At 38.1% G+C, this 72089-nt stretch overlaps 5 protein-coding genes across 21 annotated transcripts in view; 1 reads left to right on the top strand and 4 right to left on the bottom strand.

Annotated features, from left to right (window-relative positions):
• The window catches only part of LOC131322874 (uncharacterized), a 10517-nt gene extending 1440 nt beyond the window's left edge, over positions 1–9077 (bottom strand). Inside the window, exons 1-8 of one of the 13 annotated variants that reach the window (XR_009198991.1) lie at positions 8820–9070; positions 6999–7265; positions 2445–2795; positions 1080–1321; positions 767–988; positions 582–674; positions 387–488; positions 1–236 (exon numbers count right to left, since the gene is read on the bottom strand). The exon at positions 1–236 is cut by the window's left edge and continues 87 nt beyond it. Coding sequence is in view for 2 of the 13 variants with exons in the window: in XM_058354423.1 (XP_058210406.1) it covers positions 3709–3792; positions 3889–3994; positions 4081–5453 (1563 nt within the window). In the remaining 11 variants the exon portion in view is untranslated. Of the gene's footprint in view, positions 675–766; positions 989–1079; positions 1322–2444; positions 2796–3147; positions 3793–3888; positions 3995–4080; positions 6752–6998; positions 7266–8819 lie in introns of those variants that run through there. The other 12 variants (XR_009198988.1, XR_009198992.1, XR_009198990.1 and 9 more) reach the window with 12 other exon arrangements.
• A 4870-nt stretch (positions 9078–13947) lies between these two features.
• On the top strand, positions 13948–27205 carry LOC131322331 (protein DETOXIFICATION 44, chloroplastic). Its single transcript, XM_058353632.1, has 14 exons — positions 13948–14354; positions 15119–15240; positions 16100–16258; positions 16381–16523; positions 18029–18164; positions 20325–20421; positions 20534–20634; positions 22589–22752; positions 24347–24418; positions 24529–24645; positions 25746–25841; positions 25920–26041; positions 26516–26580; positions 26659–27205. Exons 1-13 carry the CDS (start codon positions 14059–14061, stop codon positions 26577–26579), a joined length of 1689 nt encoding a protein of 562 aa, XP_058209615.1. The 5' UTR covers positions 13948–14058; the 3' UTR covers position 26580; positions 26659–27205.
• A 2545-nt stretch (positions 27206–29750) lies between these two features.
• LOC131322517 (uncharacterized) lies at positions 29751–32888 on the bottom strand. Its single transcript, XM_058353862.1, has 2 exons — positions 32395–32888; positions 29751–31739 (listed from the first exon to the last, which is right to left on the bottom strand). The coding sequence occupies exons 1-2, from the start codon at positions 32424–32426 to the stop codon at positions 29975–29977; spliced, it is 1797 nt and encodes a 598-aa protein (XP_058209845.1). The 5' UTR covers positions 32427–32888; the 3' UTR covers positions 29751–29974.
• Positions 32889–41196: 8308 nt separating this feature from the next.
• Positions 41197–56527, bottom strand: LOC131322623 (flocculation protein FLO11-like). 5 transcript variants are annotated; one of them, XR_009198902.1, is made up of 4 exons: positions 55652–56527; positions 55416–55502; positions 53025–53037; positions 41197–42336 (listed from the first exon to the last, which is right to left on the bottom strand). XR_009198902.1 is itself a non-coding variant. In XM_058354016.1 (3 exons), the coding sequence occupies exons 1-2, from the start codon at positions 56486–56488 to the stop codon at positions 55455–55457; spliced, it is 885 nt and encodes a 294-aa protein (XP_058209999.1). In that variant the 5' UTR covers positions 56489–56527; the 3' UTR covers positions 41197–41929; positions 55416–55454. The 5 variants fall into 5 exon arrangements, 4 of the variants coding, with proteins under 4 accessions (XP_058209999.1, XP_058210000.1, XP_058209998.1 ...); XM_058354016.1 differs by lacking the exon at positions 53025–53037 and having other exon boundaries at positions 41197–41929; XM_058354017.1 differs by lacking the exon at positions 53025–53037 and having other exon boundaries at positions 41197–41742.
• Positions 56528–58810: 2283 nt separating this feature from the next.
• LOC131323802 (uncharacterized) lies at positions 58811–59325 on the bottom strand. Its single transcript, XM_058355643.1, has 2 exons — positions 59300–59325; positions 58811–59114 (listed from the first exon to the last, which is right to left on the bottom strand). The coding sequence occupies exons 1-2, from the start codon at positions 59323–59325 to the stop codon at positions 58811–58813; spliced, it is 330 nt and encodes a 109-aa protein (XP_058211626.1).
• Between the last annotated feature and the right edge of the window lie 12764 nt (positions 59326–72089).

The raw sequence follows: 72089 nt of genomic DNA, 5'->3' as shown, positions 1-72089 counted from the left end.
TTCACGTATAGTTTGTTTGTCTCTCATTCTCTCTTCTTCATCAACCACATTAAACCGCGGGAAATCATTGCAAGTTGAGCGGCTACTTTTAGGAGTAGGCCCAAACCCACAACCACGAACACGACTAGACCACTCTTTTTATTAATCGCTTGAGAATAAACATCATTCGGGGACCAATATATGCTGCCCTTAGAATTTCCTTCCAAGCTATTTGGAAGCAATTCCTTAATTTTTGCCTAAAAAATTGATACAAGTTTAGCTAGAGCACAGAAAATGAACTAAAAACTACCAAAAAAATAAAGAAGCAATAGATGAGCATAGAAAAGAAACGTCATTTAATGCTAGTCATTATAAAATTTAAACTTGAAAAACATGATAACTCATACTATATTTGTAGCTGCAATGTCATTAACAGCATTCTCGTCTTTATCTGTGTGAGTTGTTATATATAGCTATGCTCGGCTAGGTGCAAACCCAGAGTCTTCCTCCTATTTTGTTACCAGATCCATACATCAACTAATTATGGAACTCAAAAAATATACCAAGTTGAAAATATGAAACAAGAAACCAACTTCAAGTACCAATTCTTGAGCATGTTGTGCATAAGATTTTGATCCTGTTGTATGCGGATCTTCATTCCAGTTTCTTTCTCCCTTATTCTTCAAACTAAGGGCCTTTATTTTTCACATGCACACATACAACATAAAATAGTTATTACTTTCAAAGTTTTAATTCTTGTCAAGTCACTACCAAATATACTTCATACCTTTCCCTCATCTGAGAACCAGTAAGAAACAAGATCGGCAAAATGCTCACGATTAACTGTCGGAGGTGCTGTAGCAACAACTTGTGCAGCTGTCTTTGCCTCGTCGAAGTTTTTATTCTTTAAGGTGCATCTCCAATCTCTCAATCTCGTCCCTAACAACTTCAAAGTGTAATGCTTGATTGCCTCACTTACTGGACTATTTTCGGGAATTAGAAACTTGGACTGCAGTGAAGTGAAGTAACAGAAAAGCATTCTAAGACAACTTCAAAGAATGAACAAATTCAAGTATTACGCCGATATTAGGACTAAGTACCCGAATGATACTCCAACAAGCTTCTTTGTAGTGTTGCGGCACTTTATGCCAATCTAAGCAATTAATTGGGCATAAGTGGGGTTTCCTTGACACAGTTGCTATGAAACGATTAAACAAGCCACCTTCATATCCAATAGGCACAAAAGCTTCATTAAATTTTACAACAATTCGATTTGTAGGTGGGAGATTCCAAACATTAGACAAGCGCGTGATTCCTCGTTTGTTACACACACCTGATTCATCTAGTTAAAATAAAAAGAAAGTTCAATGTTCAGCAGAGTAAAGAAAAGCAATGGCATAAGAAGCATAAGAATGACATGAAAGACATAGTGCTAAGGACAACATACTTGAACTTGTACTTGAACTTATTTACTTACTCGATCATATGAGGTGTCCTTGTTCTCAGGGCATTAGTGCATCTGTTTTACTGTAACTTATTGCCAATAATAGCCAGGAGTTGGCTATTATGTTGTTGGCTTTTTGTGCCTGTCATGCATGTTGCAGCTACTATTTTCTACTGCTGTTTTACTACTGCATATTCAGTTAGAATGCAGTGTGTTTCTAAGTTCATTTGACTACTGTTTATGGCTTTAGCATGTTAATTCTCTGCTGCTGCTGTTTATGGCTTCGGTTGAAGCATGTTTGGATACTACAGCGTATACTGCTGCTGTTCAGTTAGACTGCTGCTATAGTTGATCAAGCAAGTAGCTCATCTTTGTAATAATAATTGTTCAAGTGCAGTCCAGCAGGGGTTTGTTTGCCTCTCTAAGTTGTGCTTCTGATGTTTGTTGGCTTGCCTATTCGTGGGATGTCCTGGAGCGGGTTGTTTTGCTACTATTTTTTCTATCCTTGGGGAGTGTCCCTTGGCTTTCATTTGGCAGAATGTTTGAATGTTTGTACCTACCCTTGGGGGTTGTCCCTTGGGTTGTTTAAGCCTTTCTAGGTGGCTTGTCCTTAGCTTATTCTACTCTTTTGCTTGTTAATGCCTTTGTCTGTGGCTACATCTTTGTAATTGTACATGGTTCAAGTTCCAGGCTTTGGCAATACTTTGTCATGATCTATTAGCCTGCTCAAAGCTGCAGGAATCCAACTGTTTGTCCAATTGTTTTGTGAACTATCATGTGGACTATGGAGTGCTGGAGTTCTAGAAGCAAAGATCAATTTGCCCAACTGTTTTAGTGGCCTGTCTAAGTGGCGTGTCCAGTTTGAGAAGTGAAGATGGTATCCTAAGTATTGTCATCTAACTCCTTAATACTTCTATTATCTTAAGGGGTTCTAACCACAGGTTTTAAGTCACAAAAAAATAAAATAAAATCCAACATGAGAGAGAGATACTAGAATCAAGTTAAATCATTTACATCATACCTTGAATACCAACTTCACGCTCTGCGAATGATTCATCTAAATCATGGTCTAACGCAAAGTTGTCCTCTACATTTAGAGGTTGTGAGGAGTTCCGTGATGAAGCACGAGAGATTCCTTGCATAGTTTGTGAGGAGTTCTGTGATGGCGCATTGGATTGGGTATGCTGTAGAGACCCATGTGGTCGTTGAACTTGTGAATTTGTTTGTGGTTGGGCATCCTGTGAAGTAGTCTGCGGTTTAGCAACTTGCGAAGCGCCACGTGAAGGAGTAGGATGTGAAAGGTAATGCAACTGATTGGGAAGAAGCAAATTGTTCTCCATGTACCAAGCATGCCAGCTTCTCCTTGCTTGCTCTACCAAAACAAACAAACAAACAAATTGAAATATGCAATATTAGTAGAAAATATGAAATATGAAATATGACATGAATCTATAAGAGGGAATTATGTCACTGATCAATATGAAATAAATGCAATGCCATCACAATACAAAATAATAGTTTAAGTCATTGCCATCAGAGAGAGAGACTGGCCTGTTCTTACATTTAAACTTAAGCCCCTAAACTTAAACAAAAGTTTCAAAATAATAGTCTAAGTCACAGCAATGCTAGAAGATCCATAAAAGTGAAGAAAAAAAAAAAACCAACTCCATAGCAATCCTTCTATTAAACTAGACATCCTCATCACACTCCGAGTCATTCATTAGCTGACTCTCAAACTCAAGTGGATCAAGGGTAATTCCGTCTGCATCATTCCTCGACCAATCAAGGTTCTCGTTCATGTTAGTAGGTATGTCTTCGGCTACCAAATTATACGGCTCATTATCATAATATGTGCCAGCACCACCCTCTTCACTTTCACCATTACCAACATCATACACATCCCTTGCTTTTGTTCTGACTGCAACGACCCATTCTTTCTCTCTGACATCTTTCACATAATAAACTTGGGAAGCTTGGGAAGCCAGAATAAACGGCTCATCCTTCAAGTGATCTCCTTTATGTATCAAATGAGAAAAATTCACAAGGACAAATCCGTATTCATCAGTCTTACAACCCCTATTGGAATTGACATTGGCCCAATTACATTTGAATAAGACATATCTAAACTTGTCGAAGTAATTCAACTCAACAATGTCTGTTAAGACACCATAGTACATAGTTCCCCCTTCAGTGTCCACACAAACCCCACTATTTTGAGTTTTCTTCATCTCCTCGCTATCTTTTGTTCGAAACTTGAAACCATTAATGACGTATCTTTTGAATCGTCAAGCTTCAGTGTTGGGGCCTTGAGCTAGCCATTTAATTTTATCAGCAAGTTGTTGTTTTTTTGTGTCATCCATAACACCAACCTGCCATTTGTATAGAAAGGTTAAAAAAAAAACAAGCATAACTAATTTCTAAAGTAAAATTTCTAATAATTCTTAAGTTGAGGATATAATACTCACATACGAGCGAAACCAATCACAAAATTTTTCTGAATGAATCCTATTGATAGCTTCATCAGTGAGACGACGAGGATGACTTTGCCTCTTTATATGCTCCTTATGTTCTCTATGTATAAAAAGGTAAATTATGTTAACACATTTTTAATTAAGCACACTGTACTTACCTATATCAAACTCATAAATAGTACTTACACGCGGAATGGTGTGATTTCATCAGTATTGAATAAGACATAACGATGTGCTTGCATCCACGACTTCTGATCAAGTTCAAAATGGGATATTAACCCAGTAGAACCTTCCACATTTCTTGGCGGACGATTGAATACTGTCTCAACAGTATCCAAATATCGTGAACAGAATGTTAAGCACTCTTCGGCTATGTATCCTTCTACAATGGAGCCTTCCGGACATGCTTTATTACGCACATAAGACTTAAGGTGATGGAGGTACCTATGGATTAACATATTTACATAATTAACTAATTGAAGATGATGGAATGAATATAAATGAATATAACTGAGCATGTCATACCTCTCAATAGGGTACATCCATCGGTAATGGACAGGCCCAGCAAGTTTGGCCTCGGTAGTCAAATGGACGACTAGATGCACCATAACTGTAAAGAATGAAGGAGGGAAATTTTTTTCCAAATTGCATAAAGTGACTGCAATTTGAGACTCAAGTCGCTCAAGCTCCTCCACATCTAAGACTTTGGAACATATCGCTATAAAGTAACATGATAATTCAATTAGTGGAAAAACAACTTTTTTCGGCAAAGACCCTCGCAATGCTATTGGAAGAAGTTGTAGCATTAGTATATGACAGTCATGACTCTTCATACCGATAATCTTCCGTTGTTTAAGTTGAATGCAACGTGAAAGATTAGAAGAATAACCATCAGGAACTTTTACCCGCTTCAAAACTTTCAAGAAATCATCTTTCTCTTTGGGAGTCATTGAGAAGCAAGCTGGTGGCAAATATGTCTTATTGGAACCTAACATTTGTGGGTGAAGTTCATACCTTATCTCCCACTCTACTAAATCAAGGCATGCCTTTAGGTTATCCTTTGTCTTTCCATCCATATTCAACAAAGTACCAATCACATTATCAATCACATTTTTCCCTATGTGCATCACATCCAAATTGTTACGCAATAACAGATCTGGATAGTATGGTAAATCAGCAAATATACTTCTCTTGGTCCATGGTTCTTTCTCATGGCCATTGGTCTGCTTGTTTCTTGGTTTTTTCACATTATCCTTTGACTTCCCGGATTTGCATTCAAGATGTTCTGTGTACATCATGACCTCTTGTCCGGATAACATGCGAGGAGTTACTTCCATTTCTTGACTCCCATCGAATGATATTCTATCTTTGCGAAATTTGTTGTCTTTATCAAGAAAGCGCCTGTGACCCATAAAACAATATTTTCCTCCATGTTTTAACCAGCGAGAATGAGTGCCATAATTGCAAGAAGGACCCGCGAGAGCACCCTTAGTATTCCAACCAGACATGTCACCATAAGCGGGGAGATCATGAAATGTCCACATAAATGTTGCTCGCATTTGAAAGTTCTATTTAGAGGAGACATCATAAGTTTCTACTCCAACCTCCCATAGCTCTTTTAATTCCTCAACTAAAGGCTACAAATAGACATCCATATTCTTTCCTGGTGAGGTCGGACCAGGAATAAGCAATGACAAGATGAAAGAAGTTCTTTTCATGCACATCCATGGAGGCAAATTATATGGTACCAAAATTACAGGCCAAATGTTGTAACTAGTACCCATATTTCCGTAAGGGTTGAATCCATCAGATGCTATTCCCAATCTTACATTGCGGGGTTCAGCAACAAAATCTTTATGTTTAGAGTCAAAATATTTCCATGCTGGAGTATCAGCAGGATGCCTCATTTTACGATCCTTTGTCCGACCCTCAGCGTGCCATTTCATAGATTCAGCTGTTTTTAATGTCATATATAGTCTTTGCAATCTTGGTTTTAAGGGCAACCAGCGCAGAACCTTTGCAGCCTTTTTCTTTTTCTTTTTCGATGAACTACTCGAATTAGACTCCAAATCAGCATCATTCGTATCCCACCTTGAAGCACCACATTTACAAAAATCATCATTCGCGTGTTCCTTCCAAAATAGCATACAACCGTTGGGACAAGCATGAATCTTTTCATAACCGAGGCCCAAATCCTTGATAATTTTCTTAGCTTCGTAGCAATCCTTTGGTAATTTAGCATCCGGAGGAAGAATAGCTTTCCATGATTGGAGAATCATTGTAAATGTCGCGTTGCTCAACCCCCTAAGACACTTTAAGTGATACCAATGCACAATGGCTTAACCTGCTAAAATTCTTGCAACCTTCATAAAGAGGTTACTTGGCATCTTTAAGCAAGTCGTAGAATCTTTGTGCATTTGCATTAGGTTCTTAAGCAGGTTGCTCACTTGGACCTTGGCTAAAGGGTTCTGCTTCATTTGTTTCATCTCTAATGTCATCCGTAGATCGAGTATGCATGTAAAACACATCATGCAACATTTCTTCTATGTCACCAAACTGAAGTCCTATTTGTTCAACAGGAGTCTCACAAGTTTGCTAGAAGTTGGTACCGAGATAGTTTCGCCATGATAATACCAACAATCATAACCTTGACTAATGCCAAATGAGACTAAGTGATCATGGACAACATTGAGGCTGAACATGAATGAATTTGCACATTTCACACATGGACATAAGATTGTTCCCTCCTTTGATGCATTTAGAGCAACAAAGTGCAAAAAGTCCATAATCCCTTGTAAATAGTCTCTTGATGATCTACTTTTCGTCATCCAAGTCTTATCCATTGGTTTAGCATTAACTAAAACAATGTAAGAAAAAAAGACATCCAAGTAAGAAAGAGAATGAATTATCAATATGAATATCAATTAATCTTCTTAGCCTACTATTTTGGGTATCAAGGCACTTAGAACATGATGGTTGCTTTTATCTATTTCAATGGCATACAACAACATAAGAAACATGTGGAACAATTCATTCAGAATTACTCAATCACTTTACCATATTATTAAACTAGCTAGAATTAAATTAATCCTTGTGAAAAGTACCTCGAAACAGTTCATTTGCCTGTACATTCAAGTCCTCCTCTACCTCGTGAAGCTGCGAAGAGCCATGTGAGTTAGAAGGCCGTGAAGTTCTAGGCAAATGGTAAGGCTGTGAAGCTCTAGGAAAATGGGTAGTCTGCGAAGATCCATGTGGCTGAGTGGGTTGTGAAGCCCCATATGATTGGGCATGATTTGGAGATCCATGTGAGAGAAAAGGCTATGAATGTTGCTCTGTTTCGCAAGTAGTAAATCGTCTTTTCTTTGCCATGCCTATTCAAACAAACAGTAGAATAATAAACAATAATGGTCACTAATGCATAAAAGGTTTAGAGGTTGGAAATGCCTCTAGTAAGTGCTAAGTCTGCTGTGTTGTACGCTGGAAATAGTTTTCAAGAGCTGAAATTGCGTGTAAAAGTGCAAGAATTACTTCTTATGTGATGAAAATTGATAGTATATGCTATAAATGTGAACCCAGTTGCTGAAAGTGTGAATTTGGATGTGAAAACTGTATGTGTAGATGCAGGAATTATATGTTAGATGCTAAAAATAAGCTTTTTGATCGCTGTGAATGAGTACTAAGAGCTGAATTGCAACTGAATCTACTAGAACTTGTATCGGACAAGTGGGAATCAATTGCTATATTTAGTTAAGGAGAGCGTATAGAGAAAGTGGTTGCTAGAGTTCATTTTTAGGAGCATCTCTATACTAATACTCGCATGTGTGGATTTATGTGTTGTATGCTAGGTTCGAAAGCAGCAACGAGTACCACGACTCCACGTAGGGAGTGAGCTTGTGTTCGTACCATAGATCAAACAAGCTAAAACCCAAAAAACCACTACGTATTTTGAGCTGAAAAAATCAAATCAAAATAAAAACCACCACACTTTACGGTATATATTTGAAGAACAAATTATAAAATACCTAAAAAGTAGTAAAAGAAAGAAACCTCCCTACCCGAGCCCCTACTGCCTGCCCTTTTGCTGTACCATCATACTTTACAGTATATATTTGAAGGACCAGCTTCAAGACCTTTTGACTAATTTAGTGTCCTAAATTTAACGATGTGAAAAAATCTTCAGCAATCCCAAAGTTTAAGTTTGGAATATTTGGCCTTCGTGGGATTCAACTTTTCGACCTCTTGGACAATAAACCGTATGGTAGTTGTCGTATGGCCACCAAACTAAATCCCGAGGTTCACCAAATATGAGTTTAACAAAAAAATTCTTCAAAAGAAGTCTTCGATTTGGGTTAAATAAAAAATTGATTATAAAACTACAATCTTGCTTTTTCAACGATGTATATTAATAAGGAAAGTAATTTACATAATTTCAGGACCAATCAAGTGAACTAAAAGACACCATATGACGACTTCACCACAAATCATGCCGCAAATGTTCTTCTGTAACTGCTTTCATTTTTCTTTTTAACCAATATGCCTTTCATAAAGTGGGAAAAAAAATCGTACGTGCAGAGCCGAAATTGGTCACCTGTATATACATACACACGCCAATACTACAAATCTCTGGCCATAGAACAAAAAATTGGTCATTTGGAACAAAGATAAAACAAGATTCGTACATGCAGAGCCGAAATCGGTCATGGAGGTTTCACAAAAAAATATCTGCGAGTCTATTCACTTCGTTTTGCATGCAATGGTCGTTGTACTACGCTTAATATTGAACAGAACCACTGCTAAACCCTTCCCCCAAGTCTCGAAACCCTAATTTCTAAACAACCAAACAAAAGCCCAAACCTTCGAACTGAGAATCTCAGTCCACCTATACATATGCAATGTTCAGAGAGAGAGAGAGAGAGTCGATGTACCTCAGCTATGGAGTATACACCCAGAGTATCACCTGAGACGATAGTTTACGGAAGAAATTTACATACGCATGAGAGAGAGAGAGACATACGCAGGAGAAAGAGAGAGAGGGGGGGGGGGGGGGATACGTCAGGATTTGGGGGAATTTTTAGCACGCGATTAATTTGGGGGAATTTTTGGCGCGCCATTAATTTGGGGGAATTCGTTTTCGAGGGAAACGAACGGGGAAATTGGAAAACGAGGGAGACGAACAGGGATTTTGGGGGGTTTCAATTGCTTTGGAGAATTTTTGGCGAAAATAATTAAGCGCTTTCGGGTCGCGCAGTATGAAGAAAAACTATTCTTACTCGGTCAATTATATTTTAATAATAGTCGATCTGAATCATTAGGATTTCACGTCACACTGATTTCATCATTACCACCTAAAATCGAAGATCATCGGATATCGACGATCACCTAATCGGACAACATTTGATTCATTCCGAGTCATTAAAATGTTAGATTGCAATATTCAACCCCCACTTGAGTCCTATTTTTTTTCCGATCGGAACCGTCCATCTTTTATATATTATGGAGTACATTATTCGTACCCATAAAGAAGTCAATCCGGCATCATTACACGCTTGATCTAATAGAAAAACACATTTTCTTAATGAAATTGTGTCTCGATAAAGAAACTTTTGAAACCCGATCGAGACAGATTTTTACGAGAATGGTATAATCAACTATGAAAACAAAATCAATGGTCTGGATCATTGTAATTGTGTTACAATCGAATAGCTATCATACGTTAAATTATAGCACAAGACTTAGTTTGTGAGCAATTACATTGAACGTACAGAATTTAAAAGTCATTACCAACTCAACTTGTACAATGGTCAATCCGAACCATTAGGATTTCACGTCTCACTTATTCCATTGTTGTCACCAAAATCGGAGATCATTGGATATTGGCAACCGTCTGACCGAGCAACATTTGATGCATCCCGAGTCATTAAAATATTAGATTGCAAGACCCGACCCCCACTGGAGTCATTAATTTTCAATTCGAACCGTCTATCTTTTACATATTATACAGTTTATAAATCGTGCCAAGAATGAAGTTGATCGGACATCGCTACACATTTTATCAAACGATAACTATCATCCAATAAACAAATTGTATCCCAACCAAGGCATTAAAGTATTAGATTGCAACACCCGCCCCCACTTGGGTATTTTTTTCTCGATCAGAACCGTCCATCTTTTACATATCATGGAGTACATCATTCGTATAAAAAATGAAGTTAATCGAGTATCGCTACACACTTGATCGGCCCATACAAACTCATTTTGTTAACAAAATTGTGTCTTGATAAAGAAGCTTTTTAAACCCGATTGAGTCAAATTTTTACGAGAATGCTATAATCAACAAGGAAAATAAAAGCAACGGTTTGGATAGTCTACGTATACTTAGAAAAAACGGTTAGGGATAGTCTACGTATACTTAGAGATAGGGAATAAGAAGATTCTACTGTTCTTCTTAGCAGTAGGGCGGTTACGAAAAGTAAGTTAGATATCAAACGGAGTAGCTTCCTACGGAAAGCTTCAATAGCTTCGAAAGAGAAAGGTTTCTCTCGAAACTAGATCTTGAATAAGCTACTAAACTTTTTGGATCGAAAGGGTGGTCGAGCGGTGATTTAGTGATGGCCTAGGATGAGTTTCTTGAAGAGCTTAGGAAGAACTCAAGAAAAAGAAGAACAAAGTAAGAATACAAGGATTTCTAGAGAGAGAAGTTGAAGGCTTGAAGGTGTGAGTTAAATGGTGAGAATGTGGTGCTATTTATACCCAAAATTTGGGCTCTCTCTCTCCCTCTCTTGGCCGGCCATACCTCTCTCTCTCTCTCTCTCTCTCTCTCTCTCTCTCTCTCTCTCTCTCTCTCTCCCATGGATTTGTTCCATTGGCTTGTCAAACCATGCTTGAAAGCATGCCAAGTAATGTCACTTCCATTTTAGGTTCAAAATCTAGGTTATCATGAAGGATTTTTGGCTTGTCTTGTCCTAGGAAAGCTTGTTTGCAAGGAAGAACAAAATAAATGGCTAGGATTATGTTTAAAGAAGCCTAGAAATGAGTTGTCAAATTGTACTTAGGCTTGAGTGTGAAGTTGGTAAAAGGGTAGCTTGCTAGAGTGTACAAAACACATGCACACACCTCACTCCTCTCTCTCACTCTCGGCCTCTCTCTCCCTCTCTCCTCTCGTTTCTCTCTCTCTCTCTCTCTAGTACCGTGTGTGTGTGTGTCTCTCTAGTACCGTGTGTGTGTGTGTGTGTCTCTCTCTCTCTCTCTCTCTCTCTCTCTCTCTCTCTCTCTCTCTCTCTCTAGTACCGTGTGTGTGTGTATATATATATATCTATACATTTAGAGAAAATCTAGGAAAGTAAGCCTTTGAGAGTAATTATTAGGTTTAGGGCTATTAGTCTTAGGGTTGCATGCATGACAAGACTAAGTTTGCTTCTTTTGGAAGAAAAATGATTGAAGGGTTCTAATGATTTGTCTTATCAAATCTATATATTCATTGGCAAATTCTAATGTCTATTATCCAATGGATAAAAATTTTCCTAACAACTATTATCCAATGGGTAGAGGAATAATGATGATAAATAAGGTCTTAAAATGACTAGTCATGAAGTATAATGATTACTTCCTAAGGTCCAAAATGTTCAAGTAGGGTTGGAAAGGTTCATATGGCTCATCTAGGATTAGGAGAATGTAACTAGGTTGGACAGATACTTAGGTTTCTCTAACTAATCGGTTGGAAACTAATCCTACTTGCCAAGTAAGATTTCTAACCAAGAAATATAATTTTAAGATTTTATCTCACTCACTAAGAAAATATACAAGTGCTTCTACAAGCATACTTGTCTTTAGAAAATGACCAGATTATATGGTGCGAAAAAATATAATTTTATAAGTCTTAAATCTAATTATGACGGATTATTAAAAATTAAAAAGGAATTTTAAAAGCAATCCAGGTAATTAAAATAAAATTTAAATATTTAACGAAATTTTTATTTACCAAAAATTAGGGTCATTACAAATTTTCTCTTCATAGTCGAAACAAAATACTGTACTAAATAAAAAGTAAAACGTGTTCGCCACCTCTATTATTTTTTGAGTTTTCGATTTGTCCGATTACCAATAAATAATTTTATAAGCTTTGCCATTTGAAATTTGTATATATTCAAGCTTGATATGGGTTGTTTTATTTTTTGGGAAAACATATATATAGACTTTGACGCTATTCACAATGCAATGATTTCAAAATATGAAATCGCATCAAATGCAATTGTAGAAGCTTGTGTAGCTTTTTTTGGTCGAGAACTTATAAGAAACATTATTAGTATATGTATTTTGATATCTTTTTTGCACAAGTTAAAACACTAGTCGAGTTTTAAATGTGATTTTGTTGGAAGTAGGTTATTAATTGTCATTATTATGTTATATTTTTTCGGTCTTACAATTGGCAAAAGTATTGACGTTTATGGATGAAACCATGACGTTTATGGATGAAACCATGCTCTGGAATTTCTGGAGTCGCCACTGCCCAAGAGCCTGGTGGAGCCCAAATTAATATGTGGTGGAGAAGGCCTCTAATGTGATCGTTCCTCAAGTTTTCTGTTTGTTGCATGTAGTTAAAGTCACTTGTTATCCACATGTGCTTCAAAAAGTCTAGGAACAAGTTTACAACAAAACTTCGAAGTCGTTTAATATACCTAGATTCACATGCATCGAACATGTATATACTTCTTCAGTCCCAAAATGTTTGACTGTTTTGGAATTGCGCGTCATTTTAGATTGTATATATATTTCGATTTAGCCTTCCCCAAGAAAGTTTCCTCTCTCTCTCTAAAATCCTAGTTGTCACCAATATCCTTCTTCTCCCTTCCCTTCTCCTCCCCCCTAGGGTTCATACCCTTAGATGGCAGTGGGAGGGGAAAGCATCTATATTTTTTTTTCTTTGTTTTGTTTTTCTTTTGTCTCTTCAGATCAACAACTTGTTCTTTGATCTGTAAGAATTTTGTCTCTCGATTATTTTTTTTCTTTGTTTTGTTTTCCTTTCGTCTCTTCAGATCAATGACTTGTTGTTTGATCTGTAAGAATTTTGTCTCTCATTTTCTCGAGAGTTTAGTTTCATCTTTGGATGAATATTTGTTTGTAGATCAGGTTCTTTCAGAGACGATATTGATTCACAATGATATTCGTGTCAATAGTGCTCTTACCCTACATGATGTTTTTGGCGGGGCATCTTGTGGAGGTTTGTCAGATTTGTAGTTTTTTGAAAGTTCATTGATACATTCATACTTGGTTGGAGTCTATCTGATCGTCTGGGTATTTATTGTCTTTTATCTTTGGCTAACACTTTATTACTTTTGAAACTATTGATTCTAGGTATGAATATACAGTAGATCGCGAGTGCTGCGGTTTGCGTTAGACTCAACGTTTGAGTCGGAATGAAAGAAAATGATTGCCTTGTTATTTTCTCATGTTACAATAGTTAGATAATTAGTTTGACTTGTCCAAAATATTTGTAATGAATTCCATTTATGAAAGTGTCGCTAGGCAATTATTAAAATATCTTCTCAATTTTTGAAAAAAAAAATTGATTTATAAAGTTTTATATGTTTTTGAAAAACTTTGCTTAGTAGAATTATATTTAAAATGTATCAAATACGATCCATATTGAATATTTTTTAGCATTCGCATTACAAGAGCAATTGAAAATGACATGTTATCCAAAAAAGATCTAACAATGGCAATTTGAAAATCCTATAGTGCAACCACTACAAGGGCTATAGACTATTTTGAAGCCGACGGCTCGGATTTAATCCAATCTCATATTAATCCGAGTTGTCCATTGTTCGAATTAAAATCTCAGCTATCTATTGCCGAAAAGAAGGCCAAATTGGCTGTCTACCGCTCTGTAGGATAGCCGCCCGGGAGATCCCCTATTCCCTCTGTCCTTCCTATTGAGTGTACTATATTGTTGTGCCAAGTAGAAGTACGGTACCACACACAAAAATGTACGGTACCACGCGTGGAGATATTTCAGCAGATCTTGCATTCTAAACCGTTAAATTAGTTGATGTATATATACCAGGAAGATAAAACAAACCCACGTATGGTTCTAGGAATTTCCCTCCACCAAAAATCCTTCAACTCTCTCTCTCTCTCTTTCTCTCTCTCTCTCTCTCAGAATTGAAGATGGCGAGTGGTCTCTCACACCACCTGTTCTGTATCCAGTCCCTGCATCATCAATTCCGGTGGTCCTACTACTCGACCACTCCCCCATGTAAAGCTTCAATTCTACTACCAAACCCTAACCTTTCACTTCGTCTTCGTACCAAATCAGCACCTCGCGAAAGCCCCAGCACCTCAATTGAACGCTCGGCCCAGGAACCCGAAACCCCAATCTCCAGTAACCGGGTCAAGAGCCCGGACCCGAGCCCGGGTTCTAATTCATCGTTGGATTCAATTTCTCTTCTTCTTCGCCCATTAAGGTACTACTACAATTTAGTTATTTGCTATTGCAGTTTAGTTTGAGTTTTAGGCTCTGTTTGGATTGACGTGGATTTTAAAGCAAGGCATTTGCAGTTCACTTTCTGTAAAAAGTATGGAAAATGCTAAAAACAACCCACTGGGGTATTGTTAAGGTTGAAAATGTGTGAAAAGTGTATGGAAGTATTTGAAATTGTGTTGAAGATGCAAGAAGTGTGTTGGAGACTCAAATTTGGAGTATGTGTTTTTTTTTTGTCATTTTGTTAAGATGAATCAATCTACAACCACACCCACTTTTACACACCCAAGTGCACACACACTCACACAAGTGTTAGGACCCACACACACTTGTGTGTGCACCCTTATGTGTTTAAAAATGGGTGTGGTTGTATAATGAATGTTGGTAAGATTATTCACAATCCAGTAGGCTGTCAATAGAAGGACTCAAAAAGTAGCTATGAGTTTTAGACGTAGGTGGCACATGAAACCAGTTTCAATGGTGGATTAAAGGAAGAAGAAAAGAAGTATCAGTTGGGATGGTTGTAATGCTACAAATTTTGACATTGAAGGATTTCAAATCAATTCTACCAAATAGTCACTTCAATTCCACCTCCATACTCAATTTCAAGGTGTATATGTGTTCTCATTTAATAATAATGTCGAGTTCCTAGATTTGAAATCCACATTTATACAAGGCGTGGCTTAGATAATGAGGATATTATGTTTCTAAGTTTTTCTTCGTTTGTGTTCCTTTTTGAATTTTAAGGGATGGGCTTAAGGTTGATCAACTTGGATTGGAGATTTTGTCTATAGCATTGCCAGTTGCATTGGCTCTTGCTGCTGACCCACTCACTTCACTGGTGGATACCGCATTTGTTGGCCGTTTGGGTACTAAATTTGATTTCTTTAATGGTTATTCTTATTGTGATTCAAATCCTGACTTATTGGGTGATTACAAGCTCCAAAAACTATACTATTCAACAGGGTATTATCTATTTTCAATGAACACTGGTTTGTTTGGAAATTATTGTGTAACAATTTATTTTGCTATAGTATCAAACATATCCATTCAAGCCTCCATTCAGTCACACAATCATTCTCTTCTTGTCAGTTAGAGAGAAGAAGAGAAGAGAAGTGGATCTACAATGGTAGTTTTGCTGAGAGACAGACGAGAAAAGAGCTTGTAGCATTGTGAATCTGAAAAGGGAGGGAGCTTAATAGGTGGGTATGTCTTAGAAATGGGGTTAAATATTCGTTTGAAAATTTAAGAACTGCTAACATTGTGAATCTGAAATAGGGAGGGAGCTTAATAGGTGGGAATGTTTTAACGTGCTAATATCATTTTGTTAAGAAATTAAACAACCTGATGGGGTCGACTTATTACCCTATCACCCAAAGGCTAGTGTAGCCCTTTAATATTGTCGCTTTGTTGTACAACTAGCTAGCAATTAACTCTAGTCTGTATTCTGTCTTCTTAGTTACAATCCTGATAGGTATACTGAATTATTGACGGTTACTTAAGCTGTTAGGGTCTATTGGTTGGACACTTGGACCATGCATATCAATATAGTGGTTCTCTAAACTAGCCATGTGAATGATTAATTGTTATAAGCATACTTGAATAAAATGGTGGTGATGATAATGGCTAGTCCAAGTTTTGTATCTAACTTTGTTGCTTTATAACCCAATTAGTTGAAATGAGCTTAGTAATTTAGTAATTTATAAGGTATGACTCTTGGTTGTGCAGGATCAGTTGAATTGGCAGCCGTAGGGGTATCAGCTTCAGTTTTCAATCTGGTTTCGAAATTGTTTAATGTTCCTTTGCTCAACATTACCACGTCCTTCGTTGCTGAAGAGCAAGCATTGGTTCCCAAGAGTCGTGATGAATCTCATCAAATTGACCAAGGTACATCCTGTAGCGTCAGCTATTGTGATTAGTCTCTCCATCGTTTAGTTTTCAATGGTATACAGACAGAACCCTCTTTTCCATTGTCTAATAAGATTTCGATTATGTTTGTGTTTGTTGAGATCACGTGACTGACCACAAAAGCAAGAAAATCCTTCCTTCCGTGTCGACTTCTTTAGCACTAGCTGCTGGCATTGGTGTTGCAGAAGCTCTAGCACTTTTTGTTGGCTCCGGGTTCTTGATGAATACCATGGGTATACCTGCTGTACGTCTTTCATAGCTAGTACTTGATTGCATACTCAAGAGACTACTTTATTTCCCCATAAGTTTTCTAGGATCCTTACGTTTTTGCTTATGTTTTACTGTGGTTGTTCTTGTTATGGGAAAATCCTAATGCATCATTGCAATCCTTTTCACAAACCCAATTGATAACCTCATATATGTTAAAAAATATCCCACCTATGTGTTATATAACCTTTATGATGCCTTTTTGACAAATTTTATCAAATTAGAGTCATATAGAAAGTTGACATCTATGCAATCATATCATCCACAGCCTACTGCAGCGATATTTCTAGCCTTTCCATAGCCCGTGTAGAAGCATTAATCACTTTGTAGGAATATTTACTATTAGTTATTTTACTCATTTCTCAATTAGAGGATGCCTATGAGTTTGATTACCTGCAATGAAAATGATATGATTAAGACTTCGAAGTATAAGTGGGTTCAGGAAATTACTAAGCTTGTTGTCTACTTAAACTACATCATTTCTCTTGTAATGATTTTAAATGTCTGAACTAGCAACTATGTATGAATGAGGTGAAGGTTGTTCATTGAACTTATAAAAGCCTCATGTCTCTTGTGCTTGGATTGGCTGCACTCAAGCACCATCAGGACAGCATCTCCTAGGCTCTCAGGTCCCTCAACCCCATTGGGATTCTTCTTCATCCTGATCCACTTCAGAGTTCAGTCCCTTTCTATTGAACTTGATCAAAGCCTCTTAGATGACTTTTTCATTCTGTCTTTGTTCCATTATTTGCATTTATATTGGATTTTAGTTTCCAAATGTGAGATGCAGAGAGAATGTGCTCTTTGCAGTTACAGTTATGAAATGTGATTAAGTTTGTGACCGTATCATAACCCTGCATGGTGATGTAGAATTGAGTATCTATAAAACTGACCATCAGTGTGGTTCTAGTATTGCATCAATATTACATATCATGATGCTATTTAGTGATGAATCCAGGAATTAACATCAGTGGGGCAATCATAAAATACAGCTTCAACAACCTTTTTTTTTGTTTTTGTTTTGTTGCAACAGACAATGATAAGATTGGAAAATAATGTGCACTGAAACTAAGTTTAAACAAAGATGTCCCTTTGTGATGTCTTTTGGAAAGTAATGAAATTGGGTCATTTGAAAAAGGGCCAATAAACAAATACTGAGCAAGCATGTCCTCATTAATAAATGCTAGATCTACTTCTAGGAAAATGCTTCTTCCTCGTTACCAACCTTCTATGCTTTGGAGAATGAAGGCTAATGTTAAAAATGGAATAAGAAATAGCAAATGGCAGTAAGGGCATGGGCTCCCTCCGCCAGTGACTCCATTGTTGTTTTCTGCAATTAGAGGGAAGCTCCATAGAAAAATCTTTCATCATACCATTAGTGCCACCGTGCCTTCTATGAGTTGTACTTGTGGCGTTGCATATATCTTATAGTGATTGATGACATGGTATGCCTGTATTCACTGAGGTTTGTTGTGTTTGCAGGATTCACCAATGCGTGTACCAGCTGAGGAATTTCTTTCCCTGAGAGCCTTTGGTGCTCCACCAATCGTAATTGCACTTGCTGCACAAGGCACTTTTCGGGGATTTAAGGACACGAAGACACCTCTGTTTGCTGTCGGCAAGTACTGCATGTCAAAATTGTGAATATTTTTTGTTTTGATAGTGAACTAGAATTGCTTTGAAAAGGAGATATCTCTTTAAAACCAAAAAACAAAACGGCTGGCCTACTTTCCATATACAAAAAAATTCAACTAGGATGAACTGATATCCAATGAGGGTTTCGCCAAAGGCTACAACTACAAATCACAGTGTTGTTCAGGGCTTTTTATGCAAACATCAAAGCAAGTCTTCTCTAGGAAAGGCCTGTGAATGGCTTGGAAAATTCTGCACTCACTTTCTTGCAAAATGTAGTAGCCCTCCCCATGCAACCCAAGCAAGACTTCTAACTGTGTTATAGAAGGACTTCCTAACAAGCCATGCATAATTGTTGAACTTAGATATGCCACATAGGTGACAAACTTATTTCCATATATTTCCGGAGTAAGTCAATTAAAGAAGAGAGAATATATGGAGGAAGAAGAAGAGTAAGTCCCTAATGACGTGTCTCCCTTTAGTTCTGAGCTTTCTTTCTATAGCCATCCAATTGATAGAACTTTATAGGAGTGCGTTTAGGGAACCAAACAAGATTGTGGCAGTGAATAGTAGAAATTTGAGGTATGATGGCATCACAAGTTGCTGCAGCATATAGGTAGAAGAAGGAGAGACAGCCGTAAGACTTTATCATTTATAGAGCAGTTGGGTAGTAAAGAGGGCTGCAAGGAAGGGGTGAAGGGCCTTCTCGACAGTTATGTATTGTATATCGAATACACTTGGCTGTTAGAGGAATCCTGGAAGAGGAGATGGCTTGGGGCTAAAATACTCATACAGAAGAAAAGTACCTTCTATCAATTTTACCTGCTGTCTCAAGCACATTAAATAAGTAGCAAATAGGCCCAACAAAGTATATTAAGCTATCTATCACCCTCACATGCTACCCCTTCTTGTACGTGCAAGTGCGGAACAAATACAAACAAAGAGACTTGACCCAAAGACCTCCCTTGGTTACCAGGTGTTCCAAAAGCTTTAGCAATTAGTAAATAGGCCCAAGAATGTAGATCAAGCTATTGAACACTTGCAATTCCCTCTTGCATGTGAAGACGTGAACTTTGCCATTCCAATAGAAAGAGCCTAGTTGTACCCCTCAGATTGATAAGTTTTCTCCAGGTCCAGGCACAATCAGATGGGATGCCAAGAGCCCAAAGCACGTATTTTTAGCGAGGTATTATGTCACCATTGCACCTACAAAGATTTGGGTCGAGAACAAATAGCCCAGGTATTGTCTAATAAAAGAAAGATTGTCACACAATTTATGCTTAAATAGAAATTAACATGCAAAAGCATAGTCGATAAATTTGTCAAATGACTTACTGGGATAGTTTGCCTACTTGTAATTGCATAGCACGGGTAAAGTTAAGTCCTCGCAGCACAAGGATTTTATTCAAAGCAGACTCTAGATTCTTGAGTTTGGCTAAAGCTACTGCATTCGATCTGCTTCCAGCTATTCGAAGTAATATTCCTCTGGGATGCCATTAACAAGCTTTGCCAAGGTCTTTCCGAAAGCCCACATAGAAATGTTAAACAAGCTATTGAACATCAGGCAAGCTGAAGCTTTACCCAAAAACAAACAAGAAAAAGTTTGCATATCTTTTATTGTGGGGTTGTTCGGGCTTTTACATATTCATATCCACAGGTGTGATGTAGACTAGGTTGCTTGATCAATGGAGTTGCCCAATTGCTAAAGACTAGATGTGAACCTACAACAACAACAACAACAACCACATAACATAACCCATCTAGTCCCCAATCATTGGGGGTATGGGCGGAGATGATTGGAGACAGACCTAACCTTTGGCAATATATGCACAAAGTGGCTGCTCTCAGAATATCACTAAAACAGTGGCCCCCCTAAACCTCCAAGAACCGAGGAGCTACCAGGACGTTTTATTGTAGAAGACTAGATGTGAACCTACTTTGAAAAAATTGACTGCTATTTGAAAGAGTAAATCAAGTTGATTGTTACCTGCAATACAACTTAGCATTTTATTGGAAACCAGTGATACCTCCATGCAACTCGCTTTATCGAATTTAATTATAGATGTGTCAATATCTGTGGATTCTATCTTCCGTTAAGTGAAATAGCGTTTTTAGTATTTGACAAATTGCCTACTCTGGATTTCAGCTGCTGGAAATTTATTAAATGCAATACTAGATCCAATTCTCATTTTTATCTTTGGTCTTGGCATTGGTGGTGCTGCAATTGCTACTGTGATTTCTGAGTACGTCCATGATGTGGTAAAACTAATGCATATACTCAACATTCCTCAAGAAACATAGGACTTCAGCTATATTTCTTCTCCTCATGGATTTTTCTTGTGTTGTCTTTGTCAGATATTTGATTGCTGTTATCCTTCTGTGGAAGTTGAATAGCAAAGTGTTACTTGTTTCTCCAAAGATTGATGGGGGAAGAGTTTTTCGATACCTAAAATCTGGTAAGTCTCTTGAAGTTGACGATTGGCTTTTGCTCTTTTTCTCTATCAGTTGGACAACCAATGTGAAAAGTGCAGTGTCTAGGTGAATATGCTCTTTTTCTCTATCAGTTGGACAACCAATGTGAAAAGTGCAGTGTCTAGGTGAATGTGCCACCGTCACAGATTTAAACAGACATTTTCTAATCTGAATAATGGCAGGAAGTTTCAATTGATTGATAGGTCCAACATGGAAGTAAAGATATGAATACAATTGAACATGATAACGAGTGAAAAGCACCACATATATTCACACCTGACTACCTGAGTTAAGTTCAAAATTTGCAACAGAGGCTAACGTTGTTGGATAATTTCTACCACTTACACATTTATAATGATTTTGAGTGTTACTTAAAATCATGTAACAAGATTTGGAATCATCAGTCCTTCGTAAAATGCTGAAGATAGGATGCACAAAAGTGAACTTCATAAGATGCTATTGCATTGTTATTGTGAATGTTCAACTCAGTTTTGTTGAAATTAAGAGTTGCTGCTAGAAACCATCATTATAATCTATTTACAAAGACTATACTCAGCAACTTCTTACTTATCATTGGTAGACCCGGATGCATGACAGCAAAATATCACAGTGTCCTCTTCTTGGCAGGGAATAGAAACTCCAACTTGGTTAAGGAAGTTATTTGTTCAGTATCTCATGCACACAATCTGCCTAATTAGATCTTGTTAGGACATTGTTAACTGATGGCCTAACATTTGGCTAGGAAGGAAAGGCTAGCTTAAGCATTGGGTGCAAGTAAATGTGTTAGCCACAAATCTATGTTTAACAGGGAAATGAAATATTTTATTTCCATGAGGGATATTCTGATGTGATTACTATATATGCCTTTGTCTTAGCGTGTCTTTATGTGTCAATTAGTTCAACGAAAGACATGACTTAGATTTTCTTTTGTATGACCGGAAACACAATTGTTTCCTGGTCAAATGATTCCCTCAGCTTATTAAAGTGTATGCACCTTTTATATAATTGAACATCGTGATCATAATTTCTGTAGTTTGTAACAAGAGTTACACAATCCTTTTCTTTGTATTTGCTGTTGTATCTGTACTTGAGCCCTGACATGAGGTTTGTGGTAAACTAATATGTTACGTAGCACGGATACAAACACGGACATGGGACACGGGATTTCTTAAAAAATGGGGACACAGGCACGACAAAAATAAATTAATACATAATATTTATTTTATACCAGTAGAAATATAGTTAGATGTATAAGTATGAAGCTTCAATATATACAAACAAGCATCATATATACATCATATTACACTTTTAACCCAACAATTTTAAATAATAAAAATTTACAACCCAAATTTTTTTAAAAAAAATTGCATATTGTCCCCGCAGTTTCCCTCCCGTGTCCCCGCCCTGTCCGCCTTAAAAAAATTAATTAAATTTATTGGACGCGTGGCATGTCCCATAAGTATTTTGCTGTGTTTCCGTGTCGGACACGGGGACACGACGGCCTGTAGGAGTGTCGGTGCTTCATAGTATGCTATTTGGCTTGTAGGGTTGCATAGATTAATTGAAATGTACAGGCTAGGGCCGCCGCCTAGGGCCCTATTTTTTGGGCCAAAATAGGGCTCCAACGTACGACAACCACCACACGCAACATGCTAATTGCTACACAAACGAAGATTTATAGAAATACTTTTCACACAAAATTACAGATATGCTTGGTATCTATTCATTTGGTTATATTTTACCTTATGTTTCATTTAAGTTTTTTTTACATGCTAAAACTAGTAATATTTATATATATTTACATTTTCCATGATTTGGTTTCAACTTTAATAAAAAAAAATAGACAGGGCCCCACGTTGTGAGTAGGCCTCGGGCCTCCAAAAGTATAGGACCGGCCTTGGCAATTCATCGTAGATATGATCTCATCTTGTTTTGTAGGTGGGCTTCTAATTACCAGAAGCTTAGCAGTGCTTGTTACCATGACACTAGCTACATCAATGGCAGCAAGAGAGGGACCCATAGCTATGGCTGGTCATCAAATCTGCTTACAAGTTTGGTTGGCAGTATCTTTACTTACCGATGCTTTAGCACTAGCGGGACAGGTACGCAATGAAGTCTTCATATCTTTGCACTGTGCATTTCAGCATTGCGGTTGCACTTAGACCATGTTCGTTTTAGGATTTTGGTTTGGAATTTTGGGTAATGAGTGGAGAGAGAGAGAGAGAGAGTAATAATTGGAAGAAAATTTATTATAGACCACCAAAATCCCAAAACGAACATGGTCATAAAGTTTCTGTTTATACCGGTCCTCTGTATCATTTGTGGGTGATATGATGCCGTATTGTTGCTATGCAGTACAGGAATTATTCTGAACACAAGGTTATGTTTATAGCTTATCATCAGTGCTTAAGACCAAGCGTGACCACCTTGATAATGGATACCTTTTTTTTTTGCTGTAGTAGGTTTTTCTTTGCATTAGGTTAATACATGTAGAAATTTGCTTCTAACCCTTTTTGATCTCTTCGTATTTATGACATTTTTAGTTATTTTTGGAATAGAAGAAACCAAAAATTAGAAACCACTTTAGATATGCTTAATGATTCTTTTGGCAATTAGGTGAATTTTTATTTATGAGCAATAAAAGATACATGGTTGAAGAGTATGTGGGAACTTAGGTGACTTTTTAGATAAATAGCAGACGAGTGGCTGCATTGTCCCCAAACTGTAAGGTAGATGGGCCCTTAGCCTTGAGAAGCTATGCAGGAAAGAAACGCATTAAATTACAATAGCTGCATAAATATTAGGTACTACATAAAGGAGAGGAACCCACTTGTCTAGTGGAGGTGTGCATACTCTATTAAAGTATTAGCACCCAAACAGGCTGGATGGAAGAGCATTTTCGTTTAACCCCATTCTAGGGGAAGACTTAGAGGTGGTTCACAGGGCCTGGCTCCCCAAGCGAAAGAACACTTTAGTATGGTATATTTTGATTTCTTCTAAATTGTTTTCTTCTCTTTCTGAGTTTGTGGATAGTGGATACCCATGTTGAACTCCTGATGCTTGGATATGGGTTACATGTCCAGCATGTCTAGTTTGACAAGCGCCGAACAAATATATTAGAGATTTGGAGGGTACTATGGAACTCTGGATAAAGCCCTCAATCTATGCTTAAAATGTTTTATATGAGTTTGTAAACACATCTTATGCAAATCGAATGAAAGAGTTGTGTAGGAAATATGAAACTTAACGTAAGAATTACATGATGACACTTTTTTTATAAGAGAAACATGACACTTAATAATACTCAGATCCGACTCCCATACTGAAGTCAATGGACCATGAGTTAATACTAAGGTTGGAGGAGGCAGTGGAGCTAAAGTTAGCTAGCATTATGACAATAATTGGTTCACTACAATTTTTTATACTACTATTAGTTTGACAATGCATTTATATTGTTATAGATTATGCGTTACAATACATTGAGCAGCATTGCACAAATGAAACAATGTTTATAATGGATACAAGTGAACTTATGAGTGCATCTGCTGCTGCTTCCACATCTTGCTTTTACCCTGTTCCTTTTACTCGTTTCACTGGTATTTTGAAACATATTCCCAATGGCTGAGTCTTAGGGTTTCTTTCTTTTCGTATTTTCATTGTTTCTCTTCTGATACTGCATCAATGTTTTTCTTACAGGCTCTTCTTGCTGGTGATTACTCCCAAGGGGATTACGGTAAGGCACGCCAAGTGGTGAATAGAATAATACAGGTTGGCTCTTTGTGTATTTGTTATTCCAACTTGGCTTTCAGGATTTTGATCAGGTGGCAGTGGCACTCATAACTTACCAGTTCTATTTTTCTTCCTTTTGTATGAATCAGATTGGTTTAATAACAGGAGTTTCATTAGCTGTCACTTTGTTTCTTGGGTTTGGAGCTCTCTCTAACTTATTTAGCAATGATTCAGAAGTTCTGGGAATCGCGCTGTCTGGTATCTTGGTAAGTGTTGGAGTTTGTCGCACATCGGTTAATTATCTCCTCCAAAACTAGTATATGAGTTTGTTGCACTGCCGATTGGCTTTGAGTTGGATGCTTTAACAGTACGCCTCCAAAACTAGTATATGAATTTGTTGCACTGCCGATTGGCTCTGAGTTGGATGCTTTAACAGTACAAAACTACACATTTTGGCGATCTTTTTTTGTTGAGGATCTCTGTGCTTTCTAGATATATGTCAGAGGGAGCATCCAATAAACAATTGTGTTTTCCTTCTTTATTTGTTCTTATCATGCAAATGGGATGTGTGAGATCCATTTCAAAACTTGGACTGGTTGATGTACTTATATTCCTCCATATAGACATCTAAGTGACTGAATTGAACATTCTCATATTGAGCAGCAGATAGAACCTTTAGCCAGTTCACCTGTTTTTATGTAAATTACATAGAGGAACTACGTATCAACTGGGCAGGATTAAACCCGTTTAGGCCCATGAAGTTGGAAGACAGGTGCAGATATTTCTTTGTAGTATATTCGTCATTCTGGCCCAGTGTAGCAAATTGCTGGTCCATTTTATTACCATCTCTTATGATGGTACCTGATGAGTGATGACCATAGGGTTTGGGGTTGCATATCATTCTAATAGATGCTTTGTTACATTGTTGGGCGACAATCTAAATTAGAAGTATTATCTCCACTTATGTATGGTAGAAAGGATATGCAACTGCAACAGTGCGACTATATATTGTCCAGAGCCCTATGTTGTTTTTCAGGAGGAATTTCACAGGATAGTTGAGGTTAACTTATGAATAAATCATGGAGCTTTGTGAGCAGATTATAAGCACCTCACAGACAAAGGAGAAATTCATAGTAGCGATTGTTATTTTGTTTCAGATTTGGCCTCTCTCCTATCTCCTTTCTCCATTTCTATGTTACTTTTGGGCGATCTCAAGTACAGAACACACACAGTAGTTTTATATTCTGGTGATATTTTAGCAAGAACTTTTCCACACTGGAATCCATAAGTAATTTTTATGAGTTTGGGGTTACGGTTTCTTCCCATACGTTTAGATCGTGACATACTGGATTCATATTTTCTGCAGTTTGTTGCTGGATCTCAGCCAATTAACGCTCTTGCATTTGTTCTTGATGGGCTTTACTATGGAGTCTCCGACTTTGGATATGCAGCTTACTCCATGGTATGTCTTTATGCATTAAAAGTAAATAGTTTTTTCGATTTTTCTATTCCTTCTAAGAGCATGATTTTGATTAAGCAGGTGCTGGTTGGAATGATCTCTTCGGTGTTCCTAGTTATTGCTGCTCCTCTGTATGGTCTTGCTGGAGTCTGGACAGGGCTCTTTCTGTTTATGACTTTGCGTGTAGCAGCTGGAATATGGAGGTGAAACTCTACAGTTTGTCATTCTTGTTAGTAAAAGATACCATTTCCGACACCATGTCTAACTGGAGCCACCACTTACTTTGTTCCCTATGTAAGAAGTATTATATCGTTCCATTTTTTAGCTCAACAATAGGGCTGCTTAATTGTCAGGAAAACAGAATCTGGGTCTGCACCTTTGACATCATCACCTGGTTTTAGATGGGATTAGGCCTTGGAGAGAAGACCGAGTACATGTGTCTCATGATTTGTTTCTTCCTGAATTTAGGCACCTCAAATGTCTATGTTGTTTTGATTATGATGGAAGTAGAGGGAGTCAAACCCAATGACAGCCCAATGCCCCACCATTAGGCTTAGGAGTCTTGTACTGTTTGTTTGGTATATTTTTGGGTTGTGACACATTCAATATTATGCACGTGAGGCAATCAACCTATTTCTCTTCTGCACCTTTCTCACTCATGAACTTCTGCTTCTCAGGTTGGGCACAAAAGCAGGACCTTGGAAATTTCTTTGGTCTGAGATGGAGCAGGAAAATACTTGAGGTTTGATGAAAGTTGTATATTCAGTATTTCCATCTCTCTGCACATACTGGTGAATTTTATATCTTCAGATTGGATCAGTGACATGAATCGAAGCGAGAAGTTGGTATTGGGAGGTAATTTCCACAAAGTAGATACTTCCTTGGAGCAACTGGCTTTCACAGATTTCAGCAAGCCAAAAATGGGTTACTTAGACAGTAACTTGGAAAACAAATTAACATCATGAGGTAATGGTTCAGAGGTTACTTCCCTGACTTCCACACTTACAAGAACTACATATGTCGTAAACTTCGTTGGAGTTCTATGTAAAACCAAGTACAAGATTCTAACGCCATGGTCCAAAAAAGATTCCCTTTGAAGAGAAGTGTTTATTAAGCTCAAGATCGAAGTAATTTCCCTTGGCAAGGGTTGCTCGATACCGTCATCAATGATACCACGTAAAGCTGATTATGATGATGATTCGAAGTCTTGTTCACCATCTGATAAACGATGACTTCAGCTTAAACAATTCTATGACGAGTTGATGTATAAGATCTCGAATATTTGCATAAATAATGGCATGAAGAAACCCATGGAGGAGTGAAGCAATATCTAATGCAGTCCTTTTGGAGCTGGTTCTTGGATTACACATTATTTTTGCCATGTCTATTTTCACGCTAATATGTTTTTTTTTCTTCCTTTTTTGAACTGATAGGTGCTAAATTTGAAGCTTGTCTCTCTCTTTCTTCTTTTTTTCCTTTTAGAATGGCACACTGGACATTTGATCTGATATCAAAGTTCAAAGTCCTCCACGAGCCACATAATCCAACGAACACACCATAATCACAAAAACAACCCTAAAGAGAGTCTCAGAAAGGGCCAAGAAGAGTCAAAGCCTTAACCTACGAAAATAACAACAGAAGAATGATAATCTTGTCCCAGAATGCACCAGAAGGAGAACTTGTTGAAAGCGTCAAAACAAAAATGAAGACAACGGGAAATATAATCTCCTAATTGGCGCAGGAAATTTGCTCTCTCAAATTTTATTACTAGTAATTTCTAGAGGTGGCAAACGGGCGGGTTGAAACGGGTCGTGTGTCAAATATGGGCCAGGCCAAACCCAAACCCGCCCGACCCGACCCATTTTCCATTCCTTCCCCCCCCCAAAGTAAAATTTTATGATTAAAATCAATTTTTTTTGAAAAAAAATGAAACAATTAGAGGCTAAAAAAGCTTTAAAAAAATCAAGTTTTAACTTTTTGTTCCATTTCCAAACAGTAACGTAACTTTGACGAGGCATCAGAGACCACAGCAGAGAATTGTCTGGAATGTGATGATTGTACCAATTGTACAGTTTCGGTTTTCGTTGCGTTTGCCAAAGTCACCGCTTAGGTTTGGATTAAAGAGTCAAGTGACTTCTTCTTTTTATATTTATTTATTTTGTGACAAACTTTATATCCCTATTAGTTCGTCTCGACGTGAGAATCGAAAAAGTAATTTTTGTGGATGAATTTGATTGGATTGAATAGTGAAGACCAACTTTTATTTTTGATCATTCAGAATGAAGACCGAATTCGGTCCGGTACCGTGAGGATATACTCAGAACACTTCAAATTTCCAGAAATAAAAAAAAACATCGAATCCACAAATTCTTCAAACCGTTTTTGGAAGCGTGGAAACGGATTGCTTATGCTATACTTAGCACACTTCAATAAAAGGATTAAAAAAGCTGACCAGCCCACATTAGGAAATTTATTTAAATTAATAATAATGAAGGAATGCCCAATTGTTTCAATGAGGCCCGTTCCGCTAAGATTTTTATTTTTTACGTACCTATTTTATCTCTTTATGAGACGGCATTCTCTCACAATACATCACCTATAATTTAAAGTGGGACGGGGCTTGAATTCAAAAACACCTGGCCGCAGGAAGAAAATTTGAAAGAATGGAAATTATAGAAAAAGGAATTGTGGCGGGGATAATGCCACGACAATTATTTTTAATGCCACGACAATTACTTTCATCTCCCAATTTTGCCCTCCACCAGTCATTCTCTCAACAGCCCCCCCCCTCTCTCTCTCTCTCTCTCTCTCTCTCTCTCTCAATTAGTGTGTTCGCCAGAGGAAAACTCAGTCGTTGTAGATGGTGAAACCAAAGTAAGAGACCAGGGGCAGGGAGGTTTGAGGCCCTCCGTCACTCTAAGACCCGCCCGGCCTCTCCTCCCTCTTCTCTTGCTACAAATGTGCCAACACCGTCACTCCCATTCCCCTCTTACCACAGAAGACAAATTGCTTGATGGGAAGATCAATTGGCAGGGGTATTGCTTGATTCCAAGATCTCCGATGGCGAAGAAGGCGGCAATGATTTGTCTTGTTCAACGAAATTTGCTCTGGTGAACAGAGAGAGAGAGGAGTAGCTCTGTCATAAGAAAGGAGAGGTTTGAGGTCATGTCTATATCGTCGAAAGTAAAATTAGGAATTCTGTCAGTTTGATTACTGATGTAGTGATGTAGGATGAAGAGAATTCTTTTAGAAAAAGTGGAGGAGAGAGACGATGTTAGCTCAAGAGGCAAGGGTATAAGGGTAAGACACTAATAAAATTCGTGGCATAAACAAAGCCACTCGTGGCATTATCAGTGCCCTTGTTCAACAAGTGTCTGAAATTGACTGGTTTTAAAAAAACAAAAAACAAAAATAGTTATTTTAAATTAGACGAAAGTGTTTTTTTTTTCCTTTTTACAGGAGAGAATAAAAATTAAATGCCACCTATATGTTCTTTTGGGTAAGTATGCCACCTATATGTTTAGTAAAAAGCAATTTAAAAGAATCAGTCGGCTCGATTTTGTTCGAGTTAGAACCGATCAAAATTGAGAGTAATTTGGTTTGATTTTGACTATCCATTTTCATAGGGAGACCCTTTTTGGCATGAGAGAGAGAGAGAAGTTCAGCCAGAAGAGAGAGATTTATGGGCAGGCACTCGTAGAATTGTAAGATTTGTGTGCATTGTATGGACTGGAGTGTGTGGAGTGGGTTTTTAACTCTAACCCATATTTAACTCACTTTTAACCCATCTAAACTCAAATAAATATGGGTTGATATCAACCCATTATACAATATGGGCAGATTGGGTTGGGTTACAAGTAGACGGATTTGGGCGGGCTAGAGAATATCGGTTGAAATTGCCACCTCTAATAATTTCTTTCAAAAGACGACTGACTAAATGAGGTATTTAGTCACCAGACAGAATCATAACTGAGTAATCACAACAACTTGCAAAAAAAAAACTCATTAAGTCTATTTACAAGTGTAGATCTATATGATGTTTCCAACCTATTGCATCTTGACTGTTCAAAAATCATATTGCATCTTGATCTCTGTCTTCTAATTGAACTATTATAGTCTCCTAGTCTTCCGTCAAATTAATCCACTTCAGGTCCTCCATCCGTCATCGTACTGTCATCATCAATTTCTTCCAGAATCAAGGAATTCAGGGAACCATAATCTTCGTCATTTGAAAAGCCAAAAAAGAAGTCATTGCCCTCCATACTTTCTGAAGTCGTTTTGTTTCCAAAACCTTCTTGTTGCAATTTAGGGATATCAGAAGCAGAATCTCCAGAAGGCTTCACATCAAAAAAGGAATCATTGCCCTCCATACTTTCTGAAGTCGTTTCGTTTCCAAAACCTTCTTGTTGCAGTTTAGGGATATGAATATCAGAAGCAGAATCTCCAGAAGGCTTCACATCACACGTTTCATTGGTTAAACCATTAAAGTTATTACCCGTATATTTTTGCATTTCCAGGTTTTGAATCTGGTCAGACAGATCATATGGTGTTCCACAGCTTTCATCGAAGAATTCTTGTCTCAGTTTAGGTCCATCATCGGTGCTATCTATCTGCAAAGGTTCAGTGTCGCATATTTCTGCTGTTAACAATTTCTGGACAACTTCACATGCCTTGGCATTCTCCAACTGAGACTGGATGTCAAAATCCGCATCCATTAAAATCTTTTCTATGTAAGCAAGTTGATCTTGGTATTGCAAAGGGTCATAAGAGGGCCACAATTGGTCATTTCCATTGTCTCCATCTTGTCTAAATGCATACTCCTGAACACCAAAAGCGCTAAAAGGTTCAATGTCCAACGATTCATCTTTCAACAGATTCTGGAAACTATTATGCTCTTGGTTCTGCAACTGGCAAATCTGGTCGGATGTCCTATCACATTGCAAATTTTCTCCATTAATCAATTGACCGGAATCGCGAATCCCATCTTCTCTGTGTCCACATACCCCGGGGCCTCCTGAACTCTCAAAATCAGTTGCTTGGATCATAATCAATTGACCTGAATCCCAATTCCCATCTTTTCTGTGTTCACATACACCACCGCCTCCTGAACTTTCATAATCAGTTGTTTTTGTTTTGTCTTCCAAATTTTGCATGTAATCGGGTTCTTCTATGTCATTGTAAAGAGTATTTGAATCCGTAGCTTCTAAATTATTGTCTTTCGGCACTTCTCTTATTCCGGGAGTCAGTACCTCATGAATATCTCTACATAGCTCACTCTGATTAATCGTCATGTCCTCATCCCTCCAGCATTCGTTCTCCTTCAATTCCTTGGCGACTGCGATGTAGCCTGATATTGACCTGGACTCGGGTGTGGATACGTGACTCATAGTATTCAATTCCTTGGCGACCTCCTCACAGTCGCCTGATATTGACCTAGACTCGGGTGTGGATACAGAACGTGTAGTAATTGAATACGACTTGTTAGACAAGTTCATCGAATCGGTATAGCAGCCAGGAAAGTTCAGAATTGCATCAGGACCGTACATAATTGTAGCAGCCTTGTCATAAGAACGAGCAGCCTCGACAGCCGTAGAAAAAGTGCCAAGCCAAAGTCTTTCTCCCGTCTTTTTCTGGGTGTTTGAAGCAGGGATATTTGGTTCTCGAATCTCAGCAACCCACTTACCCCAAGTCCTCTGTCTAACTCCTCTGTATGCGCAGCCAGAATTCTGAGGCCCTCCTTTCCCTCTCATACAACCCTTTCTCGATCCCTTCGATGGGGCCCTTCTTATTCTATTTTTTGCTCCATCGTCGCTGCAATCAAATCGGTGGTTGTGATAGTTTTGCCACTTGAGCAGAGTCTCCTTTATCATTTCACCTCCATCGCCCCTCTTTCGCAATTTCCTGGTGTCGAGGCAATCCATGAAATCAAGACTCTGACTATATATACTCCTACAACTTACTGAACAAAAGTTGTGTGAGCTTGTAACAATTTTAACAAAAGAATGCCGAGCTATTTGGCTAGAACAAATATCAGTTTTGAGAATGTCGAATTATTCTCATAATACATGTACAATTCTGCATAAAAAAACCCAAAAACACACAGGATATGATGAATCGCATACTACGGATGTCGAATGCGTGAGGGCCCCACTTTTGCAATTCGATCAGAGGAATGGAAGTCCTAAACCGTATAGAGAATGAAGAAGTGCATATAACCCATTATTTCTAGTCACATCAAACTGCATTCAAGTGGACAAGACTCATGCAATGGCGAATGGAAGTCTGGGCGCGCAAGAGTCAGATACACAGAACCTTTAATTTCACTCGAACAGTACTAGGGGAAAGATGAGATGTAAGCATTATAAGCAAAAACAAAGAACAACCCAGTTGAGGAAGCTACTCCATTGTGCATGGGAGAGGGTTGTGACTTATATATTGGGTACACAACGCAAGAAAAAGAAGAAGAAAAGATACCTCTTCCGGAAACCAAGAAACTGGGTTTCCTTTTTTGTGCTTCATAAAAACAAGTTAAAGATTGGGATAAGATGTGACTCACCTTTCAACGTTTTGAGACGACATTCGCTTCATAAGGGATATTGGTCTTGCTTTCTCTCTCCCTCTCCCTCTCCCTCTGTCCTTTTCAAATACTTTTCGACTTTCAAAATCCTTGTCCTCCAAGTTTCCTTCTCCTATACAGAACTCTTGGATGGATATCTTTGCGCACAATGATTTGGTGAATTCTTGAAATCTCTCTCTCTCTCTCGTTTTTGTGTACGGATTTTGTATTTATACAGTACGGGCCGGGTGCTTGTTCTAATCTTCGTATACACTTGGGGGCTAAGTAAACGTATTTGAATTGGAGTATGAAAGGTTTTAAAAAGGCATTTTGTTTTGCGAGCCGTATTTTGGAGTAACAGCTTTCTTGATTTCGGGGAAACGGATGTACGCGCTGACGTGACGCATTTATTCTGACACGTGGGATAATGCAATTGGTGCGCCAACCTGGCGTTTGAGTGGTGGCCAAGAAGATAGATCTTTTGCCTTTTCCTCATGAGTCTCGTTATTTGTGATTTGACCCCATTAGATTACTAAATTTCAGAAGAATCCAAAAGGTCTTGTTTACGAATTCAAATTCTTTCCTTTCAGATGCCGTTGATTTCCGCATAGGTCCCCTCGATTTTTTTTTTTAGAATTTTTGGATGGCTCGGATCGGCTGTCCGGTGGCCAGAGACGATCTGGCGCGGCTGCCGGTACGATTTCCCTCCGCCGGCGCCCATTATCATAGCAACAGTCTTATTTTTTGTATAAGGCAACTTCAAACTAAAAAATCATGTGTTTACGCAAATAATTTTCTACCACTATGGATCTTGTTTGATAGATCTCATTGAGATATTTAATACGGTGCAAAAAAATTTGAATTTTTTTTTCATTTATATTATTTTTGAGTTTGAAAATGTGAAAGAAACTTTTTTATTTGAGTTTTGTAAAATGACCTTTCTTATTTTTTAATGAGAAGTGGCAAAATAAGTACTTATTTTTTAAGAATGTTTCCGGAACGGAGCCTAATTCCTACTCCCTTAAATAAACATGTACTCCATAATCGTCTCTAATTTAAGATGCTGTTAAGGTTCCGTTCCGGAACAAAAAATAAGTCCTTATTTTTTAAAAAGGTAATTTTAAACTAAAAAATTATGAATTTATTGCAATCTAAAAATATGCAATATGGATCTTGGTTGAAAGATCTCGATAAGATCTTTTATACGATGCAAAAAAAAAATTGAAAAATTATTTTTCATTTACTTTATTTTTGAGTTTAAAAATGTGAAATAAACTGCTTATTTTTTAAGAAGGTTTCTGGAACGGACTCTGTTATCTTTGTCAATGAGTAGAATATATACACAAAATTTATACTCCCTATGTCCCTAAATTATGGTCTCCTACGGGAAAAAAAAATTCGTTCAATTTTTTAATCAAAAAATATACTTTCTCTGTCCCTTTTTAAGTGTTCTGCTTCGTAACTCCAACTTATTAAAAAGATATTATCATTATACCTTTTACATCAACTTTTTTCTCTACTTTTCCTATGTACCCATTATCATTACACTTTTTACTCACTTACTTTTCAAAATGGAATATACTTTTAGGGACAAAATAGACAATGCACCAATTTTTACCCACTAATGTTTAAAATGGACACTTATTAAGGAACAACCCAAAATGAAATACTGAACTCTAAATAAGAGACAGAGTGAGTAAAACTCACATTCACAAAATTTTTAAATTTTTTCACATCAAATTAAAGAACTAATTAAATTTTTTTCGCAACGAATTTTTAATTTGATGTGAAGAAACTTGAAAAATTACTTACAAAAAATACTTTATTTTTTAATCAAAAATTGCATGTCCTTTCGTAAGGGACTATCATTTGGGGATAGAAGAATTATAATAGTACGAATAATGAGATTATAAAACATAAAAATACATACTAACATTTTACATTTTTCTTGACGAAAATTTTCGTTTCGAGCCAAGTAGGATTTAACAGACGCATAAATCTACTACTCCCTCCGTCCCTTTTTAAGTGTCCTGCTTCGTAACTCCAACTTATTAAAAAGACATCATCATTACACCTTTCACATCAACTTTTTCCTCCACTTTTCCTACTTACCCATCATCATTACACTTTTGCTCACAAACTTTTTAAAATAAAATCTACTTTTAGGGACAAAATAGACAATACACCAACTTTTACTGTAACGCCCCGAATTTTGGGTACGTTAAAAAGACAATTTCATTAAAAACCTCAAAATAGAGTCACAATTTATTGATAACCTCAAAATAGAGTCTGGCTCTTCTTACAACAAATACTCTCACAAGAGTTCAATATTTACACAAATGAAGGGGGTTCTAAGGTTCCTAACTACAGCTCCTCCTTCTTCTCCATCCTAGCCAGCTCCTCAGCTCCAAAAGTCTCCACGGTGATCTGCTTACCCTGATCATCTACGAAATCTGACACATTATACCGGCGTCGCCACCCATATAATATGTTAGGGTCACCAAAAAGGCAACACCGTGAGCTACAAAGCTCAGCAGAGTAATCCCATACCCGCTAACCCATACTTATAAACAAAGGAATAACACATCGATTTCCACATGATACATATATACGCAGTTAACAATGACACATCCACATTCGTTAATCAACTATCGTTGGTGTCCAAGAGTTTCGTGTTTCTCCTACGCGACTCATCATAAACCGTGTCAACATTTTCATTTACAAAACAATCTTTCAAAAACCATTTGTTTAACACACACAATTTACAAAATCATTTGCATTGGCTCCGTACCGCGGATAACCAAGCTACACACCCAACCTCGGTTCCGCCGTTCCGGACTTCCGAGTATCCTCACAATGGTTCCGCCGTCCCAGGTTCCCATTGGCACACAAAAATATTTGCATTGGCTCCGTACCGCGGATAACCAAGCTACACACCCAACCTCGGTTCCGCCGTTCCGGACTTCCGAGTATCCTCACAATGGTTCCGCCGTCCCAGGTTCCCATTGGCACACAAAAATATTTGCATTGGCTCCGTACCGCGGATAACCAAGCTACACACCCAACCTCAGTTCCGTCGTTCTGGACTCCCGAGTATCCTCACAATGGTTCCGCTGTCCTGGGTTCCCATTGGCACACAAAAATATTTGCATTGGCTCCGTACCGCGGATAACCAAGCTATACCTCACCATGGTTCCGCCGCTCCGGGTTCCCATGGGAACGCACACATTTCAAAACCCTCGGTTCCGCCGCTCTGGGTTCCCGAGTATCCCACAATGATTCCGCCGCTCCGGGTTCTCATTGGGTTTTTCAACACACACCACACAATGGGCTACCACGTCCGGCCACATTGCGGTTTTCGAAAATTCAAAACCTTTTCAAAACACGTCTTTTACACACGTACACACACAACTCACATAATGCCACCCGAAATCGGTCATTATGTTGTTTCAAAATATTTTCTTCCTCGAAAAACATTTCCTTTCATTACTCACACCCTAGGTGTCATATTTCTACTTTCTCGATTCTCGTGTCTCGTTACATGCAAAGACTCCGCGGTAGGACAAACGTAAGCAAGAATCATCCTAACAAGATCATCCAATTCTATATTACTCATCACGCTCAATTACTACTTATAGCATAACGCCACATGTACGGACGCCTTTGGAGTGTATCACTTATGCTTTATTCAAAGCACAACGCCACATGTACGGACGTCTTTGGAGTGAAATCACTTATGCTTTATCACATACCACAAGTAATACAAGCAACTCATATATGCATACTCATAACTATCTTAAAGATCAAAATACGAATACTTCTAATCAAACGATAAGTACGTAAATAAAGATAACCTACTTTATACTTGAGTAAGTAAATAAATAGGGAGTAAGTAAGGATTCCTTACAGTTCTTCTAGGCGGTAGTCGGCTACGGAAGGTTAGTCGGCTACGGAAAGTACGTCGGTGGTCGGGCGGAGTAACTTCCTACGGTAGTCTCCGGTAGCTTCGAAAGAGAAAGGTTTCTCTCGAAACTTCTACTTGACTAATCACTACTCTACTTTTGGATCGAGAGGGTGGTCGAGTGGCGGTTTAGTGGCGGCTTAGGTTGAGTTTCTTGAAGAACTCAAGAACAACTCAAGAACATGAAGAACAAAAGAAAGAACAAAGAAAGAACACAATTTTTCTAGAGAGAGAAGTTGCTAGGTGAAGGTGTGAGTTGAATGAGAAGCATGGGGTGCTATTTATTGGCAAAACTCTTGGGCTCTCCCTCCCTCTCATGGCCGGCCTTCTCTCTCTCTAAATCCTCCATGGATTTGCTCCATTAAGTCATCACATCAACCTTTCAACCAAGTCATAGCTTGTCCAATCCAAATCTTAGGTGTAAGGCTATGTAATCAACTAAGATCTTAGGCTTTTTAGGTGAATCTAGGTAATGACAACCTAGGTTTAGCTTGTAGCCAAGGTCTAAGGCTAATAAAGGCTAGGATTGTGTCATAATAGTCCATCATAGGTTGTCATTAGGCTTAAATAGACTAAGGCCTAATAAGGTAGCTTGCAAGGCTAGGTTTAGTCCTTGGATTTGATCTTTGGGAGATTTGTTGCAAGGATAGGAGACAATGGTACAAGATTTGGGTACTAATCAATTGAAAGATGTACAATGGAGAGTTAGTTTTGGTTAGGAAGAAGATTCACCAAGGATTTGAAAGATCAAGGGAATCAAGGTACACATCAAAATCTCTCTCTCTCTCCTATCTCTCTCTCTCTCGGCCTCTCTCTCCTCTCTCTCTCTCTCGGGTCTCTCTCTCTCTCTCCCTCTCGGGTCTCTCTCTCTCCCTCTCTAGTACACACACACATATATACATATATATATAAATATATGCAAGAAGGAATAAAAAAGGTACAAAGTACAAGATTAAAGAAATCCAATTTTAGGCACATGTTGATTTAAACAAATAAACAAGGGTACTTTGTAATCTAGGTAGATCACACCTCCCATAAATTAATCCAATTGGGTACAAAACCCCAATACAAAATAATAAATGAGTACTTTGGAAAATCTTAGGCCTTAAAGGCTACTAAGGCTAATAAGTACTTTCAAATTAAAATATGGGTACTTCATCACATGGGTTTTTAAGAAAAAAGACTAGTTAAAAGAATAACTCTTTTACCCAATAGATAATAAATACTCTAACTTTTATTATCCAATGGACAATAATAACTAGGGAACTTTTATAGTAAAATAATCAAGGAGTACTTTTAAGCATGTGACAAAAGCCCTATATTAAATATAGGTGTGGTACCAAGTACCCCAATTAAATAAAAAGACTAGGATTCTCCCCATTAAAATAATAATAAAGTACAAGTCAAATCAATTTTATTAGAAGGTTCCCTAGTCACATCGGTACTTTATTTGGTCAAAAGACTTTATTACCCAATGGTTACTAACTTCCCTAGCGGTTATTACCCAATAGATAATAGTTTCCCTTGCGGTTAATAACCATTGGACAAAAGAGTACAAGTATCTTTTATTAAAATAAAATTTTGAAAAGACTACATGTATTTTTATAATAAAAAGTTTATTATCCAATGGACAAAAATTACCCTTGTGGTTATTATCCAATGGATAATGGAGGGGTGGGAGAATCCCCAATAAACAAAGAATAAATGTACTTTGCACAAGTTTTTATAAACCATTAAAATACTATATCTTGTACTTACCAAAATATTTTAATAGGAAGCCTATTGTCCAATGGATAAAGATTAGCCTAACCATTATGGACCAATGGGTAAAGACAAAGGTTCAAAAGGTTCAAAAGGTTCATCTAGTAACTAGGTAAGTCGGTTGCTTGGTTCCTCCAAGTAGTCGGTTGAAAATTAACTAAATTGGTCACGTAGGTTTTTTCTAGTCAAGAGTTTATCCAAGGACCAAAATCTAACTGCGACGAATATTAACAAGAAATCATATAACACTCAAGAGAAAATAAGTAATTTAAATAAAATTCAAATATTTAACGAAATTTTTACTGACCAAAATTCAGGGTCGTTACATTTACCCCCCCTAACTTTACAAAATGGACACTTATTAAGGTACAGCCCAAAATGGAATACTGGACATAAAAAAAGGAACGGAGGGAGTAATATTCTCGTAGAGGAAATTAGGTGAATAGATTGGCAAAGATATTTTACAACATATATATTTTTTCTTTTTGGAGATGTAGAGTCGAATGTTATTCAAAAAGAAGCCAAAGTATGACACCGGTACCAATAGGTTATTGTTTCTCTCTAATTTTTTTAAAATATTTTTGTCGTTAAAAATATGTACCTAGTTTGGGCTTATGTGTTAAAGTGCTCATTATATAGAGCTAAGTATTTAAATTTGGAGTGGGTGTCATTTAATTTTTGACTGGGTGTTCAAATGATAGAATAACCTAAAATTTTTAAATGTATTATTATATGGGGATTTTTTTTTTTTTGGGTGGTCAGGTGACCATCTAACAACCTAAGCTATAGAGCTGCCACCAAAGTCCCCTGAGTGCTCTTATTTACTCTCTTCGTCCCAAAATGTGTCTTGGATCTACAAAACAAAAACTTGAAAACATGCACTACAACATTTTAAACAAAACTCAACGAAACATGCACTAATTTATGAAAAAAGTTTGAATTTCTCCTTGAAAAAAATGCAGAGTATCGCGGACTGAACAAACATTTTGGGATGGAAGGAGTATTTAGTGTTCAGGTACAAGTGGGAATTATGAGAAATCTGGAGTTTTCTTCTCTTCAAATATGTGTGCCATAGATAAACAACTCTGTTGTGATTACCTGAATATGACCCCTATGAAAGGTGATTCCAAGTATCTGGGACTCCCATCTTTTTGGGGGAGATCTAAAGCAGAAGCTTACACCTTCTTGATTGAAAGAGCTTTCAGGAAAATGCAAGGGTTGAAGACTAAGTTAATCTCTCTGGCTGGAAAGGAAATACTCATCAAATCCCAAGTTCCGGGCATTCCAACCTATGCAATGGCATGTTTTCTCCTCCCCAAGAAGTTGTGTGACAAATTAGATTCTATTACTTGCAACTTTTGGTGGAAAGGAAATCCTGAAGATAGAGGTATTTGTTGGAACTCATGGGAAAACCTTACCACTCCTAAATCTCAAGGAGGTATGGGGTTTAGGAATTACAGGTGTTTCAATGAAGCAGTGTTAGCAAGGCAAATCTGGAGACTTTTGTTGAATCCCCATTCCTATTGGGGAAAATTCTTGAAAGGCATCTATTTCCCAAACTCAACTTTTCTTCAGGCTTCCAGAGGGAGCCATGCTTCTTGGGCTTGGTCTAGTCTCCTTCATGGAAGAAATCTTCTAATGAAAGGGCTGAGATGGCAAATTCAGAATGGAGAAGACACTGATTTTTGGAATGATCCATGGATTCCGACACTCCCAAACTTCAGAATTCCAATCCAACAACCTCTGGAAAATAACATTATGCAGGTGGCAGGTGGCAGATGTCATAGAAAAAGAGAGTGGTACCTGGAATTGTCAAAAGCTAGCTAGAGTGGTACCTCCTGAGGTGATGGAGGCTATTCTGAAAATCCCCCTGCCTTTGGTGAATAGAAAGGACCAACTGGTTTGGCACTTCAATCAAAAAGGAATTTACTCGGTTAAGTCAGGTTATCGGGTGGCTCTGCAGAACAATCTTAGCCTAAGGAATGAGAAACCTGAATCTTCCTTTAAACCGAAGGAAATTGTGTGGAAAGTGCTGTGGAAAATGAAAATTCCAGGAAAAGTTAAGAGCTTCTGGTGAAGAGCATGTAAGAACAGTCTTGCCACTTATGAGAACCTCTTTAGAAGGAAATGTGCTCAATCCAACTCCTGCCCTATCTGTGGATCAGAAGTAGAAACTGTGGAACATATGCTCTTCAAATGTAGTTGGGCTAAAGCGATTTGGTTTGGTTACAACATTAAGGTCTGTGGTGATTTAGGGGGCAATTCTTCAGTTCTAAAATGGACAGCAGAGATGGTGGATAAGATGGCAGCTTCTGAAGCTACAGAGTTTATGGGGTTAGTGGCTCTTATCGCTTGGTACATTTGGAAAACGAGGAACTTTGTATTTCACAAAACTAAGGTTGATCCCAGAGCTACCATGGAAGCAATCAATCATGCTCGGTTGGAAGTTTCAAGTATCTTAGAGATTCCCAATGTCCACATGGACACCCCATCAACCCAAGAGGATACTCCCACTTGGAGGGCTCCGGACAGAGGTTACTTTAAGGCTAATTGTGATGTTGCCGTCCCAAAAGGTGGAGGGGAAGGCAAACTGGCAGTAGTTATTAGAGACTGGAAAGGAAAAATTCTTGATGGTCTTACCCGTTCGACAGTAGCATTCTCCAGCCTAAGTGGCGAATTACGTGCAATTAGAGCAGCTTGTGCAATGGTGATCAGCTTGGGAATCAGAGGAGCAGAGGTGGAAGCTGATAGTTTTAAGCAAGCTATTCATCTTAGTGTCTCTGAGTTGGTTCCCCCATGGGAGGTGAGTGCTGAAGTGTTGGACATACGGCATTTTGCAAGAGAAGGTGACATTCGGTTCAGATGGGTTCGCAGAGGAGCTAACAGAGCAGCACATGAGATAGCAGCCTTAGCAAAGAAAAATTCTCTTCCCTGTAATTAGGTTTCTTTCCCTCCTTTTTTGCTTTTTTCCATTCTCTGTAATGATGAACCTTTGTAAGCCTCTTAGGCTTTTTCCGCGGATCAAAAAAAGAAGAAGGTACAAGTGGGAATGAAAGGGAAGAATAAGAGAACAAAACAACTTCAAAACTTTGTCCATTCACTATACCTTTTGTCATAAAACCCATTTCTCCAAAACCAAAAAAAAAGGCATAAAACCCATTCCTCCATTCACTATACCTTTGTCACCTTCACATACAAACGTCAACTCAGAGTGAGCATATATGAACGCATGAGTGAGGATTTACAAAATAAAAAAAATGGTCAACAGGTAGACCAAACAAATGAAAAAACGCAGGTAATATAGGCAGATTGGAGTGGCCATCATCTTGAAACCACCAGAAGTCCAACAGCATGAAGCACCAACTGTGTATGTTGCATACTTTCACAATTCAAGCAGCAAGGTTTGATGATTGGGCACTTTCTTGCTCATATCAATCTACAAATCGAAGAGAACAGTAATAGAGATGGCAAGTTCAATGGTAGCAAGTTACGGAAACTTTTTACATCGTATCTTGTTCACTACAAAAGAGATACAGAGACCTCATTTTGTACACTGTCTGTCCATCATAATCCTCCTTTCTCTAAGACATGTCACAATCGGCTTTGAGTAATATTTCAAACCGGGACTTTTCGGTCATTGCAGCAAGATACAAGCATGTCAGGATGGCAAATCAATTTTATAGACAAGTTTCCAGAATGATTAGCAACTTTCTAAAACAAAACCGGGGCCCAGAATCATAGACTACTACTGTCTCACTTGGAAACCCTTTCATTATCAGCTCTCTAAATTTCCCTCACATCACAAATTGCAATCTGCAGTTACGAAATTTGAACCCAAATAAAATCTTCACCCACTCTTACGAGTCTTGCCCGTTTAGGGGCTTTTTTTTGGGAATTTAGGGGCTATTTAAACATGAGAAATATACAAATGTAGGGTTGTAGGAGATTGTGCAAGCTCAAATCTATTTCATTTTTTTGAACCCACGAAACAGAAAATGGAGAATACAACTGGACAAATGTCAAGGAATTACCGAAAGAAAGTAAAACCCTAAAGGCAAACACTCTTTTCAGATGACACTAGCCAGATAATAATTACTACTACTCAGTAACGGGCTACCAATAGCCTTGCACAATAAAACCACCAAACTAACCCTGCTACCTACAGCCCTTAAAACTGACATGGTGAGATGGCAAAACCCCAAAAAATAGGATATGGATACCTCTGTAACATTCCTAATTTTTACAAAAAAAAAATTGAAATGTTAAGTCCTAGTTCATTAATTAATTAGGTTAATTAATATAAAAGCATGATTAGGTGTATAATTGATATTAGTCATAGTAATTGTTTACAATATTAACTTGATACCTTACGTAGATAAATATATAAATCTATATTTGAATAGTAGTTTTCCATTTTTTTTTTCCTCCTTATTACTCATACTTGTCCACATACATTACGACTTCGGAACCCAACAGTAGCCCGCGAATTATGGCTTCTGCACTCATCCTCTCGTCAGTCCCTCTCCCTTATCTCTCCTAAATTCCTCTTTTCCTCACTTCCCTCTCATACTCCATCACATTCACTCTTATCACTCCACACTCCTATTACTTCTACAATTGCACTCTATCTCTCTATCACTTCCATATACAAAACCACATCCTAAGGTTCCTAAAATAATAACGTAAGGCAGTTCAGAAGCAATCCAGCCCTTCGTCTTCTCCAACTTCCGTTTTTCTTTCTCTTCTTTTGTCAAATCCGCTTACTTGCTTATCGACCGGAGGAAAGGTAGATTAATCACTCTCCTACTTTCTCCTAAGTATATTTATTTCTTGTAGTGTTGTTTTAACGTATAGAGGTAGTAAAAAAAAACAAAAAAACAAAACAAATCAAACGCCAAACGTCAAGACTCAAACCACCATAGTTATTCTCTGTTTTCGGTTTGGACGTGACTGGAGATGATTAACAGTTTGCATGAAGGGTGCTTTATTACAATCTACTCCTAAAATAATGAATCTGATAGATTAATTAATATGTAAAGATTTAGACCTAAGCATCAAAATCCATCCAATCAAATTCTTACTCTGTTTTCGGTGCACAATGTCCGGACTGGAGTTGGCGTGGCCCGGTCGAGCGTAATAGGAACGAAACAGATTGCAGGGAAAGTGTTTTTACTATAGATTAGTCCTTGTGGATTATGAATCTGCCGATTTAAGCCTTAAGCTAATTGTTATTGAATAGTTGATCACAAAACATGGTAAATCAGTTTCTTGTATTATAAAATATGTTTTTATAATCATCTTTCTCTTCTGCTTAGAACTAATGCTACTGTAATGTCATAACGGTATATAGTAACGAAAAATTATTATTAGTTGAATAATAACAATACTAATACTTCTATGTAACTGTAGAACAATGCATATGATAAGTTTTGACACATTTTATTCCTTGACAAATTGATAGCCAATCCAGTGGATAGCTATAGGCGTCATAATTTCTAGAAGAATAAAATAACTATATTACCTTTACATTTGAGTAACGACTAACCAACCTTCTAGTTTTTAAGAAAATTTCTTGACCGATAACGAATTTAAGGGCATCGGCCCACTCATAAAACACTACACGCTTTACTTTCTCGCACCATATTAAATGATTTATTGTTGTCTCATTGAAATGTATCGTGTTTGAGCTGTTGTTGATTGTATCATGTTGTACATGCTAGAATGGACTTAGGTTCGCTAGGGTGGTTCGAGTAGTAAACACATAGACGTGGTTAAGTAATGGATAAAATGGTAAAGTTGATCAAGGATGTTGGGTGCCGGTAAAGGACCCCGAGTACGGTAAAGTACTCAGAGTGTGTGGAGGACGGTGAAGGACTCCAGGTACAGGATTTAGGATACGGTAAAGGATCCTAAATGCGGTACAGTACCTAGTGTGTGTGTGGAGGACGGTAAAGGACTCCGGGTACAGGATTTGGGATACGGTAAAGGATCCTAAATGCGGTATAGTGCCCAGTGTGTGTGTGAAGGACGGTAAAGGACTTCAGGTACAGTATTTTGGGAAACGGTAAAGGATCCCTGAATACGGTATAGTACCCAGTGTGTAGAGTTGGGAGACGGTAAAGGATCCTGACAATAAGATAGTGCGACCCCTAATGCTGAGTTGTCATGGAGAGTTATTCCATGGGAAGGTCAATGTTGGTGGATGTGGGAGGAAAGGATCTCGTGGCGAGAATCCTTAAATTTCATGTAAGATAATGGATAGTGAAAGAAATGACAATGTGTTATTATTCTGTACCTCCTATGAATTACTATATTGTTGATTTGCTAATTGTAAGGTAAGGGGTTAGTAGGGTTGAGATTATCTACTGAGTTTCAAAACTCATTATAGTGCCGTTGGGCTGGCGTTTTATGCCAGGTAATCCAGAGACCGAAGAACAGAATCCGCAACAAGATGAACAGTACCAGGGTGAAGACCTCCCAGCTGAGGAAGGGGAGTTTGTTGAGCCTTGGAGGCCATACCCTTAGAAGCTCTGTTAAATTAACGATCTTTTATTTAGATTTTCATAAGTGTTATATCACAATTGTCAAACTCTATTTCATTTTTGTTGGTTTGTAAGACAATTAAGTAGGTTTGAATTTGGTATTTAAGATTTCCGCTGCTAAACTCTATTAAATAAAATTGTATTTCTTATATATCAGTTTTATGAATTATTTAAAAAATATATATATGATTTATTTAACGTGGCCGAAAATCGGGGCGTTACAACTTGGTATCAGAGCTTTAGGTTCAAACCTTCGGCCTTGGGTAGACTGGGTAGCACTAGGTTTCATAAGTATATGTATTTAATTGTATAGTAAACATACTGCCCTCTCATGCGCCAAATTATTACTGTCATATTTATTTTTTTTTTATATATATGAAGATTATATCTTTTAAACATTAAATTTTAAAATGTAGGATGTCGAGCTCTTCTTCTCCAGAACCATATGGTACAAGTTTCGATACTTATGGACGTTATACTCAGCGAGGACGTCATATCAAACCCTGGGATGAACGTGAACACCAAGGGAGACTGACATGGCAAGCCGAAAAAAGTATCAAATATGACATGAAGAAGGTGATCGAGGATTCCGCGGTGGTCGATGAAGGGAAACAGAAGCAATTGGTGCTCCACCGCATAAGGAATCATATCCAGAAGTACGAGGAAGCATATCGTATTTTGAAGGATGATGTGAAGTACAACGAATTGAGGGCAGAGGTTTTGGCTCAGCCATATATTTCCTACCGTCAAGCTTCACCCAAGAGCGTGACATCTCATTACCCTGGACCATCAGCACCACCCCCAGTGTACATTGACATATCCTCGGATTCGGAGGACGAAGATCCAGAAGAACCACCATTTGATGAATAGGATATGGTAGTCTTAGAGTCGAAGAGTAGGGTAGTAAGGAATAAGTAGTCTAGAACGACTGTGTAACGTGACCTAATAGTTTGACTTTACTGTTCTTTATTATTGGTATCATTTTTTTTTTATTTATAGTAGTATCGTTTTCTTTTCTCGTGTGTTCATGGTACTCGTTTGTTCTATTAGGACCCAATGTGTTTTGTCTTTTTGTTATCAATAAAAAAAAAATGACTTCGTCACATCAGTATTACTGTGTTCGTCACTATATTACGCTCTTTAAGTATAAAAATGGAAAACCCCATGACAATAATAATAATAATAAAATTTTGTATATAGATGGTGGGAACACGAAACGGAGCCCAATCATACAATGATCAGAATAGCGGACCACAACCCAATGGACAAGGAGCACAACCAGACTTAGTTCAACTAATGCAAGCATTTGTTGCTGCTGCTGCCGCCAACCCTCAACAACAACAACAACAACGCGGACCACTAACCAGGAGTAGAGATCAACTTTTGGATGCATTCTGCAAACGTCGTCCTCCGATCTTTTATGGGGAAGCAAACCCTAGCGCTGCAGAAGCATGGATCAAACAAATCTCTAAGTACCTGGAAGTACTTAATGTGACTAGTGCGGGCGATCGCATTGCCTTAGCAACCTTTCAGATGCAAGGGGAAGCAGATCATTGGTGGGATTTGATTAAGACCACTCATAATTTGACAACTATGACCTGGCAGATGTTCGAAAACCTTTTCCTTGAAAAATACTTTCCAGCACCTGTGAAACAAGCCATGGCTCAAGAATTTATGGACTTGAAGCAGCGTTCTCTAACAGTAACCCAATATGCTGCCCGTTTTGAAGAATTGGCACGTCATGCCAGTACCGTAGTACCCACTGATGTTGCAAAAGCTAGGAAGTTTGAATGGGGTCTATCCCGCTCTATTCGTACTAGTGTGGTCTCTCATGAGTACCCCACCTATGCACAGGTAGTGAGATGTGCACTCATGATGGAGCGCGAAAACTCTGACTCAAGGTCAACATGGGAGGCGCAAAAGAAGAATGGCCCCTCATCTGGAGGACCAATCCGAACAAACAACAACAAGACTTTCATAGCTCAAGCACCCTATTACCAAAGCAATCCTCACCCTCTGCAGCAAACCACTCAAACCTGGAAAAACCCGAACCCTAACCCAAATCAGAACCAAATTTCACTTCAGGCGGGAAGTCTGTACCCTAACCGCAAGTGTTTCAACTGTAACCAGGAAGGTCCATTTAGGAACAATTGCCCAAAGCTTATTGGATTGGGAAATTTTGGGCAAGGGGGACAACAGCAATTTCAGGCACGGCTGTCAGGGTTTGCGAACCAGAATCCGGTTAATCCGAACCAACAGAAGATTGGATGGAATCAGCAACAACCCCGTCCTTTTCAAAGCAATGCAGGCGGACAGAACAAGCCAACAGGAGGCAGAGTCTTTGCTTTACAAGGCACTGAGCAAGATACTGAGGAGGAGTATGACCCGTCAGTGATACAAGGTACTCTTATACTATATAGTACTTGTGTTCAAGCATTATTCGATTCAGGAGCTTCGCACTCTTTCATATCTATTGCATGCGTCTCTGCTCTTGGACTAGAAACAGAACCTCTAGGGACAACAATGCATGTAACCTCTCCATTAGGGGGTAAAATTTCTGTGGGATTAATCTGTAAGGGGTGCGAATTAGAAGTATCTAACCTGAGATTAACTGTCGACCTACGAGTAATCGACATGACAGACTTTAATGTCATACTTGGAATGGACTGGCTATCTGCGCATCACGCTGTCATAGACTGCCATCGGAAGATGGTGACAGTGTATTCATTAGATGGTACGTCTTTCAAATTTAAGGGGGATAGACAAGACCCCTCCGCAACAACCCCACACCGATCGAGGTGGCATGATAAGCTTTCAGGGTGGCTTGCAAGCCTCAAGCTAGAGGAGACAGATCGTATGGAACCCGGTCTTCCTCACATTGTGTGTGAGTACGAGGACGTGTTTCCTGATGAATTACCTGGACTGCCTCCACGTCGGGACTTAGATTTCACGATCGAGTTGCAACCAGGCACGGCACCAATATCCATGGCACCATATAGGATGGCACCGGCAGAACTACGAGAGTTGAAGACTCAATTACAAGAACTAATGGATAAAGGTTTTATCAGACCCAGTACATCACCATGGGGAGCACCTGCTTTATTCGTCAAAAAGAAAGAGGGAACACTCAGACTCTGTATCGACTACCGCCAACTCAATAGGGTCACAATCAAGAACCGTTATCCATTACCTAGAATCGATGACTTGTTTGATCAACTGAGAGGGTCAACCTGCTTCTCGAAGTTCGATTTACGGTCTGGATACCATCAGCTACGAGTTAGAGACAGTGACATACCCAAGACAGCTTTTCGAACCCGTTATGGCCACTATGAATTTGTGGTGATGCCATTTGGATTAACCAACGCTCCTGCTGTTTTCATGTGTCTGATGAACAAAATTTTCACGCCATATCTGGACAAATTTGTGGTAGTGTTCATTGACGACATTCTTGTATATTCGCCAACAGAGAAGGAACACGAAGAGCATTTGAGAATCGTATTGCAAGTACTTCGGAATAATCAATTATACGCAAAGGCCAGCAAGTGCGAATTTTGGATGAAAGAAGTCAAATTCTTGGGACACGTGGTGTCAGAGAAAGGAATCTCTGTGGATAACAGCAAAGTAGAAGCTGTCATGGACTGGAAACGACCCTCAACGGTGTTTGAGATTAGAAGTTTCTTGGGACTAGCTGGCTACTACAGAAGGTTCATTCAAGATTTCTCAATTTTGGGAAAACCAATGACGCGACTGACCCAGAAAGGGGTTAAGTTTGAATGGAACGAAGAATGCGAGAAATCGTTCCAAGAACTCAAGAAGAGATTGACCAGCGCCCCTATACTAATCATTCCTGAGCGGAATATGGGATATGCAGTGTACTGTGACGCATCCAAAGATGGATTGGGAGCTGTGCTCATGCAAAATGGAAAGGTCATCGCTTATGGATCCCGACAACTAAGGCCGCATGAGAAGAATTATCCAACTCACGATTTGGAACTGGCAGCAGTAGTATTTGCCCTTAAGTCCTGGCGTTACTATCTGTATGGAGAACAGTTCGAGGTGTTCACTGATCACAAAAGTTTGAAGTATCTATTCACTCAGAAGGAGTTGAACATGAGGCAAAGGAGGTGGATGGAATACATAGAGGACTACAGTTTCACGTTGTCTTATCACCCTGGGAAGGCCAATGTAGTTGCTGACGCTCTCAGTCGCAAAACTCGAGGACAGTTGGCAAGTATGGCTATCAAGGAATGGAAAATGATGGAAGCCATTAATGAGTTTAGACTTCAACCTACTGTAAGTGCAGAAGGAGCCTGCCTTTTTGCTTTGTTTGCCACACCTGCTTTACATCGAGAAATTCTGTTGGCCCAAACCTTTGAACAGGAGTGTGATTTCATCAGATACCAACTATCAACTGGAAAAGCATCAGCAGGATGGGCAATTCACTCCGACAAAAGTCTCCGTTTCCAAAAACGAATTTTTGTACCTGACATTGGTACACTTCGAGAAGCCGTACTGAAGGAGTTTCACCATTCCAACTTTGCCGTACATCCAGGAAGTACAAAAATGTACCAAGATCTTCGTCGTCAGTACTGGTGGAGCGGAATCAAGAAGGATGTAGCAGCATATGTCTCCGTATGTCTCACTTGTCAGCAAGTTAAAGCTGAACACCAGAAACCTGGAGGAACACTTCAACCATTACTGATACCTGGATGGAAGTGGGAGCACATTACTATGGACTTTGTCACGGGACTACCTCGATCACCTAAATCCAACACTGCCATTTGGGTAATTGTGGATCGATTGACTAAGTCAGCACACTTCCTTCCTGTACGTATGACGGATACCATGGAATCATTCAGTAGACTTTATATTCAAGAGATTGTACGACTGCATGGGGTACCGGTATCAATTGTATCCGATCGCGACCCGCGCTTCACGTCAAATTTCTGGCAAAGTCTGCAGAAAGCATTAGGAACAGATCTTCGTTTGAGTACAGCCTTTCACCCTCAAACAGACGGACAAACCGAAAGGACGATTCAGACCTTAGAGGATATGCTTCGTGCCTGTACCCTGGACTTTACGGGAAATTGGGAACGTCATTTACCGTTAGTCGAATTTGCCTATAACAATAGTTATCAGGCCAGCATTGAGATGGCTCCGTACGAAGCCCTATACGGACGACCTTGCCGATCCCCTATCTGTTGGACTGAGCTAGGAGAAGCAAGCCTATTTGGACCAGAACTTGTTAGAGAGACAACAGAAAAAGTCAGAATCATCCGCCAACGACTTTTGACCGCTCAAAGCCGACAAAAAAGCTACGCTGACAAGAGGACTAGACCACTATCCTTTCAAGCTGGGGAGCATGTATTCGTTAAAATCAAACCACGACGAGGAGTTATCCGATTTGGAAAGAAGGGGAAGTTATCACCCCGGTATATCGGACCATTTGAGATTTTGGAGAAGATTGGAGAGGTCGCCTACCGCCTAGCCCTGCCACCTCAAATTGATAGAGTTCATAACGTTTTTCATGTGTCTATGCTTCGCAAGTATATGTCACACCCTTCTCATATACTCAACTGGGAGGAGGTCAAACTTAATGAAGACACGACTTTCGACGAACAACCTGTCGAGATACAAGATTATAGTGAGAAGAATATCAGGGGTAAGACGATCAAACTCGTCAGGATCTTATGGCGACATCGGGGTATAGAGGAGTCAACTTGGGAGAGAGCTGATACTATGTGCACCAACTATCCGTATCTATTTTCACCAGAAGGTATACTTTAATTTCGAGGACGAAATTTTTTTTAAGGGGGATAGGTTGTAACATTCCTAATTTTTACAAAAAAAAAATTGAAATGTTAAGTCCTAGTTCATTAATTAATTAGGTTAATTAATATAAAAGCATGATTAGGTGTATAATTGATATTAGTCATAGTAATTGTTTACAATATTAACTTGATACCTTACGTAGATAAATATATAAATCTATATTTGAATAGTAGTTTTCCATTTTTTTTTTCCTCCTTATTACTCATACTTGTCCACATACATTACGATTTCGGAACCCAACAGTAGCCCGCGAATTATGGCTTCTGCACTCATCCTCTCGTCAGTCCCTCTCCCTTATCTCTCCTAAATTCCTCTTTTCCTCACTTCCCTCTCATACTCCATCACATTCACTCTTATCACTCCACACTCCTATTACTTCTACAATTGCACTCTATCTCTCTATCACTTCCATATACAAAACCACATCCTAAGGTTCCTAAAATAATAACGTAAGGCAGTTCAGAAGCAATCCAGCCCTTCGTCTTCTCCAACTTCCGTTTTTCTTTCTCTTCTTTTGTCAAATCCGCTTACTTGCTTATCGACCGGAGGAAAGGTAGATTAATCACTCTCCTACTTTCTCCTAAGTATATTTATTTCTTGTAGTGTTGTTTTAACGTATAGAGGTAGTAAAAAAAAACAAAAAAACAAAACAAATCAAACGCCAAACGTCAAGACTCAAACCACCATAGTTATTCTCTGTTTTCGGTTTGGACGTGACTGGAGATGATTAACAGTTTGCATGAAGGGTGCTTTATTACAATCTACTCCTAAAATAATGAATCTGATAGATTAATTAATATGTAAAGATTTAGACCTAAGCATCAAAATCCATCCAATCAAATTCTTACTCTGTTTTCGGTGCACAATGTCCGGACTGGAGTTGGCGTGGCCCGGTCGAGCGTAATAGGAACGAAACAGATTGCAGGGAAAGTGTTTTTACTATAGATTAGTCCTTGTGGATTATGAATCTGCCGATTTAAGCCTTAAGCTAATTGTTATTGAATAGTTGATCACAAAACATGGTAAATCAGTTTCTTGTATTATAAAATATGTTTTTATAATCATCTTTCTCTTCTGCTTAGAACTAATGCTACTGTAATGTCATAACGGTATATAGTAACGAAAAATTATTATTAGTTGAATAATAACAATACTAATACTTCTATGTAACTGTAGAACAATGCATATGATAAGTTTTGACACATTTTATTCCTTGACAAATTGATAGCCAATCCAGTGGATAGCTATAGGCGTCATAATTTCTAGAAGAATAAAATAACTATATTACCTTTACATTTGAGTAACGACTAACCAACCTTCTAGTTTTTAAGAAAATTTCTTGACCGATAACGAATTTAAGGGCATCGGCCCACTCATAAAACACTACACGCTTTACTTTCTCGCACCATATTAAATGATTTATTGTTGTCTCATTGAAATGTATCGTGTTTGAGCTGTTGTTGATTGTATCATGTTGTACATGCTAGAATGGACTTAGGTTCGCTAGGGTGGTTCGAGTAGTAAACACATAGACGTGGTTAAGTAATGGATAAAATGGTAAAGTTGATCAAGGATGTTGGGTGCCGGTAAAGGACCCCGAGTACGGTAAAGTACTCAGAGTGTGTGGAGGACGGTGAAGGACTCCAGGTACAGGATTTAGGATACGGTAAAGGATCCTAAATGCGGTACAGTACCTAGTGTGTGTGTGGAGGACGGTAAAGGACTCCGGGTACAGGATTTGGGATACGGTAAAGGATCCTAAATGCGGTATAGTGCCCAGTGTGTGTGTGAAGGACGGTAAAGGACTTCAGGTACAGTATTTTGGGAAACGGTAAAGGATCCCTGAATACGGTATAGTACCCAGTGTGTAGAGTTGGGAGACGGTAAAGGATCCTGACAATAAGATAGTGCGACCCCTAATGCTGAGTTGTCATGGAGAGTTATTCCATGGGAAGGTCAATGTTGGTGGATGTGGGAGGAAAGGATCTCGTGGCGAGAATCCTTAGATTTCATGTAAGATAATGGATAGTGAAAGAAATGACAATGTGTTATTATTCTGTACCTCCTATGAATTACTATATTGTTGATTTGCTAATTGTAAGGTAAGGGGTTAGTAGGGTTGAGATTATCTACTGAGTTTCAAAACTCATTATAGTGCCGTTGGGCTGGCGTTTTATGCCAGGTAATCCAGAGACCGAGGAACAGAATCCGCAACAAGATGAACAGTACCAGGGTGAAGACCTCCCAGCTGAGGAAGGGGAGTTTGTTGAGCCTTGGAGGCCATACCCTTAGAAGCTCTGTTAAATTAACGATCTTTTATTTAGATTTTCATAAGTGTTATATCACAATTGTCAAACTCTATTTCATTTTTGTTGGTTTGTAAGACAATTAAGTAGGTTTGAATTTGGTATTTAAGATTTCCGCTGCTAAACTCTATTAAATAAAATTGTATTTCTTATATATCAGTTTTATGAATTATTTAAAAAATATATATATGATTTATTTAACGTGGCCGAAAATCGGGGCGTTACAACCTCAGAGATACATCTGTAAAAATTAGACATTTTTATAATTATTAGTCATCTACTAGGCATAAAAAAGACAAGATTCAGTATGGATATACATGTAATACGTAAATTAGACGAAAAAAGAGAAAAATTCAGTATGTTGTATCTACAATATATAGTATCACTCTGTCTGTGTTTTATGATGTGTGTAACTGTGTTTGGGGGAGAGAGTACCTGCGAAGAGTTGGATGAATCGATGAACTTCGACTCTATGTGAGTGTGAATCGACTTACATCTCAATCTGTGTATCTATTGACTAACCTACTATATTTAGGGGTTGCCCCTTATTTTTGTTTGTTGTGTTTTAGTTTTTGCATGTACTATATTTTTTACTTGCTTCATAATTCGTATTTTCCGTATATGATATGTATCGGGGTGTATCAGTGTCCAACACATATTCGATACCCGTGGGCGACTAATTTCAGAGTATCCATGCTTCATAGGGTATTTAACATTGCAACTACCATGAAAGATGAGGGCAGATCTCTATATATGTTAAGGGTGCACATAAGCACCTGGAAAACCCAACAAACAACAAAATATTACTCTTTTGTTAGCAAATGTAGGCGTATTAATAAAATAATCCCTCCAATAGAAGACATAGAAAGCATATAATGTCCTGATAATGTGAATTACATACCTTACTTTCCCCTATGCAGACAGCAAAAGAAGGAAGCAAAGATAAATGGTAATTTGATCTAAGAGAATACCACACGCCAATAGGGCTTCATTCTGTAGATACCTCCTTAACTGCCTTGTGTCAAAGATACTTGCAAAAATATTGTGTTCCTTACACGTTGGCGTATAGTACATGTATCAGTCTTCAGGGACAGCTGCATGCTCCAAACGTTGGCTAATTTTGAATGAGTTAAATGATCATACATAGGAGCTTGACTTTGCTTTTAACAATGCATCTCAATATGCTGCAAACTTCACTGCTGCGTTGGTTAATCCACGCATCTCAATAATGTGGTAGCTAACTGCAATCTACAAGATGTCTACGGTGGTTGCACTGCACACCTAATGTTGTTACTGCAATTGTCCATTGTGGAACCAACAAAGCTAGGCTTAAAGGCAGGACTCAGGTATGCCAAGACGTTTTGTTCCCACAGTGGCTTGATCGCTAGATATGTTACATGCACTTTAGTATGGGTAGTGTCGGGCGAGGATGCTTATCTAGTGGCTGGACCCATGAAATGGATCAAATTTCTTATTCACAACCTATTGGGTGGCCAAAAATGCGTCTAAAGATGAACTTTATATTTTTTTATTAATTGCTCGACAGACTGTATAGGTATATAATGATAGTGCTACATAAAATTCTACAGCAAGTTTCCAACAAAAAGTATTGCCCACATCCCCTAGTGTTATTCAGGCGTCAAATGCCCAACGCGGCGCAGCATTACTACAGGCAAACAAAGGTATACTGAGCCATTTTGCATACTTTGGGCCTATGACACCATGGTAAATATGAAAGATCCATTGCATAGTTTTACCCTGTTTCTGTCACCTTGCCTAGGCCAATCCTACAGAGAGAGATAGAAAACCACCTAAGGTGGTAGACCACACCAATGAGCTTTCCTAGGGATACTTGGAAAACGAGGCTGTTTTTCATGAAGAGACAATCGTATAGGCCTCTGACAAAGCCTAACCACTTTGTACGGATACCATGACATCCTCAAAACGATTAGTGACAGACACGTGCTTGGTTCCCAAAAGGATGAAATGCATCTATGTATATCTTTACATGGACATGAAAAGCTTGAGATTGAGGTACGTGGCTAGAAACGGCTTCAACTCTGCAACATATTTTGCACTCTCCTGAGCCTCTAGCGCCTCTAATGTGTTTTCACACTCTCTCCTGAGTCTCCAGTGCCTCCAATGTGTTTTGACACTCTTGTGACAAGGGAGAAGTACCTTAACCAAAACACCTAAAGAAGTAAGTTTTCGTAACAAATGGAAATGTAAACCCTGCATTCACACATGGTGTTGTTACTCACTACAAGGAAAAGTAGGTGTCCTGAAGAGCCGACAGATGGAAATGCATTCTACATAATAAACCTCCTCATATATTGAACAAAAACAGATTAATCTGCAGTACAACACAGCTGAAAGCATCAAGACTGTTGTTTGCCACTAGTATCATACTCTTCAGATTCTCCAAACACCAGTATGTTACCCGGTTCCATAGGAACCTGTCCTAACACTCCATTTTTTAGAGTAAAATCACGCATCTTCCACGTCATCTACTTTCATAAAGCCCTACTAGTATTTTCATAGAGAACTATACAAGGCTATTGTTAAAGAAAGGAACAACAAACTAAGAAATATACTATTACAGAAGGAATGAAAACTTACCCTAAAAATCTGAAAAGAACATGGCCAAGTAACAAACTTCTATTCCAAGCCAGCAACTTTGTACCTCAGCTTCATGTTGTGATTTTCCTACAAAGTGTTACACCTTGAAGCTTAGTTAGTCCATTCGAAGTTCTTCAATGAAGCTTCAACACTCAAAAAGCATCGCTCTGACAAACAACAACAATTCAATTAACAAAATTGATCACAAGAACTACGAAAAAATGAAACATCCTTACCTGATCTAAAACCCTAGCCGAACTCTCCTCCACAAGCCTAGCCAATCCATCCATGTCGTCCAACATCTTCCTATACAAATCCTCAATCTCCCCCTTGTAACCCGCGGCATCCTGTCCCACCAACCTACCCAACCGCCCCATGTCAAACCCCTCCGCACACATATCCAGCTCCTTTTGATCCTTAGACACCCTCCTCGACGACGCCAAACCCTCCCCCTCGCCCTTGGCCCCGCACGGCAGCATCGGGAAAGGAGAATTATTAGGGAAAAAGGACTCGTAATGGGAGCGAAAACCGGGGCCGAGGTTGACGACGTCTAGGGTTCTGGGCTCGAACGAGTGAGTGGATAATCTGTACTGGTAGGCTCTGTACTCGTGGGTGTAGATGGTTTGGTCTTGAAAAGGTGTCGTGAGGAGGAGGAGGATGGAGGGAGGGAAAGTGTGGTTGTGGGTGGTGGAGGAGGAGAGAGAGGAGGTGAGGGAGGACTCGCGGAGGGAGGGGCGGAGGGGGGTTTTGCGGCGGGCGGAGAAGCAGCCGAGGAGGGAGGAGGAGAGGGAGGGAGGGGTGATTTGGGCGGTGGGGGAGAAGAAGAAGGGGGAGAAGGAGGAGGGGGAGGGGGAGGAGAGGAAGGAGGTGATGGTGGCGGTGAGAGTGGGGGCAGGGGAGGAGGAGGGAGGTGTGGTGGAGGGAGTGTCGTCGGAGAAGGGGGAGGGGGTGGAGAGGGAGATGTGGCCAAAGAGGAGGCCGGAGAGGTCACCGGGAGAGGAGGAGAAGCGTTGTAAGAGGGAGGAGAGTGTTGGGCCTGAGATTTGTATCCGCTGCAGTTGAAGATCGTCCATTGAGAGAGAGAGAGAGAGAGAGAGACAAATGGAATATCTGTTTTCAACGTTCAGATAATGCCCAAAGGGCTTTTAAGAGAGGTGCTTTCCGCCCCTCCCCCACTTTCCCGTTTTAATCCTTTTTTTCTCTTTTTTTCTTTTTTTCTTCTTCTAATTTTCAATTATTTTCTTTATTTGTTTCCTTTCCCTTTTTCCCTCTTTTTTTATTTTTGGTTAACTCAAATTCTATTTTCAATTAAAATTGACTTTATACTTAATAAATTTATATTATTTTAATTAGTTAATTAATTTGTCTTAACAAAAATAACTTCTAATCAACAATAAAAAATTTAAACAAAATTTCATTTTATTATAATTGAGTACACATTGTCAAAATATGAAAATGCATAAAAACTCAAATTCTAATCAATATTTCCTCCATATTCTGCTCTCGGCGTTCTTATACCCATTACTTCGTACCACAATTGCATACGTGTTCCATAACTAGCAGTCCATCTTTTAGCTTCGTTCGATGCATGTTCCTCCCACCATATTGGGATGAGTGGTATAGGGTATTGAGGTTCTAAGAAAACTTACACGAAGTGATGGTCAACACGGGCAATAGTAATTTCTCAGCGGTCTTCGACTAGAACTTGAGGGGACCTTAATGGCAAGTGAGTAAAACAACCGAAAACATTCTCCTCAAATGTATGCAGTACAAGGTTGTATCTTGTTGCGATGACAACTCCCAAAGTCATAGCCTCCGTCCAATGCGCTTCCGGTGCCTTAGGCTCGAAGCAATTCAGTAAGCGTGGTAGTTGGTTTGCCCAATCATATGCTAGATAAATCACACTGTATAGATAATAATTTTGTTGAATCTCTTCAATAAACTCCTCTCGTACTCGATTCCAATCATTTTCACTATACCCGATTTGTGCAGCTATCGCCCTGAATCCACAATGACTGTCACCAAGCACGTCATCAGTGTGGGAAATAAAACGCTGATATGACTAAGGTAATCGCTGAATGTAGCGATCAAGGATGGGTGGAATTGTAGATTGAGTGTTGCGAACCCCCGACCCCCTCCCACGTCTTCCTCTCACTCTGACTCGCGATGTTGCAGTCCTTGATCCTGAAGTGGATGCTTCTGGAAAAAAAGGTATACAACGTGTACTTTGCTCATCTCTACCTGTAGGTTGACCTCTATGTTTTGTGTTGTAAGATGGAGGTCAAATTGTGCTACGAGATGGATCTGCCATATTGATAAACATATCTATGATATGCTCTCGCATACGTGGATCCATCCCATCTAATATCTCAACAACCTGAGATGTCCTGTCAGGTTGTGTTCCCTTGTCATTAAACTCGTTTGCGTGCATAGACAACCTAGTCCAATGAGTGTGGATACTGCATAGCGGAATTGGAGTGGAAATGGAATGATAATGTGCAAGATCGTGCATGTATGGCAATCCGTGTGTGATTTTGATTGTACAGTTGCAATAGCCGACTATGTGGGGGGTTACTTCTAAAGCACTTCCTAGCTGATCATGTATGAACTCTATTGCCTTTAATGAAATGCGACACCTTACTTGATCAAAAATGTCGTCACGTAATTGTTTGTGGCGTGGAATGTTCAAAGATTTCTCGAATGACTTCTTAATTTTCCCGAATTGAATTTTCAACATCTTTTCTATTTTATCAAAAGATGTTTGTAGCGATGACATGGTATCCCCCAAATATAGCTTTAGCCTCGCATGTGTAGACTCTACCCTGGAATAGAATAATGTACTATGTTTAAATAGGAAAGTATCTAAAAGTATTCCTTAGTGTAGTAAAGAAATGCACAAAATTTTAATAGTAAAGTTATAAAGTGATTGTACCTTTGACTTGAATTGCTTCCGATATGCATACATGTATCTGTCCATGTTGAAACAAACCGCTCTTTGTACGGCCTTAACCATGTTTGCCACAGGTAAGTTATGACAGTCTGGAATTGGCAAAAGCCGTCGCACATGGCTTGCCACTTCTGTTCGAAAGATGACTATGTAGATGAATTGATAAGCGAGTGCCATAACACAAAAAAGTGATTCCATTTCGGACCAAGCACATGGCTGTAGTTCTTCATGACACACGGATTTATGTGCCAAATACACAGGATGTGACGTGTCGTGGGAAAACATGCTTCAATGGCATTCATAAGTGCTAAATCCCGATCTGAAAACAAAACACCAATGGCAATGATACTCCCTTTTGAAGCATCCAGTTTTTTAAGGTATCCAGTGCCCATGTCAGTGTCTCTTCTCTCTCATTACTAAGATATACGAACATAAGCGAGTAAGTTCGCTATGTGGATGTGATACCCATAACCTCCAATAGTGGTTTTCGATACTCATTGGTCTTGTACGTGGCATCAATGATCAGTACCGATGGAAAGTTGACAAATAGCTCTAGGCTTATAGGATGAACCCAAATAATATCTGTGATTTCGTTGGTATCTGGATTTGTAAGAAATTGATGGAGGTAATCTTTCTTAAGTAATTGACGTATGACATACTGAATAGAAGTTAGACTATCCAGTTTGGCTGCTCTGTTTGAAAAAATGGCATTGTAAACGCTCTTGATTCCCTTAGTGTTAGACGGGAAGTTGCTTCAAAATATTAAAAATTTCATGAGGCGCGGTGTTGCTGGTTATGTCGGCCACAAATTGTTTCTCTATTGATTTTAGCCTTGACGGGTACTCGTGGCCCTCAATATGTTTTGCTATTTCATGGTTATGGAAACCACAAATAACCTTTAAACCCCACATGACACCTTATGGAGGTTGTGGTATACCTCGTAGTTGAAATGAGTAATCGCATTTTTTAGTCCCAGTGTTTCATTGCAATGATTGTCCTTCAACCAAATATAGTGGCGATTGTACTTTCCTCCTCTTTCACAATCAAGAATGCACTTCGACAGCTTGCGGCTTTTTAACTTAGCAAAATTTAAAATAACCACCACAATACCATATTTTAGACCAATGCTCCGCGTCTAAGCTAATATATCTTTTCTACTTTCAAAAATCTATATTAAAAAAAACGAATATGTATAAGTACAACATTAACCAGTCTACTTTTAAAATAAATAACGAATATGCAAAACAATAACAGTAATAACTAACTTGGTTAGTGGTAAATTTGGGTCTATAATCGCGACTATTGTGGGAGATACTCTATCCACTATGAACATCATTCTCAAATGACCAACTATTTGAAATTGAAAAGTTGTAGTCATCCATTATTTCGCCCCGAACTGTTGTGAGGGTGGATTGTAGATACTGGAGGATGGAGAGAATGAATGGAAGCTTGAATTCAGAATGAAGGAGGGGAGAATGTTTTAGTGTGTGTGAGTTTTCGGATGGGTGAGGGAGAGTGTGTGTATATATGCAAGTATGTATAGTGAGTAATTTCTCTCTAGAAGGCAGAGGTGAATTATAGGTATTAAAGAGGAATCACACGAATCAACAAATCAACATTTCTTTTTTCTTTTTTTTTTTTATCTGCATCAACATTTCTGATTGGAAAGAGTAAAGGTGGTATTGAGGAGTATTGGAAAGAGTAATTTCGCTGCCTTATCTTGGCACACGAATCAACATTTCTGTCTGATCTTTTTTTTGGTCTTTTGTTCACACTCCAAGCATGAGGTGCAAGCATTGTCTGTAATGAATCCGAAGTTTTTTTTTCCCTTTTTTTCCTTTATATATTAAAAATATGGTTAAAAAATTAAGTGTTTCAAATTTCAATCTGTTTGAACCAGTTGAAAGATTTTAGTTTTTTTTTATCATTTTATCCTACATAGTCATAGTTAAATTTTGACTCTATTGCTCTCATTGATTAGCCCTAAGAAAGTCGTAGAATCAAATATCTCTTAGGGCTAATTAACGAGAGCAATAGAGTCAAAATTTAACTATGACCATTTGAGATATAATTATCAAAATACTAAAATCTTTCCACCGGTTCAAAAGTATTAAAATTTGAAACACTTAATTTTTCAACCTATTTAGACAGTTTATATATTAAAAAATATGGTTAAAAAATTAATACTGTGTTTGTTGTACAACTCAAAAAGAATTTTTCAAAAAATTCTCCCTAGATTCTTCCTACTTTCAACATTTCTCTCTCTCTCTCTCTCTCTCTCTCTCTCTCTCTCTCTCTCTCTCTCTCTCTCTCTCTCTCTCTCTCTCTCTATCCACTTATTACACCTACTATTTTCAAAAAAAAAAAATTCAAAAACCAATCCAAACAAGGCACTGCATTCCAAATTTCAATCTGTTTGAACCAGTGGAAAAATTTTAGTTTTCTGATCATTTTATCCTAAATGGTCATAGTTAAAATTTGACTCTAAGGCTCTCGTTGATTAGCCCTACGAGATATTTGATTCTACGACTTTCTTAGGCTAATCAACGAGAGCTCTAAAGTCAAAATTTAATTATGACCATCTAAGATAAAATGATCAAAAAATTAAAATCTTTCCTCCTGTTTAAACGAATTGAAATTTGGAACATTTAATTTTTTAAAAAAAATTGAATTTTATAATTCAATAAATAAAGAAAGAAATTAAATAAATTAAATAAAGGAAATTTAAATAAAGAAGGAATTGTGGGGTTGGCGGGGGTAATTCGGGAAACGGCTGTGGGGTCCGGGGGGTGTGGTGTCAGGGAGAGGGAAAATGTAATGCCCCGATTTCCCAGAAGCAATACAAAATAATTTCTTAAGAACATTTTGCTAAATAAATATATAAAATAACTTTTTAAGAAATTTTTTGCTAATCAAGTATAATTTACTCAACATAGGGGTTTAATCATTTCAACCACAAGATAGATTTACTAAATCAAAATACATTGACTTTAGAGCCGACTCTAGGCTTGATATGAATTTCAAGCATTCTCGGTCTTTGTTGATATTCTTTCCTTGTCGAACTGCACCATCATCATTGAATCCCCTCTGTTGAATCCTGCGACCTATGGCAAATTGATCGCCGAAGCAATCGATTTACTAGGATACAGACGTATCCGTGAGTGATAAATCACCCAATAGAATAATCCAACCCAACTACCCCTCTTATTTTACAGCTAGCAAGCAGCATGATAATAGTAATGCGAAAAAGTAAAATAAAGATTTTTCACAAAACCAGTTCATTACTATTCATTAACCTATTGTGAAATCTAAGATCTCATCCACGAGATCTTTCCTCCCCAACCACTAGCTATGCCATGTCCCATGAGATCACTTTCTTTTGCTATCGCGGATTGCACCTAAGTTATGAACCTAGTGTGTATCCCTCTCATTACAACAAAAGGAAGCTTATAATGTCCGAATCATAACTAGTGTTCGCTTATCTTATGCACCACTTCACAATCATCATTGGGCTTACTTTGTCAGTTTCAAATTATCACTAGGCTTACTTTGCCAGTTTCAAGTCATCACATCTGACTCATCACATCTCAAAATCCCGCCTATAGATAATCTAAAAATAAAACTTTCCAATTTATCCATTACTTAGCATCGTCTAAGTGAATTCTATTCGTATACCACCCCATGTCTCTAGGGTCCAATCTAGCATTCAAATCAAGTATTGGTGCACGATTAATCAATAATAATTAAAATAATTAATAAGCAATGTAATCACACAACTTTTTATGAACGAGCCATTGCTCTTGGTCTTGTTTGGCCACAATGTCAATAATAAAGTAAGAACTTTTATAAAAGAATTTAAAAAAAATCTTCTAGGCTCTCAATAATTATTTCTATGAAATTAGGTTGATTTAAAAAAAACTAAATAAATACACTAATTAGGTAAAAATATTAGAATAATTTACCATTACGTTAATAAGGGTCCTAAAGGTCCTCTACAATATGTTCGAGTGTCAAGAGTTGAATTCGGAGGGCCACAGAATTATTTTAAATAAGGATATTGATAAAAGTTGTCGGATGTAAAATAAATAGATAATAAATAATTTAATTAATAAAATATGTTGAGGTTAACAACGTTTCATCTTAGGAATGTATAGAGTCTAAAAAAAATTATTCGGGCATTAATGACATGAATTATGAGGTCGCAAAGATTTTTCGTTTGAAAACTTTGTAAAATAAATAATAAATAGATAAATAAATAAATAAAAATTGAAATTAACAAGATATCATCTTTGAGATGCGAGAAGTCTAGGAAAAATAGTTCGGGTGTCAAAAATGTTGTTCGGAAGGTCGCAAATGGTTTCAAACGATTTTTAATTAAAAAAAACCAAGTTTGCGGTGGGAGCCCCAGCCGCAAGGTCTGACCAAGTCAAACCTTGCGGTCCGACAGAAAATGACTGGACCTTGCGGTTTGAATGTTGCGGCCACAAGGTTGGGAGCAAAATCATTTTTTTTGTTGTTTCGCTATGGTTTTGATGCACGGGTCCATTTGGGGCATATAGTTAAGCTTAAAAACACTTAAATATACTTAGAGAAGGGTTAGATAGAATTATAATACCTCAATTTGGATCGAATTGATTCAAGAACCAAAACTTGAATTTGGAAAAGGAGACTTCGGTTTTGATAACTGGGAAACCTTAGGATTGAATTGGGTGATGTTTGGAGATGCTTGGGATTGTAGGAAGTGTTTGGAATGGTCAATTTGGGTTTCGGTTGGTTCTAGGATACAAACCCACTTTTCTCTCTCTCACTTTCTCTCTCTAGAACTCCATTGATTGGAGCTTGAATTGGCCTCGATTTTTGTCTCTTTTCTGGCTCAGTGAAGCATGGGGGGATGGTGGTGTGCTCGTGGGCAAATGGGGAGGGGTTTATATGGGTGAATTTAGAAGAGGTTGGATAAAATCGAATTTAATGGAGATTGGGTTCTTTGGATTTGAAATGGACGATTTGGGCTCGATTTTAAGGTCAAGGAGGATGCATTAGGAGGATAAGAAGTTATTGAATTCAGATTATACTTGGGGATGAAGGAATTTTTCGATTTGGGTGAGGGGGATGAACTTGGATTTTCTTGGAGGTTAAGTAGATTGAGGTGAGGGAGGTGATGGGGTGCCTGCATGCACGTTGGAGGAAAAAAATAATGCATGCATGTATATTTAAGTTATGAAAAAAAAAGTATTTAGGAAAAAAAATTTGTTTTTAATAAAGCTATTAATAATAATATTAATAAAAAAATTTGGGCTGTTACAGAAAAGCAATCTGCGACTTTTGATGCTATGAGTTTGTTCGTCAAAAAACATCACCAAGGTTAGTGCATCTCCAAGTTTCCAACCCAATTTTATAGAGTATATCTTTAGTTGAGAGTAAGGATTGGGAAAAGATTTTGTAATTAATTCTTTTTTTTTGTTGATTTTTTATATTTTATGAAAAAATCGGACGTCCTTACTCCTTAGCCATCTAGTCAGATTCTATTTTAGGCTTTTATTTTCAAAATCAAATGTGACCTCAAAATTTCAATTTCTAATGGAGCGTTAAATGTAAAGAATTGTCATGGACAAAGGCCAATCTATATTAATTTATGAGAAATTTATAGAAATGGTCATTCTAGTTTCATTTGAGTCTCATTTTCATTCTCCAAGTATCAATTACAACTTTTTTGACCTTCAAGTTTGGTTTTCGTACCAAGTTAATCCAATTGATAACGTCTGTTAGCCAAACTGGATGGAAAAAATTAGATTGAGGGAAGACGTCATCAATTGGACCAACTTGGTACGAACAACAACATGCAAACTGCCATCAATTAGATTTTTTCTGTCCAGTTTGGTTGATAGAAGTTATCAATTGGACCAATTTGGTACAAAAACCAAACTTGAAGGTTAAAAGAGTTGTAATTGATATTTGGAGAACGAAATAAGACTCGGATGAAACTAGGAGTATCATTTCTATAAATTTCCCTTAATTTTTTAAATAGAGATGCTTTTTCTGAATAAATAAACTAGTAAATGATACTCTCTCCGTTAGGGCTGCCCAGCGGATCAAATGAACCGCCGAAACCGATCAATCTGCCGAAACTGATCCATCTATGAACCAAACCGAGGTATGTGACAAATGAAAAAAACAACAATCCGTCGCGAGCAGATCAGATGTGGATTGGATCTGCCTAATCCGCTCAAACCGCCCAATTCGCCCAAATTAAAAAATAAAAAAATGTGAGAAAGAGTTAAGCCATTCATAATAAACTATAGCCCCAGCAAAATAATACTGGTAAATTCGACAATACTCTATATACCATGCTACTTGTTATTGACATAGTTTCAACGTTATGTCAATACGAAAAATTATTGGCTAGTCTTGGAGGAATATGGAGTGATATGATGTTTTATTGTGCTACTATACTTTTTAAATTTTTGGTATTTATAAAAAATAAATTACAAGCTTTTAATCCGCCCAAATCACATCCAAATCGATCCGACCGAATAACGCTCACGAACGGGTGGTGGATGAGGTAAGTATGAATGTTTGTGATTTTTGGGTTTCAAAGAGCTTTTTAGAGCATCCACAATGGTATAATCAAAATTAAAATGTTGTTAAGGTTAGCAACATTTGCTCAAAAAAGAGCTCATAGTGGAATAATCAAACTTAGCAACTTCGTAGTAACTCATCAATTTTTGACCATTGGATAATCAAAACTAGCAACTTTTTGCCAATAATCAAATTTAGTTGTCCCCACATTTCCTCAATCAAATACACCATCATAACACAAAAATCTTCTCTCTCTTCCATTTTCAACATATTTCTAAGAAAAATACTTTTTTAAAAAAAAGTTTCTATTTTTTTGCAAAAACTGTTTTTTTTTTCAAAACTGATATTTATTTATTTTTGCAAAAACTATTTTTTATTAATTTTTTTTCAAAAACTGTTCTTTTAAAAAAAATTCAAAAACTATTTTTTTTTATTCGAAAAGTGTTATCTTTTTTTCTTTTTAACTTTTTCCTGAAAACTTTTTTTTTAAATCAAAGTTTTCAAAAAACTATTTTCTCTTTTTCTAATAACCTATTTTTATTAGTTTGAAACCTATTTTTAAAAAATTATTTTCTATGTTCACAATTTTTAGATTTTTGAAATGATGATGTGGCAAGTTTTGATTATTCAAATTTGATTGTACCATTGTAGACATCTATATTGCTAACCTTAGCAACCCTTAAATGCATAATTAAAAGATGACGTGGCATCTTTTGATTATTGACTATTGGTTATTCCACTGTGGATGCTCTTAGAGCAGATATGAACGTGCTTTTATTTTAAAAAATGTTACTTTAGTAATGTAATATTTTTACAAATGCAAACTTTTGGAAACTTTTTAGATTTTTTCAAAGTACTTAAGTTGTTTTAAATTTGCCCAAGTCGACCAAGCTGAACTGCCTAAACCACAAACCAAACCATGACACACTCACAGATGGTTGCAGATGGAGAAAGTAGCCATTTGGTACATGCAAATCCGCCTAGGAACCGAACCGATCTGCGAACAACCCTACCCTTTGTCCCCCTTTTTAGAGTATACAGTATTTTCATTTTGAACTGTCCTTTAATAAGTATATTCTATTTTGAAAAGTTAGTGAATAAAAAGTGTAACAATGATATCTCCATGGGGACTGGTGTAACATTCCTAAATTTTTTTTTTAAATATGTAAAAAAAAAATTCGAAATGTTAAATTCAAATTCAATGGTCAATTAAACTAAATTGTTAAAACACATGATTATGTTAGTACGGGTTATAATACACTTTACTATACATACATTCATAATTATATTTATCTTTTCTAACTAAATCCTAACTAAAATTTTGTCCAAACAAACCTTCTAATTCCCTTCCACACTCAACCACCCACTCTGCCATTTCTTCTGAAAATCAGGATTCCATTTCCTCACTTCCTTAGTAAATGTTGTAACCTCCCACTTCCCTTCTACATCCTAAACCACGTCCATAACCCACCTCTCCACTTCCCCACTCATTCTCCCTATATACAACTCTAACCCTCCGAAAATTAAACCACAGTTACTCCTTTCCATGTTGCTACTCAATCTAGAGAAAGAAAAGAGAGAAAAAGAGAGAGAACTTGAGTTCTCATCCATGGAGTTTTAAGAGAGAGAGAGAGAAAAATGGGTTCCTATATAACACTACTCCATACATCAAATTCGGGTTTTCAATCAACCACTACATCACCAAGCATCCACAACCCACCTTCCATTCATTCCGAGGCAGCCTCGGAGTTCTCCGATCCCGTCGTCTTCTCCAATCGCTAAAAATCGACCGTACCCATTAATCGCTTTTTCGGCCGGAATCGAGGTAGGATAATCACTCTCCTACTTTCCCCTAAGTATATTTAGTTTCTATAAGCTTATTTTGATCAGTTATAATGGTAAAAAAATCGTGTCAATGCATCGGAAGTTTAGGAACTGAAAATGCTTTGTTTTTATAAAATGGGAAATGATACTACTGTAGCATGTACATTGTTCTCGTAAAAGTGATGTTCTAAATTGCAGTTTGCCCCTTTTGGTTACTGTAGTTCCCAATTCTGATCCTAAACTAAGTGATTGACTTATTTCCACCATTTGTTGTTACATTTGTTGTTCAGTAGGATAAATGCATGACTATTGTATTCTCAATTGATATGTATGATATTTAATGTGTGGGAGTGACTCATAGTCAAACTTTATCACATGAAAAAAAAATTACAAAATAAGATTAATAATACTAACCTAGAATTTATTTTAAGTGATAACCTTGGAAAGGAAACTGGGAGAAGTTCAAAACTTATTTGATTCTAATAATAAATTTTTAAGATCTAAACTTAGAAGTTAGCGAAAATACTAGAGTAGTCTAAGAGCTAAACTTAATATGTAATAGTCAGTAGCCAAAAAAATAAAAAATGCATAAGTGTACATGGTTAAACAAAAGCTTTCTCTATAATACACTACTTGGTAAATTATTAAGTATTGGGAATGGAACTAATTAAAGGAGTACTAGTATACAGTAGACAAGTATTATTAGTAAAACGAATAAAAACAAATGTGTTCCCGCATAATTATAAACTAAGATTTCTTATTATGTAAGTTAGTTCTACCTAATAGTAAAAAATATGGGTACTGTAGAAACAAAGAAAATTAAAATTCTTAATGTCTACCAAATCAGTAATGGTAAAACTTAATTGCTTAGATTAATCTACACTATTTAATACGCTAGGGTTACGAAACTGCTAATTGAACCTCAGGATAATAATTGAATTAAAGGACAGAAATGCTTAATAAAATTTTAAGTAACTCGAAAGGCGTTGGCTTGATCAATCCAAATCCCTTTTGTGTTTAATTATTTGCACCTATCAATTTTTATATTGTTGTTTCATTGAAATGTATCGTGTTTGAGCTATTGTTGATTGTATCATGTTGTACATACTAGAATGAACTTAGGTTCACGGGATGGTTACAAGTAGTGATTCATGTAGACGATGTTAAGTAAACGGAAAATGGTAAAGTGTTGGAAGTGTAAGTGTGTGGATTGTGATTTGAGCCATGGTGATGACAAGGGTAACCAATGGGGCCCTGTGATGAAATGGGTAACCAATGGGGCCTAGTGTTGAGAGATGTTGTGACGCTAATGTATAATGCTTCATAGGAAAATTCGCTTCTTTTGTTCAAGAGGGAATAGGTCCCATGAGACGGTTATAGTTAGTGGTAGGGATGCCCGACCCTAATGTACGATGCGTCATGGGATGACTCGATTCTCCTGTTATGGTCTTAAGTGAGAACATGCTAGATACATTATTTCGGTACGCTCACCTAGGACCCTGGTACAGGATAAGCAAGACGAAGGATGGACTCATGAGACTGTTGTAGTTAGTGGATGTGGGAGGAAAGGATCTCGTGGAGAGGATCCTTAGATTTCATGTAAGATGATGGATAGTAAAGAAAAAGATGATGAGCTTTTATGTTGTAACTATTATTATTTGTTATATCGTTGATCTGCTAATTGTAGAATAAGGGGTTGGTAGGGTTGAGATTATCTACTGAGTTTCAAAACTCATTATAGTGCCATTGGGCTGGCATTTTATGCCAGGTAATCAAGAGACCGAAGAGCAGAATCCTCTTCAAGATGATTAGTATCAGGGTGAGGACCTCCCAGCTGAGGAAGGGGAGTTTGTCGAGCCTTGGATACCTTACCCTTAGAAGCTCTGTTAATTTTAAGTATTGTTATTTGAATTTCCAAAAGTGTTATCACATTTGTCAAACTCTGTTTTTATTTCATTGGGTTGTAAGACGGTTAAGTTATTTTGAATTTGGTATTTGAGATTTTCGCTGCTAAACTTTATTTAATAAAATTTTATTTCTTAAATCAGTTTTATGGATTATTAAATCAATTAGAAATGATTTAATTAACGTGTCCGAAAATCGGGGCGTTACAACTTGGTTTCAAAGTCAGGTTCAAACCCTCCGGCCTTAGGTAAATTGGGTAGAACGTCATACTAAGAAAATAACTTGAAGAATTAATCAAAACTATTTAGAATTTGTAATATGCGCTATTTAACCCTAATCTAATTATAGCTATTCTTTGTAGATGGACCCAGTATACTGTGCACAACTAGCTGATGAGTGGACGAGGCTGCGAGACCTTCTAGGACGCATAGGGCCTAACTTTTCATTCGAGGATCCGTATGTTCCAATAAATTTCCCTTTGTTTTATGCTCAGTACCAATGGTGTACGGCTAATTTATTTTGTCGAATGAGGGTACATCACTCACAAGATTGGGGTCCTCAAAGGGTAGCCGGTAATGAGAGGGAGATTCAAAGGGTCTTGAGGTCAATACCAGGATTTCGTATGGAGGACGATCCTTACTATTCATATTACACCAATCATGACAATACCCCTCCTCAAGTCACTGCTGCCCTAACCCCTGTTAGCCATGAAATTCAAAGGACACCCCCAGAATATGTTAGTGAAGAAGAAGAAGACCCTGAAGAATCGCCATTCCTAGAGGAAGATCAGAACCAGGAGAGCACTGCTGAGGAAGATGAGGCTAACGAGAACATGGAAGAGGAAGAGGACAATGAAGGTTGGTTGTCTCCCAATGAAAAGGACGATAATGATTGGTTGGCCTCAATCGATGCACCAGTCAATTGGGAAGATGAACTACAATGGAGGCTAATGCAGCCGGAGCCAATAGTACCGATACAGCCACCACCACCACCAGCCCCGGAGGAGGAAGATCCAAAGAGTGAAGTTGATGATCTTGAACCCCCAGTTTTTGCCACTAACACTTATGTGTTAGCTCTGCTGTACCCTTGTCCTTGGAAACGCAAGGCACAACTATTTTACTTAGGACCAGTACGAGTCTTGTCTCCTCACCGACAGGATTACTGTCGAGTAGCAGTACCACCGGGATTTACGGAGCATTACTCGGAGTATTTCCTACACACACTTATTACCAATCGTCGCCCGAGAGATGACAGTCGTATCATACCCTCAGGGGTGGACTATAATGATCACCGAGAATATGTCGAAACTCCAATCCACATGCAGAATGTAGTTGGTCCAAATGAACATCAAAATGACCCATAATGGACTGTGACTTGGGAGTGCTATGGTGTTACCGAGCAAACTATGGAGCCTGAGAGTATGATGAGAAGGCATTATCCAGATTTTTTTAAAGACTAGATGAGGAGAAATTAAGGCAGTTTTGAGGGCAATAAGGAAAAAATGTAGTCTTGAACTATTGTGTAGGGTGACATAGTAGTCTGATTTTTTTATTTGTTTATTGTTCATTTTTTTTTGACAGTAGTATTGTTTCCTTTTCATCATGTTTTAATATTTCTTTTCATTTTATTCTAGCTGGTAGTAGGATCCGTGTACTTCATTCCAGTATTATCAACCAAAAAAAAAAAGACTTGTCACATTGATATTATTGCATTCGTCGCTTTAACATGCTCACTAAATATGAAAACGGAAAACCCCCTAAAAAAAATTCATATATATATTTATATATAGATGGTGGAAACACGACACGGGTCCCACACGAACGATGGACAAAATGGCGGACCACAACCAAATGGGCAAGGAGGATAGCCAGACTTAATTCAACTGATGCAAGCATTTGTTGCTGCTGCTGCTGCCAACCCTCAACAGCCACAACAATAACAACGTGGACCTCTAATCAGGAGTAGAGATCATCTTTTGGATGCATTATGCAAACATCGCCCTCCGATCTTTTATGGGGAAGCAAACCCTAGTGCTGCAGAAGCATGGATCAAACAAATCTCCAAGTACCTGGAAGTACTTAATGTGACCAATGCGGGTGATCGCATTGCCTTAGCAACATTTCAGATGCAAGGGGAAGCAGATCATTGGTGGGATTTGATTAAGACCACTCATAATTTGACAACTATGACTTGGCGGATGTTTGAAAACCTTTTCCTCAAAAAATACTTCCCAGCACCTGTGAAATAAGCCATGGCCCAGGAATTTATGGACTTGAAGCAGCATACTTTGACAGTAACTCAGTATGCTGCCCATTTTGAAGAACTCACACGTCATGCTACTACTATAGTACCCACTGATGAGGCAAAAGCAAGGAAGTTCAAATGGGGTCTGTCACACTCTATTCGTACTAATGTGGTTTCTCATGAGTACCCCACCTTTGCACAGGTGGTGAGATGTGCACTTATGATGGAACGTGAAAAATCTGATTCAAAGTCAACATGGGAGGCGCAAAAGAAGAATGGCCCATCAGTTGGAGGACCAATCCGAACAAACCACAACAAGACTGTTGTTGCTCAAATACCCTATTACCAGAACAACCCTCGCCCTCTACAGCAAATCCCTCAAACCTGGAAAAACTCCAACTCTAACCCAAATCAAAACCAAAATTCACTTCAGGCATCGTATAACCGCATGTGTTTCAACTGCAACCAAGAAGGCCATTTCAGGAACAACTGCCCAAAGCTTGTTGGATCTTGAAATTTTGGGCAAAGGGGACAACAACAATTTCAGGCTTGGCCATCAGGGTTTGGGAACCAGAATCCGGTTAACCCAAACCAACAGAAGATCGGATGGAATCAGCAACAATCTCGTCCTTTTTAGAACAATGCAGGCGGACAGAACAAGCCTACAGGAGGTAGAGTCTTTGCTCTGCAAGGCACTGAAGAGGAGTATGACCTGTCAGTGATACAAGGTACTCTTATACTATATAGCACTCGTGTTCAAACATTATTCGATTCAGGAGCTTCACACTATTTCATATCTACTGCATGTGTCTTTACTCTTGGACTAGAAACAGAACCTCTAGGGACAACAATGCTTGTAACCTCACCATTAGGCGGTAAAATTTCTGTGGGGTTAATCTGTAAGGGGTGCGAATTAGAAGTATCTAACCTAAGATTAACCGTCGACCTACGAGTAATCGACATGACAGACTTTGATGTCATACTTGGAATGGATTGGCTATCCACGCATCGCGCTATTGTAGATTGCCATAAGAAGATAGTGACAGCGTATTCACCAGACGGTACGTGCTTCAAATTTAAGGGGGATAGACAAGATCCCTCTGCTATAACCACACATCGATCGAGGTGGCATGATAAGCTTTCTGGCTGGCTGGCAAGTCTTAAGCTATAGGAGACAG

This window comes from Rhododendron vialii, chromosome 4a (genome assembly GCF_030253575.1).
Source record: "Rhododendron vialii isolate Sample 1 chromosome 4a, ASM3025357v1".
Classification (NCBI taxonomy): Eukaryota; Viridiplantae; Streptophyta; class Magnoliopsida; order Ericales; family Ericaceae; genus Rhododendron; species Rhododendron vialii.
Note: the sequence above shows the minus strand (reverse complement) of the source record. Positions and strands in the feature narration are given on the sequence as shown.

Bases quoted from the DNA above. Each gene is read 5' to 3' on its own strand.
- LOC131322331 (XM_058353632.1), top strand. From the start codon at position 14,059: ATGGCGAGTGGTCTCTCACACCACCTGTTCTGTATCCAGTCCCTGCAT. The intron at 20,635-22,588 runs GTAAGTCTCTTG...CTTGTTTTGTAG, and splicing joins TTTTCGATACCTAAAATCTG to GTGGGCTTCTAATTACCAGA. The intron at 25,842-25,919 runs GTATGTCTTTAT...TTGATTAAGCAG, and splicing joins GATATGCAGCTTACTCCATG to GTGCTGGTTGGAATGATCTC.
- LOC131322517 (XM_058353862.1), bottom strand. From the start codon at position 32,426: ATGAAGCGAATGTCGTCTCAAAACGTTGAAAG. The intron at 31,740-32,394 runs GTGAGTCACATC...CCTCGACACCAG, and splicing joins TCGTCTCAAAACGTTGAAAG to GAAATTGCGAAAGAGGGGCG.
- LOC131322623 (XM_058354016.1), bottom strand. From the start codon at position 56,488: ATGGACGATCTTCAACTGCAGCGGATACAAATCTCAGGCCCAACACTC. The intron at 55,503-55,651 runs GTAAGGATGTTT...AACACTTTGTAG, and splicing joins CGGCTAGGGTTTTAGATCAG to GAAAATCACAACATGAAGCT.
- LOC131323802 (XM_058355643.1), bottom strand. From the start codon at position 59,325: ATGCGATTACTCATTTCAACTACGAG. The intron at 59,115-59,299 runs GTATACCACAAC...AATATTTTGAAG, and splicing joins TTACTCATTTCAACTACGAG to CAACTTCCCGTCTAACACTA.